Genomic DNA, 72,089 nt, shown 5'->3' with positions numbered 1-72,089 from the left:
GCATTGAGATAGTCAATTAGAGAAAAGTAAAAAGTTGCAATGGATGAAGAAATAAAGTAAATGAAAAAGAATCATGTTTGAGAATTAGTCGATCTTTCTCTAGGATAAAAGATTATTTGAAATAAATGGATTATCAAAATTAAAAGAACAGTGGATGGATCGATTGATCGATACAAGGCTCGTTTGGCTGCAAAAAGTTTTATCCAACAAGAGGGTATTGATTTTGAAAAGACATTTTCTTCTATCATAAAATTTGTGTCAATTCATACCATTTTAGCTATGGTAGCACATTTTGATTTAGAATTATATCAAATAGATATAAAGACAGCTCTTGACTGTTGGGACCAATTATGTAGCTAGAGGGGGGGGGGGGGGGGTGAATAGCTCGGCGCGATCTCGTGCTCGTCGTTGCTTGCTTCTTGTGATGAAATGCAGCGGAAAATACAAAGAAACAACCACACAACGCTAACTCGTAGATTTACTTGGTATCCACCTCAAGAAGAGGTGACTAGTCCAAGGATCCACACACTCACGCACCCTCCACTAATAAAAACACTTCTTTACGGTAACTACCGAAGGCGGAGAAGCCCTACAATACTCTCAATACAACAAGAAAGCAAGGGAAGATAAATACAAGAAATATCTTACAAGATATGTAGTGAAAACCCTAACCCTAGCTTCTTCCTCTTGTTGTAGTCACGCCTCTTGACTTGGATGTCTCTCCAAGATCCTTCAAGAACTGACGGTGAGAGTGGAAAACGCTATGGAGAAGCTGCTGTGAAGATCTGGGATGAAAATCGTGAGCTCTGGAAGTTCTGCCGAAGACGAACGCACGCCAACAGCTATATCTTGCGCCAACGGTCAAATCCCAATCGATCAGATTGCTTCCAATCGATTGGGTAGACTTTGGATTGATCGGTCAATCGATCCAGAGCACCTCTGTGCTCTCGGAAATTGCCTGGATCGATCGGCCAATCGATCCAGGGCTTATAGTGCGAAATCGCACCTCCCAATCGATCGCTCGATCGATCGGAGGCTCCCAATCGATCGGTTGATCGATTGGGAGGCTTTTTGTTCGCGCGACACTTCTCCCCAATCGATCCACTAATCGATTGGGAGGAGACTTGTCGTGGGGACTCACCCAATCGATCGGCCGATCGATTGGGCATGAGCCAATCAATCGGCTGATCGATCCAGCTCTTGTTTTTGCCCAAAAACAAGTCCAAGGTCCCCTAAACCAACATCCAGTCAACCATGACCTGTTGGTACATCACGCCTAGCATCCGGTCACCCTTGACCTGATAGAACTCCCTCACCAAGTGTTCGGTCGATCCCTTTGACCCACTTGGACTTTTCTCCTCGTGCCAAGTGTCCGGTCATCCTTGACCCACTTGGACTTATCTCCACCAGGTGTCTAATCAACCTTGATCCACCTGGATTTCCTGTGCCAAGTATCCGGCCAATCCCTTTGACCTACTTGGGCTTCCCAACACCAGATGTCTGATCAAACTTCATCTATCTGGATTTTCTGTGCATGGCTTCACTCACCAGGACTTTCACCTAGCTTCACTGACTAGAATTTTCCTTCTGTCTAGCTTCACTCACTAGGACTTCTAATTTGCCTGGCTTCACTCACCAGGACTTTCGATACTGCCTAGCATCACTCACTAAGTCTTTCACCTGGCTTCACTCACCAGGATTTTCCGGCTGCCCGACTTCACTCACCGGGACTTTCACCTAGCTTCACTCACTAGGATTTCTCATCTGCCTGGCTTCACTCACCAGGACTTTCATTCTGCCTAGTTTCACTCATCGGGACTTTTCCAGCTGCCCGGCTTCACTCACCGGGACTTTCACCTAGCTTTACTCACTAGGATTTTCCTTCTGCTTAACCTCCCAGTTAGGACTTTCACTTAGCTTCACTCACCAGGATTTTCCAGTCAAGTATCCAGTCAACTTTGACCTATTTGACTCTCCTTCACAATCTCATTACATGAACAATTGCACCTGCAATCTCCATGTCTTGTCTTCATGTATTGTCAAACATTGAAACCCAAACATCAAGACTCGAGCTTGACCCAATTCAAGCTCAATCAACCAGGTCAACCTTGACCTAGGGAATATTGCACCAACATTGATAAATAAATCTATATGGCACAAGTTAAAAGTTACATTGCCGAAGACCAAAAGAACAAAGTGTTTAGACTTAAAAAGTCTATTTATGGTCTAAAGCAAGCATCAAGACAATAGAATATAAGATTTAATGAAATCATTCTATCTTATCATTTTAATAACCAATAAAGATCATTATGTCTATTTAAAATGAGATAAAGGAAAACTTGTCATATTATCATTATATGTTAATGATATGTTAATAGTTGAAAATGACACAAAGTTAGTGATAGGAGTCACAACATGCATTTCATCATAATTTGGCATAAAAGATATAACAGAAGTTGAGTATATTTTAGGAGTAAAGATAATAAGAGATTGATTAAAAAAAACTTTTGGGTTTGTCTTAACTCTTAAGAAACTTATATTACTAAGATGCTATAAAATTTTAATATGTTAAATTATAATATTGAACAGACACCTATAACAAAAGATATTATTCTCTGAGTAAGAGTATGTATCACAAGATTCTTGAGGAAATAACTTAGATGAAGAAAAGACTATATGTCAGTGTTATTGCTAGTTTAATGTACATTATGTTGTGTATACATCCTAATACCAGCTATGATATTGGTTTAGTTAACTGTCTCTAATCAAATCCAAGAATAAGACATTTGAAAACGGTAAAGAAGATATTCATATATCTTAAAGGGACAACAGGTAATTATCTCTATTTTCAATGATTTGATATGAGTCCGAAAGGCTACATAGATGCAGATTGGACTGAGAACTTTGATGATAGAAAAATCATATCTGGCTATGCCTTCTTTTTGAATGGTGTAGTATCTCATGGAACATTAAGAGATAAGCTTGTGTAGCATTGCCAACAATAGAAACTGAATATGTGGCTTGTGTAGTGTCTGTGCTAGAAGTCATCCGATTAAGAAGGTTTCTGAAATGTCTAAAGATTGATGAGGACAGTGAGAGTTTTGTTACAGTTTACTGTGATAATTAAGTTGCCATAGCTTTTTCTAGGAATTCCAAAATCACAGTAAAGGTAAGCACATATTTATTAAGTATAATTTTATTAGGCATATAGTTGATAAATAAAAGATAGTTCTTGAGTATATTCTTACGTGTGCTATTGTTGTCAATATAAATAGAGGTAAGCATGTTGGAAATTCGAATAAAGTTTCGGTGAGAATGTTGGAAGGTTGAGATTGATCCTCTTACATGGATAATCATCTCTATTTGTTAAATATAAATAAAGGTAAGACCATTACTTATAAAACAACTAATAAAATAGAAATTTGGTTTGTGAAGTTATTAGAGTGATTTGTCGTAGTCGTCTTTGTGATGTTAATCACAAACAATAAGAAGGAACAATACTTCACAAGACATTGCAATGTAAGTGTTTATGATGTTCTAAATTACGATTCATTCATGCAACTTTAAGATTCAACAATGACACACATCTCTATCTATGCATTAGGCCACAAAATGAATGAATACACCTAAGTTTATATCACTCACTACAATAAAATTGATTTTAACAACCGAATTAGCAACAAAATTTAAATTCCGCAGCAGGAGAAAATTCGTTACTCCGTCGTATCCTGCTTTCGTTCCTCCTGCTCCCTCCTATCCTCCTCCTTGTCGCCTTCCTCTTCTGTCCCGTTACTTTATTCATTTACATATTGGAAGGTTTGTGTGGAGGAAAAAGATAGAACATGATGCAAGGTGTACCTCTTGATATATCCGTGAAGGCTAAAACAGAAGAGGCAAAGAGAAAAAATTGTATGTAATTATCATAGATAGTGGTATATTATGTATTGGTTAGATTTTTTTTTTATATCTTATATTCCATTTTGCTTGGATTGATCACGAAAGATGACATGATCTTCATATGTCTTTAGCAACTAAAGAAGTATAATTTCCTAGTCCACCAAACCTATTCCTTGTTTGGATACTCATGAGTGTATAACTTAAAGCCCATAGTGCTTGATGTGGTGATAAAGGGGGGCCACTAAGTGCGGATCAAACAACGGAGGTAGTAGTCTACGTGGAGGTCAAAGTCAAGAAGGTCAACGCCAGAGAACTAATGAGCTCACCAAAGAGAAGCCGAGCAGAGCTCTCCTGTAGTGGCCAATCGGGCATGAATCACCCGACCAACAAAGGGCTGACCCAAACAGAACGCTCGTACAACCAAGATCATTAAGCGCTCATCACGGAGCAGAGGAACGTTGGGATGACCAGAGCGTCAGTCCAGTCAGGTGGAAACAAACTATCGAGTCGAGTCACGGGAGGGAAGAGCAGCAGAGTCCGACCGAGCTAAGGAGTTCTCAGCCGAGGGCTATCTCGCTCGGCCGAGCAGAAGGATCATTGATGTATCTCTTAATATTCTTACGGGAGATAATGTCGTTGACACAAGGTATGGTCAACAGGCGGATTATATGACAGAAACTTCTACTGTCTTGTCAGGGATATGCATGTCCTGTTAAGGAATGGTGTTAAAAGTACTTTCCTGACAGGTACTTTCATAGGATAAATTGGAGAACGTGCCCATTTCTCGAGGATAATGCACGTCACCTACTGGAACGCTATATAAAGGGGGTCTATGCACCGACGGAGGTACATGTTATTTACTATTTATGTGGAACCGCCACATCAACGACCCCCCTAAAGTCGGTCCCACCGATATGGAGGGAGGTAAATGCAGGTACACAGCTGAAAGCGCATAGCCGGGACGTTAACCCCAGACAATGACACCCCGAGGATCGAACCCTGGACCTTTCGGCCACGAAACCATGTGCCCCCAGCTGTGCTACGCCCTGGAGACTATGTTATTTACTATTCATGCTTGCGCTCACTGTTGCTCCATTTTCTTCTACTATTCTAGTGATTGACTTGAGCGTAGGAGGGCCAATGCTAGGGATCCCTTCCTTGGCTTGACACTGACGTTTCTTATATTGCAAAGCGGAGTGAGGTCTACATCTAGTCAACACAATAGTCATATCGTAGCAGCCACATCCCCAACTAACTATCTCCACGATTTTTAGACTGGATCAGTGGTGTTTAAGCTTTGCTCCACCTGTCACTAGAATGGTTTCATCAAATATAGAGTTGTTTCATGTTTGATAATATACACTTTAATTCCATCTTCATATAATTTTTCTACATCTCAACATCTAAGACCGTTCATCTGTCTATATTTGTTGAATTTATAATTTTGAGCATAATTTTTCATTCTATTATGAGACATGCTGTGCTCAAGGGAAATGAATGATGATTCTTGTTATGAATAAAGATAAATCTTTGTAATCTAGTAAAAAAAGTGCATGCCATTGCATAAACCTAAGTAGATTTTCTTGGATTTGTCTCTTTTAATTAATTTAGTTTAATCTTCTATGTTCTCTTTTTTATAAAGAACTGATTAAAATTTTATAGAAGCTTGAATTTTGTCTAATTTACTTAGTCCTTTTTTATTTGCTACATCTCTAAAGTTTGTTTGTAGGTATTTTTGTTGCATACTAATATGGTTTTGATGCAGGCTGATATTTAAAAGAAGGGAAGAAAGAGTAATTGGAAAGGCACAACTTGAGGAAGAAATGGTTTGTTCAAATTCTCAATTTTCTATGAATACGCTTATCTGAATAAGATGTTTTCCTTAGGATACGATGTATTCAAATTCTCAATTTTCTCAACTTGCTACATCTTAATTTTGAAGTCTTTCATGATATTCTTTTTATCTGATATTAATGTTTTTCTACTTGCAGTTTCACTTTGATCAAAGCAAATGACTTCGATCTAAATGCACCATAAATTGTATTTAAGGTATTTACCTCTCAAACCCTTCTTGATAAAATTTGAACTTGAAATAGCTAATGCTAATGTTTACATTTAAAATAGGTTTATTGAGTGCTCTCTAACATTAAAGTTTATAGTACTGCATATACAGCCTTGAGAATTATTGATTGCCCTATCATATGTAAAATTGTGCGCTTGTTTTGTTTTTTAGATTAGTGGTAAATGAAAGTAAATCTCAATATTTTGAAAAGAAAATTTATGATTACAAGCAATCTCTGAAATAATTCAACTTTTATTTTACTTAAATGTTAGACAACAATCTAGGGATTGATTTGTTACTCTCTTGGAGGAGTTGTTGCATTACTTCTAGAGGAGCTGGGAAAGCAAAAGGACAGGATAAGGGAATTTGCTAATTCAAAAAATCTGTGAAAAATTGTAAGAACTCTGAAGATTGGATAACAAATTGAGACATTTATAGTTAACAAGGAATATTTTTCTTCCATGTTGGCCTTGGGACGGATTGACGGGAGCGCTAGGGGCGAGCGTATTTGCCTTTTGCCATCAAGGAATATTTTGATTAATGTCATTAAACCTATAATGTATAGTGCTTCTAATAATATTTTGTTCAATATGTACACTTGAATGTTGTTATTAAATTAAATTTTGATTAGCGTTGATATTGTAATTATGTACATTTGGATGTCGTTAATAATATTATTTTGATTAATGTTTGTATTGATGATTAGTGTTAATAATATTATTTTGATTAATGTTTGTATTGATGATTAGTGTTGAGATTGGAGTTGATATATATTGTATTGATATTGTAATTATATACAGATTGTTTTAAAATCATAAAATTTATAATAAAATTATAAGTTATATGATAAAATTCATAACAAATTTAGTCATGAAAATTTAATCCCGTCGCTAAATTAAAGTTGAAATTAACAACATAATTTTAATTCCATCGCTAATTTAACTATGAAATACATTTAACGATCAATTAGTGATCGAAATTTTCATCGCTAATTCTTATTTTTCTTGTGCTGAGCTTTAACATTCAATAAAAGGGTCATAGGTCAAGACATGCATGATTGCCACCAATGTAAAACACATTCATTCAATGCCTTCACCATGGTGCAACGATAAGATACTCAAATAATTTTATAAGCACTCGTGATTTAAATCTTAGAAATGGTACACTACATGATATTTTCTTTAAGTGGGATGAAAAATTTAGGACGTTAATTACTGTATGAGAAATTGCTCATGCTTTTGGATTTGTCTGATGGTCTGTCCGTGGACCGAATGGTTCATCTCGAATTAATTAAATTTAAGTCTCAAATATATAAATTATATATAAAAAAAATTGTAAAACACATTCAGTTCCCTTGAGATTGTTGAGTACTTCAAGCAACATGAACCATGCATGAGTTAGTCTAATTAAGATGGACAATCTGTACTACTTATTCTACTTGACATTTTCCTGATGATGCATAGCAAGAAATCACATTGAGAAGGTGGTTGTGATAGTTTAGCTAACACACTGACAAACTGATAGCCAATTCCTTAAACACTCAAAAAAATAAATAATAATAATAATAATAATAATAATAATAATAATAATAATAATAATAATTTCTGGTTGCCCTCTTCCAACTATCCAAAGCTCTTTCTCCCCCACTCCTGACCCTTACTCTTCAAGTGAAGTTCAACTGTGCATGAATCAGAGAGTGGCAAAGTGAACTTTGTCGATGGTAGGCACGGCGTTTGACCTAATCTCTACCTGCATTTAATTGATCTTCTTATATATACACATGTATATATATATCCTCCCACAAGCAATTCTGGTCACCAAAGGAGAACAAAGTGTTGTGGATAATTAAAGAGTTGTTGAGAATATGCCTGGCGTGCCGGAGCCGGAGTTGCCGAGGTCTGTGAAGATCGGCTTCCGGTTCATCGTGGACAACTTCAGGCTTCTGTTCCTGGCCGGCGTCATGACGGCCATGGCTTCTGAGGTCCACCAGCTCGGCTTCGATGGCACCGTGGATGCTGTATGGGAGTTGATCGAAGGGAACCCTGTGAGGAATCTGGCGCTCGCCTTGTCGGTGGTCGTTGCAGGGGTCCTATACTTGGTGTCGCGGCCGCGGCCGGTGTACCTCGTCGACTACGCCTGCTTCAGGCCGCCGCCGACGTGCCGCGTGCCGTTCTCGACGTTCATGGAGCACACGCGGCTGATCAACTCGGACGAGAGGAGCGTGAAGTTCCAGACGCGGATCCTGGAGCGGTCGGGGTTGGGGGAGGAAACCTGCCTCCCTCCGGCGAACCACTACATCCCGCCCAAGCCCACCATGGAGGGCGCGCGAGCCGAGGCGGAGCTGGTCATCTTCGCCGCCGTCGACGATCTCATGAAGAAGACCGGGCTACGTTCCAAGGACGTCGACATCCTCATCGTCAACTGCAGCCTCTTCTCCCCCACGCCCTCTCTGTCCGCGATGATTATCAACAAGTACAAGCTCCGGAGCAACATCCGAAGTTTTAACCTCTCCGGAATGGGCTGCAGCGCCGGCCTCATCTCCATCGACTTGGCGAGCGACCTGCTTCAGGTAAATACTTAATTTCAATCCGATCGATCATATCGAACAATGTCAAAATAATCGATCGATTCGATTCGATTCGATTCGATCGAGCAGGTGCACCCTCGCGCAAATGCGCTTGTGGTCTCGACGGAGATCATCACCCCCAACTTCTATTCCGGCAATCAACGGTCGATGCTGCTTCCCAATTGCCTGTTCCGGATGGGCGCGGCGGCGATCCTGCTCTCGAACAGGGGCCGTGAGGCGGCGCGGGCCAAGTACCGGCTGGCCCACGTGGTGCGAACGCACAAGGGGGCCGACGATCGCTCCTATCGCTGCGTGTACCAGGAGGAGGACGCGGAAGGCCACTCGGGAATCTCCCTTTCCAAGGACCTGATGGCGATCGCCGGAAAATCCCTGAGGTCGAACATCACCACCATTGGCCCGCTGGTGCTGCCCATGTCCGAGCAACTCCTCTTCGCCCTCTCCTTCGCCGGGCGGAAGCTGATCGACCCCGCGTGGAAACCCTACGTCCCCGACTTCAAAAAGGCGTTCGATCACTTCTGCATCCACGCCGGCGGGCGGGCGGTGATCGACGAGCTGCAGAAGAGCCTGGACCTGTCGGCGGAGCACGTGGAGGCGTCCCGCATGACGCTGCACCGGTTCGGCAACACCTCCAGCAGCTCGCTCTGGTACGAGCTCAACTACATCGAGTCCAAGGGGCGGATGCGCCGCGGCGACCGCGTGTGGCAGATCGGCTTCGGCAGCGGCTTCAAGTGCAACAGCGCGGTGTGGAAGTGCCTGCGCACCGTCAAAGCCCCCGCCGACGGCCCCTGGGCCGACTGCATCGCCCGCTACCCAGTCGACATCCCCGAGGTCGTCCGCCTCTAAACGGCCAGCCATGCAGAAATGAAGCAGCAATTCAACCAAAACCACCCGCCGGCTGGCCATCAGCAATTAACAATCGAGCGGACGGATGCTCATCGATTGTTAGTATTCGATTTCTGGTTAGCTAGAGCTTACACTAATCTAAAGTCGTTGTGATCCATGCGTGCTGTGCATGTGCATGTGCCTGCGCTTCATCTGCTGTCGCCGACTTCCGGCGTGTCTCGGTCGGTCGGTCGGGGTATGTATCCTTTTCAGTGTATTGTCCACCTGCTGCTGCCGACGTGTGTTCTTCATTTGGTGCATTTAAAATCCTGTGCGTATAGTGAAAACAGGCCATGAGGCCAACAATTCCCACGGCTTAGCTCTCGAATAGTAAATTCGTAACAGAATCTCCTCGGATTTAGAATAATTTCCGCCCAGCGTGTTTTTTATTTTTATTTTCTAGAAAACTTACGTTTTCTTTTTTTATAAAATGATTTTTAGATATTTTTTTAATTTTTTTAAAAAATACTATCTTTTTAATACAAACCAAATACTATATTTAAGAAAATACATATTTTTTAGAAAATAAAAATAAAAACCCACTAGATTAAAAATATTTAAATAGACTTCAATGTATACTTGGTCACTACCCATAATTCCACTGTAAACAGATATTTTCTAGACAGAATTCGAACCATGCTCATCGAAGTGTTAAATTTAAATCAAGATTAAATCAAATTTATATAATTTAACTTGATTATCTTATTAAATAAGTTTAAATAATATAGAATTTAGCTCGGCTTTATTTGTTTCTGTTCCTAATTTACAACGAAGCATAGAGAAACATCATTTGATTTAAATCCAAAAGGCACGGAAAATGGAAAAAATTAAAATAAAATTTAGAGAGGATTGCTAAAGGTAAACCAAAACATGACTTAACTTAACTTCTTTGATCATATCAAAACACCTTAGAGTCCAACAATCTTTCTCTTTTTGATGTGAGCAACAAGTTAGGATAAAACAGGCATAATATAAAAACAAATAATGTTGCAAATATATGTAAGTAAGATTTTTCAATGAAAGAAATTTTAAATACACCTCCCCCTAGACTTAACATTATTCTCCCCTTTTGATCACATAAAAAAAAAATTGGAGTTCTTTGAACAAGTCTAAGGTAAAAAATTTTTTTAAAAAATGGCAAGTAAAGAAAAATACCTAAGAAGTAGGAAAACTTTTTATTTTCTAAGTTAAAAATTTTGTGCAACGGAATAAGTAACTTAAAAATATTTTTCAATGTTTAAAATATATTTTTTAACCCCAATCGAATTTTTTTTTCATAAGTGTTGTAGTAAAAGTTTCTAAGTAGAAAAGAAATTTCTAAGGAAAAAATATACAAGGCAAAATAATTTCTAAGGAAAAAATTTGTAACGGAAAGATTTCCTAACTTAAAAAAAATCCTAAGTTTACGTAAATATGAATATTTTTGAAAATATTTTCTAAAACAAATTGAGTAACCCTTTAAAGCATTAAGTAATTTTTAATTTTAATGCTTTTTCAGTTAGTCAATTAAACTATTTATTTCAATACTTGGCTTCCAGGCAGTGGCGAGACACTAGACCTTCTTGGTTATTGGAGCAACAACCACTTTCTTAGACAAAGCCTTATAAATAAATTCACTATTTAATTTACTCACTGAAAGCGCTAAATGTAATTAACAGTTCAAGTTAAACACGACTTTGGAACCCAATATAGATTCCATCCTACAGGGTTAATCAGGTATTTTCTAGGTACATAAGCTTTTGATATTTTTCTAATCTGATTTTTATGAAACCTATAGTACCAGTTTAATCCTTTATAATTTCTAAAAACAGAAATATTTGAACAGTTAGAGTTTTTCAATTTTTCATTTTCAAATTTTATTTTATCAAAATTCTCTATCAGACAAGATTTTACTAAAGTTATTTTTATTTCTAAGTTTTCATTTTTTAATTTAGTATTTTCAGTTTTTAGTTTATACATAGACTTTGCCATAGCCTTAATACCGAAATAAAGCTGATTAGGAGGTAAGAGACATACCTCACTTACCATATCAAACTTGAAGCCTGAATCTCCCCCTATTTCGCTGCATTCATCTGAGGTCGCTCCCCCTTCATCGATGTTGAGTTCTGATGTACTTTGCCCTTCATAGCTTGCCATCAATGCTAACCCGACATATTCTTGTATCTCGGACTCAGATGATGAACTATCGTCCTAAGTAGCTTTTAGATTCTTGTGTTTCTTGGGTATCTTCACTTTGTCCTTCTTGAGTTATGGGAAATCTTCTTTTAAGTGTCCTTCTTTTTGACACTAGTAGCAACGAACCCTTCTTCTATTTCTCGGATTCTTCTTATTCTGTATTTCTTTAAATTTATTAGATCGAAAGATTTTTTTAAAATTCCTTACCATATATGCTTTTTGATCTTATTCTGAGTCTGACTCGGGTTCATCCTTCTTGGTAGCGTTTAGCGCCATTATCTGACTTGATTCCTTTATTATCCCTGCACATCTGGTTTCATGTAATTCAAGAGTAGAAAATAACTCCTCTAGGGTACTTACTGTTGGATTTTTCGGGCCGTGAAAACCGCTTTTCGCGTCGCGGAAACCCTGAAACTCCCTAGCCAACGGATTCGTGCAAAGAAAATTTTTTGAAAAACTACGAGTACAAGTTTACCTAGATCTACACTTAGATCTACAAGGGAAAAAGGTTATACCTATGAAGCGAAGCCTTTTGCGTTCCCGCTCGTCCAACGGCTTGCCGGATCTCGAGTTGTCAAAGTAGACAACTCTCTAGAAGTATCCACACGAACAAGATGTGTTCTCTAACACACAAGGATGGAGAAGAGAACACCACAAGTGTGCTAGCACTTCTTGATGCTCTCGGATGGGATTGGAAGAAGAAGAAAGGAAAAGAAGAGAACACACTCCTCTAAAATCTCTATGTGACTTTCACTAACCTTTCTTCTTGGATTAGATTCACTCTCCTTTCTTCTCCCTTGCTTGAAACCCACGACCAAGAGAAGAGAATGAGCAAGAAGAGAGCTTAGGAGGAGGAAGATCACTTGAATGAGAGTTACTCACCAAAAGAAAACTTTTCTTTTTCCATCAAGTGGCCGACCACTACAAGTGGTGTAACCCCCTTCACATTAATCACAATTAATGTGGAGGCCATTAAAGAGAATAGTTGTAACCTCCATGAGGTGGCACATGTGATGATGTGGCACATCATCATTAGTTCTCCTAATGCCAAGTCACAAATGATGTGGCATAAAGTCAAGTCAAACTTAACTCTTCCTCTTCCTCTTCCTCTTCCTCTCAAGTCAAGTCAAACTTGACTTAATCTCTTTCATGGTTAATCTAATCCAACCATTTAATTCAAGCCAATTTAATATAATGAATCTAATTCATTTAATTAAATTGATTCAATGAGTCATAATCTAAATTAGACTCATTGAACACATGAATCAACTTGAGTCCAACTCAATTAGCCCAATTAGGATTACTCTTAATCCAATTTGATTTATCATATGAATCTAATCCTCTTGGTTCATCATATGAACCTAATCTCCATCCACTTGTTCTTTGTGTGTGACCCAATAGGTTCTTGTAACGTTGGCAATGCCCCTAAACTCATTTAGAAGCATAAGCAATGAGCGGTATCTAGCAATACATCATTACTACCCAAGTTACAAGAATGTTGAGATCCAACATCACCTTGTGACTACTAATTGTGACTCCTCACAATATATGACAAGTGTCCTTCTATCCTAGACATCTAGATTGATCAATGTGAGGCATAGACCATGTCATCCTCTGACCAATCTAAATCTTGAACTCTAAGTAGACTCACTCAATCAAATGAGCTCAATATCTCATATTGACTCATTTGGGCATGACCATGCACTTCGTGGTCTCACTCTATCAAGAATATCGATGTCACTCCCGTCATATAGGAGGGATATATCCCATCTACATCACTCACATCCCTCCGCATAATTTGTTACATACCCAGTAATCGCCTTTATAGTCCACCCAGTTACGGGTGACGTTTGACGAAACTAAAGTACATAACTCCTTATGTAGGGATCCATGGTGACTTCAGGTCTAAGGACTAGTAGTCATACTAATAGCCACATGAGAAAGTATATGACACTCATATAACGATCCATGATACTTTCTCATGGCGGGTCATTCAGTATACATTCTCCAATGCATACTCATGTGTCAACTTGATATCTCTATATTCATGACTTGTGAGATCAAGTCATCGAGTTGACCTACATGCTAGTCTTATTGCATTAACATTGTCCCTAAATGATAATAGTCGACTAGGAATGATTAAGAGTAGTGTTCCTTATATCATCTCACTATCGATTCAACCAATCGATTGATATAGGTAAAAACCTTCTACTCAAGGACGTTATTATACTTAGTTTATTTGGCACAAATACAAGTAAGTATAATAACCAAAAACCAAATGCCTTTATTTATATAGAATATGATACAACAAGTCCAAAATACAATCATCAAATGATTGGCTCTAGGGCTCTAGCTAACAATCTCCCACTAGCACTAGTGCTAATCAGTGTAGGCTCTAAGCCCCAATGACCTAGTGTGACCATCATGCTTCCTCTGTGCCAAAGCCTTGGTCAAGGGATCTGCGATGTTAACCTCTGTAGGTATTCTACAACTCTTCACATCTCTCTCGATGATCTCTCGAATGAGATGGAAGCGCCGTAGTATGTGTTTGGTCCGCTGGTGTGAGCGAGGTTCCTTCGCCTGTGTTATAGCTCAATTGTTGTCACAATAGAGCTCAATAGGGTTAGCGATGCTAGGAACCACCCCAAGTTCAGTGATGAACTTGCGGATCCAAACTGCCTCCTTTGCTGCCTCTGATGCAGCAATGTACTCGGCTTTTGTTGTAGAATCAGCTACTGTGTCCTGCTTCGAACTCTTCTAGCTCACATCACCACCATTAATGCAAAATACGAACCTTGACTGCGATCGATAATCACCCTGGTCAGTCTGGAAGCTAGTATCACTGTAACCCTTTACAGCTAGCTCATCATTGGCTCCATATATCAAGAAATATTCTTTAGTCCTTCTTAAGTACTTAAGAATATTCTTGACCGCTATCCAGTGACTTTCACCTGGATCTGACTGGTATCTGCTCGCCATGCTCAAAGCATACGATACATCAGGTCGAGTACATAGCATGACGTACATGATAGATCATATGGCTGAGGCATAAGAGATCTGATCCATGTGGTCTCTCTCCTCTCTAGAAGAGGGACCTTGAGTCTTCGAAAGACTCACGCCATGTGACATCGACAGAAATCCCTTCGTGGAGTTCTGCATGGCAAACCGAAGGAGTACCTTGTCAATATATGTACTCTGACTTAGACCAAGCAATCTCTTAGATCTATCTCTATAGATCTGTATCCCTAGAATGCGGGATGCCTCACCTTAGTCCTTCATTGAGAAGCAACTCCCTAGCCAGGTCTTGACAGACTGAAGCATAGGGATGCCCTTCCCAATGACTTTGTGGAACAACATCATCCGCAACACTTTGTGGTTCCAGTTCAACTTCCATCGAGGCATCAGTGCTATTGTTCGCATCTTGAACTTCTTCAAGATCGAACGTGCTCCCACTAGTCTTTCTAGAAACAAAGTCCCTTTCTAGAAAGACCCCAGTCTTTGCCACAACTACCTTGTGCTGACTGAGAATGTAGAAGTAATATCCCTTAGTTTCCTTGGGATATCCAATAAAGTAGCACTTGTCGGATTTGGGTCCTAACTTGTTTGAGACTTGACGTTGAATGTAAGCCTCACAACTCCAAATCCTCATGAAAGACACCTGGGCATCTCTCTCAGTCCATATCCTATATGGTGTCTTTATCACGACCTTGGATGGAACTCAGTTGAGTATAAAAGCTGCCTAGAGCATAGCCCCAAAGGTATGTCGGAAGATCTGTGTGACTCATCATAGATCGTACCATATCTAATAGGGTACGATTCCTCCTTTCAGATACACCATTCTACTGTGGTGTTCCAGGAGGAGTGAGTTGGGATAGAATCCCACACTCAGCTAGGTAGTCATAAAACTCATGGCTAAGGTATTCCCCACCTCGATCTGATCGAAGTATCTTAATACTCTTGCCAAGCTGGTTCTGTACTTCATTCTTGAATTCTTTGAACTTTTCAAAGGATTCAGATTTATGTGTCATCAAGTACACATAATCATATCTACTGAAATCATCAGTAAATGTGATGAAGTACCTATAACCGCCTCTAGCAGCGACATTGAAAGGGCCACATACATCACTATGTATGAGTCCTAACAAATCAGTCGCTCTTTCGCTGTGCCCACTAAAGGGAGTCTTGGTCATCTTGCCTAGTAGGCATGACTCACACGTCTCATAAGATTCAAAATCAAATGAGTCCAGCAAACCATTCTTATGGAGCTGGGATAAGCGCTTGTCATTTATATGACCTAAGCGACAGTGTCAAAGATAGGTTTGGTTCAGGTCATTTGACTTGAACCTCTTGGTATTTATGTTATAAATAGGGCTTTCAAGATCTAGAATATAGAGTTCATTTATCAGAGGTGCACTACAATAGAACATATCGTTTAAATAGACGGAACAACATTTGTTCTTTATTGTAAACGAGAAACCTTTCTTGTCCAAACAAGAAACTGATATAATGTTCTTAGTTAATGCAGGCACATAACAACAATCGACTAACTCTAGTACAAGCCCAGAGGGCAGAGATAGAAAGTAAGTCCCTACAACAACAGCAGTAACCCGTGCTCCATTGCCTACTCGTAGGTCCACCTCGCCCTTTGTCAATGTCTTGCTATTTCTCAGCGCCTGCACATCAGTACAAATATGAGAAGCACATCCAGTATCTAATACCCATGATGTAGAAATAGATAGATTGACTTCTATAACATATATATACCTGAAGTGGAAATCTCACTTCGCTTCTTCTTAAAATCCTCCAAGTATACCTTGTAGTTCCTCTTCCAGTGCCCGGTCTGACCGCAGTGGAAGCAGGTAGCATCCTTGGCGACCCCTCCTTTCGGCTTCAGTGCCTTGCCTTGGCCCTTGGCTTGGGACTTTCCCTTGCCTTTGGGCTTACCCTTGTCCTCATGTTTCTGAACCATCAGAACAATGTTGGGCTTAACCTTTTTAAGGTTCAACTCAGCAGTTCTCAACATGCTAAGCAGCTCAGGCAGTGACTTGTCAATCTCATTCATGTTGTAGTTTAGAACGAACTGACTATAGCTATCCGGTAAGGATTGGAAGATCAGGTCAGTGGTCATCTCTTGGCCAAGTGAGAACCCCAACCTTTGTAGGTTCTCTATGTACCCAATCATTTTGAGTACATATGGGCCTACGGGTGCCCCGTCTGACATCTTACACTGAAACAGTGCCCTTGAGATCTCAAATCTTTCATGCCTCGCTTGTCCTTGATATAATTGACGAAGATGTTCAACCATATCGTAAGCGCCCATTAACTCGTGTTGCTTCTAAATCTCAGAGTTCATGGTCGTGAGCATTAGACAAGACACATCTAATGCGTCATCTTGATGCTTCTTGAAATCATCTCGGTCAGCTCGCGGGGCAGTGGCAGGAGGAGCCTCCGGAATGGGCTGCTCCAGAACGTACAGTTTATGTTCTTGGGTGAGAATTATTCTCAAGTTCCTGTACCAGTCCAGGAAATTTGCTCCGTTGAGCTTGTCCTTCTCAAGAACAGATCGCAGAGAGAAAGTGTTCGTATTTGACATCATGGTTATCTACAACAGAAAAATGCAGAAAATAAATATCATATTCTTTTAATCATTTAATTAGGCCTTTAACTAAATGATGCTCCCACTGAATTCTATAATTCATGTGGGACAAGATCCACATCATACTAACCCTTGAGTTAGCTTTGACTAGTACGCCCAAGATTTAGTATGATCGGTAGGTAACGATTGCCAATTACATCTCTATGCAACTCTTGTTTATAGGATCAAGATCCACATTGATATTAAAACTCGAGTTAGCTTTGGCTAATACGCCCGAGAATTAATATAAACATGATTTTGTCCTACCTTTCCAACCGTTGGAAGAATGCCTATAGTTGTACTCGATCCAACCGAGTAAACTAGGAATACTCAATCTAATTAAGTTTGTACTCGCCCATGTGTTGATAAGCGGGACCAAGATTGTCCCTCCGTACCCTACCAAGATAATATGTGTTGCTCTGCTTTGGCAGATTCAACAATACATGTGATCGGGGTAGTGATAGGTATCACGGCACGGTAGGCATTAGAGTCGACGTGATTTAGATCTAACCTAATCGATGATGCGTATCATATACTTGATTTAGATCTAATCTAATCGTGGGGTGCATCATGTGCACGATTTAGATCTAATCTAATCATTAGGCACTAATTAATTACTTAATTAAACATGCATCACATACACAAGTAATTAACTAAATTTTGTGATTATGTCATGGCCCTACTACGATCTTCTCAAGCCAATGAGAAGATCGGATGGTCAACCTAAGGTCAACAGCTTCTCAAGCTCCTTCCTTTGATCACCTCGTGTTGCTCGCACCCTCCTCGTAACTCCTCTAGGGTACTTACCCCCAGGTCCTTTGAAATGTAGTAGGCGTCGATGAGTGACGTCCACTCTAAAGTTCTGGGAAAAGCGTTGAGTGCATAGTGTATGGTGTCCCGGTTGGTTATTGTTTCATCGAGATTCTCAAGTCTGGTAATTAACTCTTTTACCTTTGCATGTAGATCGACTACTTTCTCACCTCTTTCCAGACGGATGTTCGTTAGTTTGTTCCGAAGTATATCTCTCTTTGCGAGTTTGGCTTCGGATGTCCCTTCGTGGAGTTCCAGGAATTTTTCCCAGAGTTCTTTGGCCGACGAGTAGCTTCCGATGCAGTTGACTTCTTGAGGCGACATCACGCTCAACAAGTGATATTTCGCCCAGTTGTTTACAACGGAATCATTTTGTTCCTTCTTTGTCCAAAGATTCTCTTCTTTTTCTTCTCCATTCTGATTCGTAGGAACTACAAAATCATATTTTATAATTAGACAAATTTCGAAATCGGTTTTCAGAAATACCTCCATACGACGCTTCCAGTGTGCGAAGTCTCCCTCGAATTTTGGTGGAACGATGCTTGGTCCAGCCATTGGTTGCGTTGCTTCGGTCGGCGGTTAGTCCTTCTGAAGCGTCCTTGCTCTGATACCACTTGTTGGTCCCTTTGGAGGTCGGTAAGAGGAGAGGGGTGATGTAACGACCCAAATTTCCTCATTTTAAGCCCCAAAAATAATTCAAAAATATTTAGAAATGCTATAGAAAATTTTATAGATTTTTAGAAATTTTTAGAGTATTTTTATGAAATTTTTGGAGGTCGTTTGGTATTTTTACCAAAAGAAAGATGTTGTGACAAAAAATATCCAAGCGGAGGCTCGAACCGGCAACCCCTGACCCGAGCAAAACCTGGCTAACCAACTGGGCTAGTAATTGTTACTTAATCAAATAAAGGGAGAATTTTATTTAATGAGTAGAAATTAATAACAAGAATTAATGGGCAGAAAATGGTTGCAGCTGAGTTTCGAACCCGCAACCCGAGCCTTAAGCAAAAGGCAGCCAACCGACTATGCTTGCGATCGTTTGTTATTAAAAAAGGAGAAAAATTCCATTTAAGCTATAGTTGGAAACGAAAATAACCTTGAGTATAAGTTTTAAATCCTTTTCCTAAAACCTAAAAATTTCTCTCAAAATTCCTCTTCTCCCTCACGAACGGCGTCGGCGCCGATTCTGCCCGAGCGAAGGAAAACGAAGCCCTAGCTTCGTCTCCGGTGGTCGGCCGAAGGGGATTTCCGCGAGCTCTTCTCGGATTCGAGCTCCTCTCGTCAAGAAGGACCCGTGAACACGAAGAGAGGCCACGATTACAAGAGACCCGAACCCTAGAAGTCTTCCTTCTTCGACTGTGAGTTCAAGAACACGATGTAAGTCGCTACTCACCTGCAGTAGGATAGCTCCGATTGTTCTTTTCCTTTTTCCTGAAAGCTTTGGGTCAGATTGTAGGTGCTTTGTGCTTTTGAACGGATTCTATGCTACTTAGTTTCATGCTATGTGATGCGGCTTTACTTCGTCGTAGTGGTTTTGATCCCATGGGACAGATTTGAGAAGTCTTTGAACCCGATTTGCTTTCCCTGCACTACTCCTACTAGATGTTTTTGGTTGAGAATAGTTTAGATTTGTTTCTTTAATGCGATCTTGCTCTTGGTGAAGGTGCTGAAAATTTCTAGGATGGACTTAGAAGATTGTAACCTGTTCATTTGTGGTATTTGTGTTTTGTAAGCTCGTGGTGAATTGGGGGACAAATCTAGGAGCTTGTATCATGAGTACAATGTGGTTCATGCTTCTTGGGAGGGCTACGGATTTCAGTTTTGATTTGGATTTGAGGTTTTAGTGGTGATGGGTGTTTGATTTCTGAGTTGGTTTCAGTTTGTTGGACAATTGGAATTGATGTGTGAGTTATAAGATGGTTAATGAAGAAACTAGAATTAACTAATACCTGGGATTGCTTTATGCATCTAGATCAGTATACACCCTAAGAAAGCATACAATTCTAGTTTATCATCAGCTGTTTCAAAGGCATTCCAACCAGTAATGCATCTTTAAGTTTCAATTCAGCAAGTTGACTTCTTGAGGATTCTATTACTTTATATAAGTATGAGATTTCAGTTTCAGATTTAGTTTCTTATGCTTCCTTAATTAGTTAGAACAACCCATTCCTCTTGTGCTATATGATGAACAAGAACAACCCATTAATCCTATACTAGTTTTAGAGCTTGCATGCAGATTTGATGCAGTTTAAGGATATGCTGCTTTGTGTTCCTTGCATTGTTTAAATAACAGAGATTTAGAACTGAAAAAAGAAAAAGGTTGTAAGTATAACAAGTTTTTTTAAGCATATAGTGATTTCTGTAATAACCTTGAAACCATGAATTGAGATAGATATTATATTGATTGATTTATGGGAAGAAAATGCATAGATTTAAGGGATTGTTGGATTTTGAAAATATGATGATCAAATGTTGATGACGTAAATTAAGGATGGAAACTTTACCTTCGGATTTAGCCATAAAGAATTTCGGAAGTGCTAGAGTTTCAAGTTCTAACAAGTTTAGACCTTTTTAGTGTTATTTAATGGGCAAGGACAACCCTTTGTTAAAGTATAAGTATTAGTTCTAGCTATGAAATGGGCACAAACAACCCCACTTTGGAGTTTCTGTTTAGATAATCTGCTTATGTTAAATCTGAGCATGAGGTTTAGATAATTTGCTTACATTAAATCTGAGCATGAGGTTTAGATAAATTGTTTATGTTGAATCTGAGCTTGAGGTTTAGTTATGCTACTTCCATTCAAGTATATGGATAACATATGTGCTTGGCTGATTCTAGAATTTTAAGTGGAATACGAGTTATAATATCTTTATTGAGTGAATTCCAGATAAGCTGTGTATTAGTTATATTATGGAAAGGAAGTGTGAGAGACGATGAAAATCTGTACTAGCCAGAATATGTTTCTTTTGTTAAGTTTCTTTGCAGAATTTCTGTTAAGCAAGTGCAAATTTTGTTAAGCTAGTATGCAGATTTCTGTTAAGCTATTATGCAGATTTTTATCAAGCTAGTATGCAGATTTCTGTTAAGCATTAGTGCAGATTTTTTATAAGTATTGTATGTGCAGATTTCTTTTGTATTCTATGCATGGTTATGTGTTACATAGTTAGTTTCATTCATAGATGCATACGAAAGATATCCTAACAGTAATTTGGGTTTAAGAAAGGTATAAGAAAGATAAAGAAAAGTATAAGACAGATAAAGAAAAGAAAGAAAAAGGCCAAGGCTTAAGTAGATCCCTAAGTCAAGACTTTAGGGATTTTGGCACACAAGGTGCTTATTAAAATGCCAAGGCATTATATATTATAAGTATTAAAAGATAACAAGTATTTTACTTTTATCAGTGGCATTGTACTGGATTCTCAGTTGTCCTTGGGTTTGGCTCCCATAGTCGTCCCTAGGTTCAGATAACCTAGTAGTAACGGCACGGCCGACGGTCGACGGTCGACGACCTGAGGGTCGCCAAATGGGCCGCCGAATGGGTCAGGTCGTTACAAAAGTAAAAGCACAGTTGTCGGGCCCAAGAGAAGTTGATTATTATTTTGAAGTATTATAAGTATAGGTTTTTGAACAAGTAAAACGAGTTTTACATAAACATAAAGTATTAAAGATTAAGTTTAAAACAAATGAAATAAGGTTCATATAGTTCTAAAAATCAGTAAGTTTAGTTCTTTATTCTACCATGTTTATATAATGGATGAGTAGTTTTCATGTTTACCTGTTAGATGAGTAGCATGATTAGCTATTAGAATTACATGAGTAGATTCCTTAGTTTTTCTTTGCTATTAGTTTGATATGAGCAGTTATGTTTATGCTTTATTTCTTTTTAGAGCATATAGTTTCTAGTTCTTTTCGTATACATGCATATTCGTGTTTTTGTGAGTTAGATAGCGCTTACTAAGCAAATTTTGCTTATAGACTGCACTTCCTCTTACTGCAGATACAGGAAAGGAAAACATATAGAAAGGAAGGCGACAAGGAGATGTGATGCCAGGACTATGGAAGCCTTGGGACTAAGAAAGAAGTTTTATTTTAGTTTCCATTGTCTTTTGCTATGTTAGGAGTATTTGATATAACATTTGTTATTTTGATGTGATTAGGACATAGTAGAAGAATTGTGATATGGTGTGATGAGTTGTGGTATTGTTTTCTTTATTTTGGATTTATTATACTGCGTGGTTGATTGATATGTGTTCCAGCCGCTTGTGGCTGAGTATATATTGCATGTATTGTTGAATAAGGTCACCGGTACAGGGGAGACTCTGTCGAAATTTTTCGGTAGGGTTTCCATGTGATTTTTAATCATACCGGTTAAGTAGAGTTAGTAGTTAAGTAACGGTCACTCTTAGAGAATAGAAGTAGTAAGAAGGGTGGTCGTTACAGGTGAATTGCCCTACAAAATAAAATAATCCCTTTCTTGGATTTTCAACTAAAACACTTACACAAACAGAGTAAATAAAATAGAACAGAAAAAAATGAGACTCACAATTTACTTGGTTACAACCGGGGAGGTTGTTAATCTAAGGTAGATGAAAAGCGTACTAAAAAATCTCCTCTAGGCGGAGAAGCCTCTTACAACGTTAACGCACAAGAAATAGAAGCTTAACTCTTAAATGAAGTGTACGAGTGCTGGAATTGAATTACTTGTGATTGTTGAAAAGCTTCTGGACCAAGGGTTGATTTATAACCTTGGTCGGGGCGCCTCGAAGGGTTCCGGGTGCCCTAGGGGGTATAAAACTTTATTCCCAATTCACGGATCTCGATTTGACCGAGATCTGGATATATTCCAACTCCGAGCACCCAGAATGGTTCTGGGTGCCTGGATGGTCTGGGCGCCCGGAATGGATCCGGGTGTCCGGACCACTAAGTCAACCAAGTTGACTCTCTAGTCCGGGCTCTCTGCTTCGGTGCTGCTTGCCTCGGTCCGGGTCTTCCACTCCGGTTCCACTAGCTTGGGTGATCTCGGCCATCCGGAATAGGGCTCACCCGAACCCAAGTTCCGGCCTTCTCCTCGAGCAGTGTTCCTTCCCAGTTTCTCGTCCCTCGAATGTCGTGTACGTTCTTCTCATCCATCGATGTACTCTTCCGCAGTCACCTTGTCCCTCGGATGAACCGAGCCCGTCGGCTCTCTCCCGTGCCGTCCTTCTCGCTAGTCGCATCTTCCGCTTGACTTTTGTGCTCCTAAGCTCCTGCACACTTAGACACAAGGATTAAACTAAAACAGGACATAACTTAACTTGTTTGATCACATCAAAACACCTTGGGGTCCAATAGTCCAAGTGGGTCATAAAGGATCAGACACTTGGCACGAGACGGTAAGTCCAAATGGGTGAAGGTTGACCGGACACTTAGCACGAGGAGAAAAGTACAAGTGGGTCAAAAGATTGACTAGACACTTGGTGAAAAAGTCCCGACAGGTCAAGGTTGACCGAATGCTAGGCATGAGGAGTTCCAACAGGTCACTATTGACCAAATGTTGGATTTGGGAACCTTGGACTTGAGTTTAGGCAAGTTAAGGTTGAGGCAATCGATCAACCAATCGATTGAACCGAAGCCCAATCGATCGGTTGATCGATTGGGAGAGTGTTGCGATAAACAGCAGCCCAATCGATCGGTCGATCGATTGGGAACTTATATCGCGCGCACAAAACTCTTCCCAATCAATTGATCGATCGATTGGCAACTGGAAATTGCGTGCGATGTGATGAAGGTTGAATCGATCGGGCAATCGATTCAGGACTTTTCAGCAGAGCATAGAGGCGCTCTGAATCGATCGATCGCTCGATTCAAGCCTCTCCAATCGATTGGGATGTAACTGTTGCGAAGGAGGCATCAGGATTAAAGCCTTCTTCCTTGCAGCGACTCGGCAGATCTCTTGTAACGACCCACCTTCTAACTACTAGGCTGTAAGGCGAATCGCTACATTACTGCTAAGCTATACTGTGCGAAAAACTGGTCTAAATTGAAAATTTTGCTAATTATCTGATTAATGTTAACTCCGATACTAACATTTGCTAAGCTGTTACTTTTCTTGATTATATACATGCTAAAGGGTGTAACTCGGAGTCGTACACATGCTAGGGGAGGGATTTACAACTGGTAACACCCTCCGGATCGATCCACAGACCGATCTGCTGATGCATCGCTACTGTCCCCAGCTGGATCGGTCGGCAGACCGATCTAGGTGTGGCTGGATCGGTCGACAGACCGATCCAGGCACCCGGAATCTCCTGGGACGCTACTGTCTCATGCCGGATCGGTTGGCTGACCGATCCAGGAGGTTACTGTAGCGTACAGTATCCGTCTGGATCGGTCGGCTGACCGATCCAGTGGCACTGCCCAGGCTCTGATCGGTCTGGAGACCGATCAGAGTTCTGATTTCGGCCGGGAACTCTGATTTCAGCACTCTGGTGTGCCAAAATACAATCTAACAACTACCTACTGCATAATAAACTATTCTAATAACATGTAATAACATTCTAACATGATTACTGACATTTTAAAACATTCTTTCATAGTTCAATGCGTCCCAAATCTAAATTGCATGAAAGTGAAAGTATCAAAACTAATAAGCTGAAAGTAAATGCTAACGAGTTCTAATGCATAACTAAAACTTGTTAGATCCCTGAGATCTTTCATTCCAGTTCCACACACACACACCCTCATCTGCATTGACCTCCAGCCTCCACTGCTAATCCACTTTTCTTTTACCTGTATCTGCAGTATAAGAAAAGTAGTATCTGTAAGCTAACGCTTAGTAAGAAGCCATCTACCTCACAAAATCATGCATACGATGCAGTTATGATTTGAAAACATGCTATTCGAAAACCTACTGGACAGGCTAGCATGGCATGGCATACAATCATATAAACATAGCATACTGAACTAGTCATGGCATAGCATACAACCAATTATAAAGCTAACATAGAGAACTGAACTGAAATATAATACTGAGCTAAACTAACTAAACTGAAGCTGCAATCAAACTCAACTAGCATAACTGTTTTTGAGTTTTGAAAACTAATACATAATAAGTGAAAATAATAAACATGCTGTTGGGCCCGGCAACTGTACTTGCTGTGCGCGCATCCCTACTAGACCCGGGGTTGCAAGTCCCGAATTTAGCAGGGTTTACTAGGTTGTCTGAACCTAGGGACGACTGTGGGAGTCCAACCCAATGGATATCTAATCCAGTACAGTGCCACTGAAAATAAAATACTAATATCTATAGCTAACTGATATAACATGCTGTTTCTAGGTTATCTGAACCTAGAGCTAGGTTGTCTGAACCTAGAGGCGACTGTGGGAGCCCACCCATTGGACCGTAGTCCCATATAGCTAAGATAAACTGATTTACTGTTTTAAACGCTTCTAATGCATTTAACTGTACTATTAAAATGCCTAAGTTGCATTTTTACTGATCTAGTTATTTTGTCGAACACTTAGTGTGCCCCAACTCTCCTCTTTATTAGGAAGATCACCTTTAGGCACCCGACAAGGTCTACAACCCCAACTAAAGAGGGTAGGCGTGTCCGGCCCATCTAAAGGTGCTCAACTAAATCCCTAAATCTGAGAGGAGGGTTTACAAGTCAACCAAATCTGCATATTACTAATCTGATACATAGAAAATCCAAACGGAGCTATTATACTGCAGGTGAGGGGTTTCTTACCTTCTATTCGTAATTTCTTACGATTCTTATCGCTAGGAATTCCGGTGGAGACGACTTCTCGACGATTCGCTCGCGTCTTCGCGTTCCCCTCGCGGAGATGAACCTTTTTCGTGTTGGAGTCGTCGCCGGAAGGTGATCCGAGAGCCCTTGGGCTTGGGCGCCGAGAGAGAAAGAGGAAGAGGAGGGTGGCGTCGGCGTTGAGGGTTTGGAGAGGGAGGAGAGGTGCCAAACCAATTCTAAAATAAACCAACCCAACTTAAGTTCCTCTATTTATATTAAGTGGTTTATTTAACCAACTCGAATATAAATTTAACTAATTCTCTTTTCTTTCAGCACGGCCCTGCTGGGTTCAACCGGTTACTAACATTATCCTTTACACCATAGGTCCCGGGTTCGATTCCCGCCTAAGCTATCCTATGGTTCTAATTATTTTTGCTACTTCAGCTACTCGGAAAATTCCGGAAAAATATCTAGAAATTCCAGAAAAATCGTAGAATAATTCTAATGCAAGTTTGAGAATTTTCGGGCGTTACAATCCCCCATACCTTATAAAAAGTTCGTCCTCGAACTTAGAACAATTCTGGGTACTTCTGTCTCATGCTGGCTTCTGTCTCCCAAGTTGCCTCATCTGCTGTGTGATTGTGCCAAATAACTTTGACTAATGGTACTTCCTTGTTCCGCAATTTCTTTACTGCTCGGTCTATTATCTGAATAGGCCGACTGTCATAGCTGAGATCATCACGGACCTGTACCAACTGGGGCTCAATCACCTGGGTGGCGTCTGGAATATGCTTCTTCGGCATAGAGACATGAAATACATTGTGGACAGCTGACATCTCCTGAGGTAGCTCTAGCTCATATGCTACCTTGCCCACTCTCTTCGTGATAAGGTATGGTCCCACATATCTGGGAGCTAGCTTGCCCTTCTTCCCAAAACGCATGACTCCCTTCATGGGAGCTACTCTGAGGAAAACTGTATCCCCAACTGAAAACTCTAAGGGTCTCGGCTGTATCCAGATAGCTCTTCCGACGGCCTCAGGCTCGCCTCTATCCTCTGCGAACTGTATGGCCGCTGTGGTATCTGCTACTAGATCTGTCTGAAGCTCTAGTTCCTTCTGCTCCCACTCTCATACCGCCAGATTGGTGATCGCACCTCCGCCCATAGAGTGCCTCATAGGGTGCCATGCCGATAGTGGCTCGATAACTGTTGTTGTATGCAAATTACGCTAGACTCGGATATTTGCACCAACTTCCTTGAAATCTAGGGCACAAGCTCGGAGCATATCTTGAGTACCTGATTTACTCGCCCGACCATCCGTCTGAGGATGGAAGGTTGTGCTAATTTTAACTGGTGCCCATAGTGACTGTACACACTTCCGTAAGTGTGATGTAAACCTGCTGTCTCTGTTCGATATAATGGTTCGTGGGACTCCATGCAATCGACAATCTCCGGAGATACAACCGAGCTAGCTTCTCCATAGAGTAGGATATCTTGATAGCTAAAAGTGGGCTGATTTAGTCAACCCGTCGACTATTACCGATGGCGTCAAAACCATTCGTGGTTCCGGGTAATCCCACTATGAAGTCCATGGAGATATCCTCCACTTCCATTCGAATCAGATAGGCCGAACTCCTCCCGGTCGCGATGTTCCGCCTTGACCCTCCGGCTGTGAGGCAGATGCTAACATATTCTGGCGATGTCTCGCTCATCCCGCCACCAAAAGCGTTTCTTGTGTCTTGATACATTTTGGTGGAGCCCGGATGCATCGCGTAGGGAGTCCGTGAGCCTCATCTAAAATCTGCCTCCGTAGCTCCTCCCGATCCGGAACACGTAGTCTGTCGCCAAAATACAACACCCCGCCATCGGACACTTCTCTACTTTCTGATTACGCTAGCCCTTGCTTGATTTTCTCAATCTCGGGGTCCCGATCCCGAGCTGATGAATATCACCAAGCAAGGTAGACTCTAAGGTCATAGTAGAGCTGTCCCACGATGAGCTCGAGACCGAAATCCACGATCTCCTTCGTAGGGGCGGTGACATGGTGTAAGAGATAATAAGGTAGCACCGCATTTCTGCTAAGTGCATCCGCTACCTTATTGGCTTTCCCCGGATGGTAGAGGATGTCTATATCGTAGTCCTTGACCAGCTCGAATATGCGCTGTCGCATATTCAGATCCTTCCGAGTGAAGAAGTACTTCAGACTATGATGTATACACTCTGCACTGAGCTTCATATAAGTAATGTCTCCAAATTTTGAGAGCGAACACTACTGCCGCAAGCTCAAGGTCATGAGTAGGGTAATTCTTCTCATAATCCTTGAGTTGTCTCGAGGCATAGTCCATCACCTTGCCATTTTGCATCAGTCGCTCCTAGTCCCAACTTAGAGGCATCACTAGAGATGTCAGTGTCGTCCGGTAGAGCCAAAATGGGAGCACCGGTCAATCTCCTTTAGCTCACAAGCTTCTCACCTGTCCACCGAAATTTCTGCTCTTTCCGGTAAGAGTTGTCGGGGAGGCTATCCCGGAGAAATCTCTACAAACTTCCTGTAATATCCTCGCTAATCCCGTAAAGCTCCCGATCTCACCGGCGTTCTTCTACCGCTTCCAGATTTACCGCTTTCATCTTGCCGGATCTACCATAATACCATCCTTGAGATGACGTGACCCAAGGACACTGATCTAGCCAAAATTCACATTTCGTGAACTTGGCGTAAAGCTTCTGCTGAAGTGTCTGCAATACTAGTTTCAGGTGCTCTGCATGTTCTTCCCGAGTTCTGAGTAGATAAGAATGTCATCGATAAACACAATAACAAACTTATCTAAATACTCCTGAATACTCTGTTCATGAGATCCATGAAGGTAGTGGAGCATTGGTCACGCCAAAGGGCATGACCACGAACTCGTAGTGTCCGATCCGTTCCACGTCTTGGTATATCCTCTTTGACCTTTACCCGATGATAACTCGATCCGAGATCTACCTTAGAGAACACCGCCTTCTTCACTGATCGAACAGTCATCTATTCGGGAAGAGGATACTGCTCTGATTGTGACCGTTCATGATCCGTAGTCTATGCACGATGCTTCCATCCTTCTTCTTCACGAACAACACAGGCGCTCCCATGGTGAGTGACTCAGGATGAAACCCTTGTCAAGAAGCTCCTGAATTGCTCCCAAGTTCCTTTAGTTCACTGGAGCCATGCGATGGTGCCTTGAGATAGGATTGGTGCCGGATGAGCTCTATCTCAAATTCAATCTCCTTGTCTGGTGGTAGCTCTTCAGGGAAGACTGCTGGTAGTCACAAACGACTCGGACCTCTGGTTGGTCCCTGTCCTGACTGGTGCCGACTACGTGTGCTAAGAATCCCGTACATCCCGAATCCAATAACTTCTGGCCTTCATAGCTGAGAGAAACCTCTTGGCCCTTCTCTTTGGTTCCCCGACGACGAACTGCTTCCGCAGGTTGAACGTGACTTTCGCTTACTGCACTCGATAGAGGCACCGATTTGATCAAAAGTCCATTCAAGATGAGGTCATAGTCGGTCATTTCTAGCACTATCGATCACAAAAGAGCTCTCTGCGCTATAATGACCGCTGAGCCAGTGCGTGGACGCCATGATCTCTCCCGAAGGTAGTGTCGTCAAAAATTGACTGAGTATCTCGGAGGTACCTCTAATTTTTCGGAGAACATCCTGCTATATATGAATGGGTTGCCCAAGTATCAAATAGAACAAGTAGCACTATACTGAAAATGCTAATCGACTGTGACCACTGTCGAGGCATTGGCTACGCCCTCTCTGGTGAGTGAGATCCTCGCATTCGCATAAATGGAGGGGCTTCTAATCGCCTGGCCGATAAGTGGACCTTCTAGAGCGGCCCGCATCTGATGTAACTGAGCTAGCCTGCATACTGAATCTGCTGTGGTCGAGGAAGACCGGTCTTGTTCGGCCATTGCCCATGTGCCCTTCTTGTCCACATTCAAAGCATCCTCGTGTGCCGACAAACCCCAGGTGGAATTTCCCACAAGTAGCACACTTTGGATAACTGGGTCGCTGCTAGATGGTCCTCCTTGAGTCACTCCCGATGCGCTTGCTGGAGTTCCCTTCCAGCTGAGCCGTGGCCTTGCTGCTTCGAGTGAGAGCTCTTGGCCTTTGGACTCGAGGAGACTTGCTTCGCTGCTTCATGCCGCTCGTAATGCTCGTGGTCAAGGCACCGCCACTAGCTCCTCCGTGGTTTGTGGCCTATGAATGCCACCACCACGCTCATCGCAATCTCGGCCTCGATCTTGAGCATCAACCGACTCGCTCCTTCTCTCAGGCCGACTAACTCGACATAGACGAGCCAACTGTTGAATTTCTTCACGCCTCCACCGAAAGGTTGCCTCGACGAAACTCCGTGAACTCGTCGTAGTGGCGGTTTGTAACCCGCATGTGAAAGAACCTCAAGAATTCCTTCTCAAGTCCCCCATGACATCCGATTCACCGGGCGCTGCTCGATCCTTTCCCACCACATGCGCATCTCCCGCTGCGGGAGGCACACTTCACCTTCGTCGCCACCCGTAAGCTCCATCGTGTTTCCAAAGGTTTTGAACCAGCTTGAGCATCCCATGGTTCACTAGTGTCTCGAGAAGTTCTCCGCTTGACTCTCCGCCACCGGATCGATAGGCTTCTTCCTTAGCTCACCGGCGGCCAGGTGCCGGTGCCGTAGGGTCGAGTGGTGGAACCTCTAAGACCACCGGAGTCGTCGATTCGGTTCCGGGTGACGGTGGGTATTCTACTGGTTAGCCTTTAAGGTGGCTATTTCGCTGCTCAGGTCAGAATCGAGCCACTAATGTCAGAAGGTCCGGAGGAGGCACCGAATCCGCCTTGGGGCTCGGTGGCTAGTGCCCTTCTAGCTGGGCGTCCTCGTGCCATTTCTAATGACATAGAGAACATATGTATAACTAATACTATTACAGTTATATAATTTCTGATATCATGTTTAAACTATCATGTACTAACCGGCAATAAGCATATAACATGAACTGTAACTATAAGCAAGAAGCATATAACATGAACGGTAACTATAAACAAGAACAATAAAGAGAGTAGAGGTATTCTTACTTGGAAGCTGCAGGTACAATGCTGATGTGTGTGTAGGAAGTATGGAACACTGCTCTGATACCACTCTGTAACGACCCACCTTCTAACTACTAGGCTGTAAGGCGAATCGCTACATTACTGCTAAGCTATACTGTGCGAAAAACTGGTCTAAATTGAAAATTTTGCTAATTATCTGATTAATGTTAACTCCGATACTAACATTTGCTAAGCTGTTACTTTTCTTGATTCTATACATGCTAAAGGGTGTAACTCGGAGTCGTACACATGCTAGGGGAGGGATTTACAACTGGTAACACCCTCCGGATCGATCCACAGACCGATCTGCTGATGCATCGCTACTGTCCCCAGCTGGATCGGTCGGCAGACCGATCTAGGTGTGGCTGGATCGGTCGACAGACCGATCCAGGTAGGTCTGGATCGGCCGTCAGACCGATCCAGGAACCCGAAATCTCCTGGGACGCTACTGTCTCATGCTGGATCGGTTGGCTGACCGATCCAGGAGGTTACAGTAGCGTACTGTATCCGTCTGGATCGGTCGGCTGACCGATCCAGCGGCACTGCCCAGGCTCTGATCGGTCTGGAGACCGATCAGAGTTCTGATTTCGGCCGGGAACTCTGATTTCAGCACTCTGGTGTGCCAAAATACAATCTAACAACTACCTACTGCATAATAAACTATTCTAATAACATGTAATAACATTCTAACATGATTACTGACATTTTAAAACATTCTTTCATAGTTCAATGCGTCCCAAATCTAAATTGCATGAAAGTGAAAGTATCAAAACTAATAAGCTGAAAGTAAATGCTAACGAGTTCTAATGCATAACTAAAACTTGTTAGATCCCTGAGATCTTTCATTCCAGTTCCACACACACACACCCTCATCTGCATTGACCTCCAGCCTCCACTGCTAATCCACTTTTCTTTTACCTGTATCTGCAGTATAAGAAAAGTAGTATCTGTAAGCTAACGCTTAGTAAGAAGCCATCTACCTCACAAAATCATGCATACGATGCAGTTATGATTTGAAAACATGCTATTCGAAAACATACTGGACAGGCTAGCATGGCATGGCATACAATCATATAAACATGGCATACTGAACTAATCATGGCATAGCATACAACCAATTATAAAGCTAACATAGAGAACTGAACTGAAATATAATACTGAGCTAAACTAACTAAACTGAAGCTGCAATCAAACTCAACTAGCATAACTGTTTTTGAGTTTTGAAAACTAATACATAATAAGTGAAAATAATAAACATGCTGTTGGGCCCGGCAACTGTACTTGCTGTGCGCGCATCCCTACTAGACCCGGGGTTGCAAGTCCCGAATTTAGCAGGGTTTACTAGGTTGTCTGAACCTAGGGACGACTGTGGGAGTCCAACCCAATGGATATCTAATCCAGTACAGTGCCACTGAAAATAAAATACTAATATCTATAGCTAACTGATATAACATGTTGTTTCTAGGTTATCTGAACCTAGAGCTAGGTTGTCTGAACCTAGAGGCGACTGTGGGAGCTCACCCATTGGACCGTAGTCCCATATAGCTAAGATAAACTGATTTACTGTTTTAAACGCTTCTAATGCATTTAACTGTACTATTAAAATGCCTAAGTTGCATTTTTACTGATCTAGTTATTTTGTCGAACACTTAGTGTGCCCCAACTCTCCTCTTTATTAGGAAGATCACCTTTAGGCACCCGACAAGGTCTACAACCCCAACTAAAGAGGGTAGGCGTGTCCGGCCCATCTAAAGGTGCTCAACTAAATCCCTAAATCTGAGAGGAGGGTTTACAAGTCAACCAAATCTGCATATTACTAATCTGATACATAGAAAATCCAAACGGAGCTATTATACTGCAGGTGAGGGGTTTCTTACCTTCTATTCGTAATTTCTTACGATTCTTATCGCTAGGAATTCCGGTGGAGACGACTTCTCGACGATTCGCTCGCGTCTTCGCGTTCCCCTCGCGGAGATGAACCTTTTTCGTGTTGGAGTCGTCGCCGGAAGGTGATCCGAGAGCCCTTGGGCTTGGGCGCCGAGAGAGAAAGAGGAAGAGGAGGGTGGCGTCGGCGTTGAGGGTTTGGAGAGGGAGGAGAGGTGCCAAACCAATTCTAAAATAAACCAACCCAACTTAAGTTCCTCTATTTATATTAAGTGGTTTATTTAACCAACTCGAATATAAATTTAACTAATTCTCTTTTCTTTCAGCACGGTCCTGCTGGGTTCAACCGGTTACTAACATTATCCTTTACACCATAGGTTCCGGGTTCGATTCCCGCCTAAGCTATCCTATGGTTCTAATTATTTTTGCTACTTCTGCTACTCGAAAAATTCCGGAAAAATATCTAGAAATTCCAGAAAAATCGTAGAATAATTCTAATGCAAATTTGAGAATTTTCGGGCGTTACATCTCTCCACTGTTTTTCTCTCACGATTCTCACAGGTTCATGCCAGTTTCTTAAAGTTTCTTGGGGCAACATGTTGCTGCACTTCCAAGGTCAAGAGGCGTTCCACACAAGAAGAAGCTAGGGTTTCAGTTGTATGTTGTAAATCTTGTAAGATTTTACTTGTATTTATTTTCCTTTTCTTCTTGTTGTATTGTAAGCATTGTACAAGGCTTCTCCGCCTTCAGTAGTTACTGAGAAGGAGTGTTTCATAGTGGATGAGTGAGTGAGGGTCGGATCCTTGAATTAGTCACCTCTTTTTAAGGTGGATACCAAGTAAATCCTTTGTGTTATCGTTGTGAGAGTTGCTTGAGTGTTTTCCGTTGTAATAATATCATCAAAGCAAGCAACCGAAACACGACTAGCAATCCATCCCCCCAACTACAAATCGACACTAACAAAATCGAGTCACAATAATAGAACAGCTGATGGAAAATCGAGTTAAGATGTTAGTGGATCGACAAATATAAGAATTCATATATAGACGGTCAGCACTTGAAAACTTAGATTTGATACTATATTATATTATTAAGATATATATTCTTTTAAAGCATGTTAAACTTATATTGATCAGTTTTTATATTTTATTTTCTAATAAGTAGTTTAACTTTAGATTAATATATAAGAAGGATGGTCTCAAAAGAGAAAATATACAGTAGTTTGAATCATGTCATTACTTTTTTAAATAATATATCGTATTATACTTATAAGTTGTGATGATAAGATGTGATGATATATTAGTTTTTTAGATTTGAGTTGGGATATAATGAATTTGAATTATATTGTTTTTGAATCATGTATTACTTTAGATTCATATATCGTGAATGTGAATGTATCATGAATTTGATAGTGTAGTTTGTAATTGGATTTGAATGTGTTGTGAATTGATATAGCATGTGATCCTGTCTGAATGCTGAATCAACGGACGTTGGGCACGTGGTTCTTTCCGAATTGCTGACGTAGATCTTCAACCGACTGTATGGAACTCCGACGAACCTGCAAGGAAGTCGGGCCGGGAGGGGGTTCCCGGCGACGACCCTCCGACGCTCAAGTCAGACAGACGAAAAATAAAAAAGTGGCTCCCAGGATCATAGATTTCATACCTCCGGTGAAGTCTAAGGACTCTTATATAGAGCTATGGGAGCTTGGTGCACACAAACCGAGGTGTACACGTGTCCTATACCATACCGCAGCATGGACTTGTCAGAAGAGCATGTCTGACGCCATACTGCTACAGTCTGAGTGTTTCCTTGATGGGACAGCAGAACCCTTTGGCGTACGATACTGAGTATGACCTGGTCCTCGAACATGCCTGTTGTCAGCAACAGAGGTTACTAAGATGATGTCCTCACTGTCCCACACTTTTTGACTTCCTCTTCCCGGATCAACCATCAAGCCGCTCAGCCAGAACATTCGCCTTTGATCTGGCGTAGGTGGTCGTCCGTCCGGGAAGGTTCAGGGTCGTCGCCTGCTCGGCTCTCGTAGCCTGACCTCCTGGCCGAGCGAGCAGACTGCTCGGCCTTTACTCTTGCCTTGCACCGCGGCTAAGCGGACTATCCGCTCGGCCATATGATCTTCTTCATAGGAAATCTGGACTCACGACCAGATGGTTGTTCTCTCGGATGAAGGTCATGCCTAGTGATCGGCATGTCCCGCCCGTTCGTCGAGCCCATGGGATTGACCCCCCTTTGACTGTTGACCTCCATATGTCGTTGACCTTTCCCTCATGAGGGCCCCTGATCTTACCATCGGATCAGCATGTATCGTGAATATGAATGTATAATGTATTGATTTGAGTGTGAATGTGTTTACATATACGTTTGAATGCATTCGTGAATGTGAATGTGAATGTGAATGTGAGTATGTTTGGATTTGCATGTGAATGTGTATTGATTTGTTTATGATATATAATTAGGATGAAATCTCTTAAAAGAAAGGAGGTGTTGATAAATTTTTTTTTAGAAAATTAGCTATGAAATTTTTTCCATTGCTAAATTATCATAGATTAGTGATGGAAAAATTATTTTCGTCTGTTAAATTTGTGACAGAAAATTTATTTTCATCATTAAATTTGTGACAAATTATTTTTGATCGATACTAATGTTAGCAACAAATTTTTATTTCCGTTGCTAATAATAACAATGGAGATTAACTTTCGTCTCTATATTTAGTAATCGAATTTTAATATCATCCTTAATTTTAGTGATGAAAATTAAATTCGATTGCTAATTAATGATGTAAATAAATTTCGGTTCACTAAATTGATGTGATGGCCGAAATTAATGCAACTAAAATTTCAATCACTAATTGCTATTTTCTTTGCAGTGACGGATTATCAATAAATGATTATGTAGGATGATAAAATTAAATCATAAATCTAAATACTAAACTCTAAAAAACAGATAACCCTAGGTGCTCACAGATTATCAATAATTAAATGGGTAGGGTCACTAAATTATATATAAAGAGAGTTTTAATATGATATACATTCATCTGTTAGTACATAATATTAATTTTTAAAATTTTCACTTCCTTTAATCTAAATACTAAATCCTGTATTCTAAATCTAAACCTTAAAAATAATTTTAAAAAATAACATTAGATGCTACAAGGTGTTAGTGGATAAATATGCAACATATCAAATATGTGTATCATAACGCTTTTAAACTCTAAATCTTAAATCATAAAGCTTTTTTTTTTAAAAAAAAATAACACTAAAACTCACGGAGTATAAGTCTCTATATAAAAGTTGTTTAATTGTCCTTCATTCTCCCCGCTTGATCGACAATCGTGTGAAAGTAAAAGTGTAATGCCAAATCTAACTAAAATACATACCTAAAAAGGAAACCAATTCTCAACTCTATATTTCCCATGAATCGACTGATCGATCTGCAGCAATGGGCACGCGCAATGAACAATGCAGCAGCCCTGAAACCCTTCGCGAGGAGTTTATGGTTTCGGCTGGAGCATAGCAGAGCAGAGCAGGGCAGGGGAGGGGACAAAAGGAATGAGAGCTAGCTAGCGCACCAAAAGCAGCCACAGAGCAAGGCCGCAAAACCATGATTGGTCGGCCCTCCATGGGGCAGTCCACCCTGTAACCGTCGCTGTTCCCATCAAGACCGCACCCAGCTTCATGCTACCACTACCAGCGTGCCTCCAAAGGGAACGTTTCCCTCGCACGCTCGTCGTAGGCTCGAGCTCCCTAACACGTAGATAATTCGTTCGAGCCGAATGGGGCGATGCGGAGACAGCATTGGAAAAGGGCGGGGCGCCCCTGCGACTGCGAGAGGGCGTGTGTCAATTGGAGCGATGAGTTGGGTCAGGCCAAGGCAACAGAATGTCTCGCCTCGGTGGTGGGTTTGATGATGATGCCCATGCACGCTCGACCTCCTCGCCCCTTTTCCCCTGTCCTACTCTGTCGTTGATATGTTCTCGCTGCCGCTGCTGCCGCATTGGCACGCCAACCCCTCTCTCTCTCTCTCATTCATGGATGCACATTGTCAGGTGAATTCGCCCCACGGGGTTATCTCGGCTGGTAAAGGCGTGGAAGTTTGCCACTGAGAACATGGGTTCGAGTCCGCAGGGCAACGGGGATTTATTCCCTATCCCTGTGCAAAAAGTCTCGGCCCACTGCGTACTTGCCACCGAGCTACCGTGATTTACCTCCCTCGTGATGACCCTGGGCAGGGTGCGGCGGGGGCCCTGAGGACGAGGGTTTCGCCTTTTGCCACATTGTCAGGTGAATTCCTCCAGCAGGAAATTGTTCACGACTATTCTTAAACAATTCCTTCCTTCCTTCCTTTCTTCTTGTAGCGCGGTCTAAATTCAGATCAGAATCCGAAGGTTACTCGTTCCGTGTTTCACTTTGCTTTTCTGCGATTTTAGTTGATTGGATGATTTTGGAGCACCGTCACCAGAAACGGGGAAAAAAGAAAAGAAATGGAGTCCATACTTTCCACTCATCGACTGCACCAAAAGCATCAAAAGGGAGGGGGGCGGGGCATGCTCCCACCACGCACTGTCCACTGACCAAAGTTAGGATTTTGACATCCAAAGTTAAGATTTTGACACCCTTGGACGCCTAAAGTTGAGATTTTGACACCCAAAGTTAAGATTTTGACACCCTTGGACGCCTAAAGTTGAGATTTTGACACCCAAAGTTAAGATTTTGACACCCCCTCTCAGACTCAGTCTCTTCTTCTCTTGCCAGTCAGTCCGTCCGTCCGTCCCCTTGACAAAACTCCCAACTCCTAGATCTCTCTTTCTCTCCCTCTTCTTTTAAACCCCAATCCTCAGGCTGCTTTTCTTTCATCTCCTTCCAAACGACTATTTCCTTCTTCCTTTTGTCTTTCGCCCTGCCCTCTCACTATATGTGGAAGTGTGGGCCGGGCTGATGGACACCCTGTTTAGATTATTTAGTCCTCAATCCAATTCGCATCGGCAATCTTCCTACGATCTGAGTCGGAATTCGAGCAGCTCTAGATCCTCCGGCGACCCCTCTCTGCACCAGATCAACGGCGGCTACTACTTGGAGCAGCCCGATTATTCGTTCCCTCATCAGGATCCGTACTCGCATCGAGATCAAGAATGCGGCACCAACCACCACGGCCTTTTCATGGATGAAGACTTCTCCTCCTCCTCCTCCTCCAAGCACTTGGGTGGTCACCGTCCGCCGGCCACGCCGACCCTGGTGTTCGACCCCGCCGCCGCAGCTGCTGACCTCAACCTCGACGTCTTCTCCTCGCCCATCTCCTCGTCCTCCGCCTCGGGGTCTGGCGGTGGGGGGAGGTGGGCGTCGCAGCTGCTTCTCGAGTGTGCGCGCGCCGTGGCTGCGCGCGACACCCAGCGAGCGCAGCAGCTGACGTGGATGCTCAACGAGCTGGCGTCGCCCTACGGCGACGCCGAGCAGAAGGTTGCCGCCTACTTCCTGCAGGGTCTCTTCGCTCGGCTGACGGCGTCCGGGCAGCGAACGCTGCGCACCCTCGCTGCCGCCTCCGACCGCAACTGTTCCTTCGACTCCGCCCGCCGGACTGCGCTGCGTTTCCAGGAACTCAGCCCCTGGTCCTCCTTCGGCCACGTGGCTGCCAACGGAGCCATTCTCGAAGCCTTCCTCGAGGGGACGCCGCAGCGGCTGCACATCCTCGACCTCAGCACCACCTTCTGCACTCAGTGGCCGACGCTGCTGGAGGCGCTGGCCACGCGCTCCGCCGACGACACGCCGCACCTCACCATCACCACTGTGGCTGCGGCCTCCTCATCGATGCAACGGGTGATGAAGGAGATAGGTCAGCGGATGGAGAAGTTCGCTCGTCTCATGGGCGTGCCCTTCCGCTTCAACGTCGTCCACCATGCCGGCGACCTATCCTCTCTCGACCTCGACACCCTCGACCTGCGCTGCGACGATTCCGTTTCCGGCCTCGCGGTGAATTGTGTCAACGCCCTCCACGCCATCTCACCGAGCGGCGGCCGGAGGGGTGGCTTCCTGGCCGCCATCCGGAGGCTGCGGCCTCGGATCGTGACGGTCGTGGAAGAGGAAGCCGACCTTGCGGGGGTGGACGGTGGCGACGAGCCGGAGGAAGGGGAGGCGTTCATGAAGGTCTTTCAGGAGAGCTTGCGATTCTTCACGGCTTACATGGAGTCGCTGGAGGAGAGCTTCCCACGCACGAGCAACGAGCGGCTGTCACTGGAGCGGACGGCAGGGAGGGCGGTGGTGGATATCGTCTCGTGCGCACCGTCGGAGTCTGCCGAGCGAAGGGAGAAGGCGGCAGTGTGGTCGAGACGGATGCGCACCGCAGGCTTCGCGCCATCGGCCTTCAGCGAGGACGCAGCCGACGACGTGAGGGCGCTGCTGAGGAGGTACCGAGAGGGATGGTCGATGAGATCGTCGACCACGGACGCCGACGACGCCGGCGTGTTCCTCGAATGGAAGGAGCAAGCGGTGGTGTGGGCGAGCGCCTGGAAGCCATGAGCGGATTGCGGCGGCGGGGGAGGGGGGCGATCCAAAGCATTATGGCACGTGCAGGGCAGTCTAAATTCTTCTTCTAATTGCCCCCCTCACGAAACGGCACGTGCCGAAACTACTCCATATGTCGGAAATCTGTAACACAAAAAAGGAGGGAAAACACTGCATGCATTGAATTTCCATGCTCTTTAATTTCGATTTCAATCCTATTCGTTCCGGATTACTTCGCGACTAAAACCACGAATTCTACAGTCCGTCGATACAGAGGCGAGCCAGCGAGCGAGACGACGATGCATTGGGGGGTTTTAGGGTTTGAGGTTCAGAAACATGGCGGTGGGGATGTTTCAGGGGTTGGCGAAATGATTGTGTCAGATGATTGTTTACGAACGAAGAAAGAAAGTGCATGATGGGTCTCATGGATAAACACAAAGGATGAGAGTCGTAATTTTCTATTGGTTACGGTGCAACAGGAATCCAGCAAAAGATGGTGGTGTTGGTAGTGGTGGACTGGAAGGCCCCATTTTTATTCTTTCCCCCATCCTTTTGCCTTTGCTCAGGGTCAGACGGAGGGAGAGTCATTGGCCTTTTGAGGCCATTCTCTCTCTCTCTCTCTCTCTCTCTCTCTCTCTCTCTCTCTCTGTGTTTATCCCCACAGGCAAAGAAGAAGAAAAGGTGGAGGCGGAGGGGTGAAAGAAAAGCATGAAGCGTTCATGTCATCGTGGGTGGGAGCTTTCTGAGTCATTGCAGACTGGGAGAGATAGTGGGAGCACCTTTTCATGGCCGGGATATGGCCATCCATTCGCTTTCTCTCTTGTGGACATTCTGCAGCCACCCTTTATTAGGGTTTGGGAAAAAAAAATTTTGATCACCTTGAGTCTAATTTAACTTCAAATAACAATGACAAAATGACTTAGAGCACCCACATTCATACTAACGAGCGTGGGAGTGTTATAATATTAATCCAATCAATGTAGATAAGTAATATAACAACTTATATACACATCATCTTTAGGGATGACAAAGAATTAGATATTTTACATCCTGCTCCTCATCCCTATTTATTGTATTTATATACATTCTAATTGTATCTATATACATTCTAATTGGATTTTTCAACTTTCATCCTTCGTCTCTATACTATTGGAGGATTATATATTCATCCTTATACATATACCTATCAAAGGATTGAATATCCTTTGTATTAATAATTTTCTTCATTTCATCCCACTAGAATTAACATGGTATAAAAAATATAATTTAACAAAATTAGATTACTCTTAATGTCCAAAAATCGTGAAGATCGCTGACTAAGAATGTGGCTTCTTTGTTGGCTGAATGTAGATCTTACTCCACTCTGCAACACAAGAAATATTAGTACCGAGCCAGGGAAGGGGTTCCCAATATTGACCCTCCAACACTCAAGTCAGTCACCGGAAAGATAGGAGGAAGTGGAGCAACAGTAAGCACAGGCGTGAATAGTGAATAACGCGTACCTCCACCGGTGCATGAACCCCCCCTTTATATAGCGCCCCCGCGGGCGACGTGCACGCCCCTCAAGGCATGAGCACATTCTCAAATTTGTCCTATGAAAGGACATGTTAGGAAAGTGTCTCTGACACCATACTTTGACAGAGCATGCAAATCCCTGACAAGACAGTAGGAAAGTGTCTCTGCCACGATACCAAAGACGCTAACAATGAGGCACGGTCAACAGGCGGATTGTACGATGGAAGCTTTTATTGTCTTGTCAGGGATTTACATCCTCTGTTAATGTATAGTATCATAAACACTTTCCTGACAGGTCCTTTCATAAGACAAACTAGAGAATGTTGCCATGTCTCAAGAGGCGTGCATATCGCCCACATGGGCGCTATATAGAGGGGGGGTCCATGCACCGGTGGAGGTACGCGTTATTCACTATTCACGTCTGTACTTGATGTTGCTCCACTTCCTTCCATCTTTCTGTGTCTAACTTGAGTGTAGAAGGGCCAACACCAGGGACCCCTTCCCTGGCTGGGTACTGATGTTTCTTGTGTTGCAGAGTGGAGCTAGGTCTACATCCAGTCAATATATAAGCAACATCCCCAGCAAGCCATCTCCACAATTTTCGGATAGGATTATATTGGTGTCGTTTGTGGAAACATAGCCTGCATCCGATATGTGAAAGATGGAGGATGCTAAACGACTCACCACGATGACTTTAACAAAGGAGGAGCTGGATATGTTGATACAAACCCGAGTAGCAAAAATGGTGGAGCAATAACAGCAATAGGCGATGTCCGAGCGCTAGGTACATGAGCCCGCGACATCAACAGCGGGCCATTAAGCCGAATATAGAGAACAAGCTAAGCATGTATCCATTCGGGGGCAGAATAAGAAGTCGACCAGCACATACGGGGACGCGCCTAACGCGTTGATCCCCTTCCATCGGGCACTGTTCCATACTCCATCAAAGGAGTAGTGTCGAGCGGACAAGAAACGAGGATCCTCCTCGGACAGCGCGCCCATTTGGGACTCGCAGAAACGGAAAGCACCAAGGAATGATGATTCACCTGAGTGAATCAACCAACAGTTCTCTCAGAGGATCTTGGACACTACACCCCACTAGCAATCGGGGAGTACAATGGAACGACAAATCCGGATGACCACCTGGCCAAGTTTGATAACGCGGTCACACTCCATCAATACATTGACGGAGTGAAGTGTCAGGTCTTCCTCACCACCCTTTCCAGATGAGCACAGCGCTGGTTCAGACAATTGTCGATCGACTCAATTCATAGCTTCAAAAACTTCCAAGCAGCATTCTTGCACCACTTTGCCAGCAACCACCGCTATTAAAAGACGAGTGTTAATATATTCGCGTTGAAGCATGGACCCAAAGAAACATTGAGGGCCTACATTAAGCGATTCAATCAGGTGACCATAGAAATTCCATCGGTCTCTTTGGAGATATTGATGAATACCTTCGTCCAAGGGCTCACCGAGGGGGAATTATTCCGCTCCCTCATTCGGAAGCCGCTGAAAGACTTCGACCACCTGCTCAGGAGGGCCACGGAATACATAAACGTAAAAGAAGCCCAAGCGGTGAGAAGGAAGGAAGTACCTGTCGAACCCACAGCAGCGCTTGAGCGGCGATCACCGAGTAGCTAGCAACGACCCAAGGGGCCCCGGTCGAGAGGAGCACAGCAACATCAGGAGCCAAGAACACATGCTGTGGCAGCAGGTCGCTTGAAAGCTACAAAAGGTAAGTCATGGATGTCATTATTTTGCTCCTTCCATCAGTCGACGATGACACAACACGCGCGACTACTATGAACTGACATCGATTTCAAGCCGACCAGCTCCTCCAAGATACCTTCGTTGCTCACCAACTCTCGAGCGACGACCTTGACGCCGGTCGGACTGGCGTAGAGAAGAAGACAGATTAGCGGACAAACAACGCCATCGTTAGCCCCAAAGAAGAAATAACACAAGTCTCGTCCAAGCTTCTGCTGAGCGGACTAGGCCCTTAGCTCAAGAGGAGGAAAGCTGAAACAACACAATTTGAGGTGAAATTGGAATGATCGTTTGTAGGCAGACCGATGATGATTCTAACCGGGCGAGAAAGTCACACGCTCGGTGGCTGGAGATACTGTTGGTGCAATTTTCCTATGTCAAGGTTGACCAGGTTGACTAAGCTTGAATTTGCTCAAGCTTGAGTCGTAATTAGTGAGTTTTGATGTTTAACAATATATGAAGATTGTCTTGACAATATATGGAGATAGCAGGAGCAATCGTCCGTTTGGGAAGATTAGTTAAGGTTGATTAGTTTAATGTGAAAAAGAGTAAAGTAGGTCAAAGTTGACAAGATACTTGACTGAAAAGTCCAATGAGAAGGTTGACAGAAGATGAAAATCCAAGTGGGTCAGTATTTTACCGGACACTTGGTGGGAAGTCCTAGTGAGTGAAGTCAGGCAGAAGGCGAAAGTCCTAGTGAGTGAAGCTAGCTAAAAGGAAAATCCTAGTGAGTGAAGCTAGGCAGATGGGAAATCCTGGTGAATAACGCCAGGTGAAAGACCTAGTGAGTGAAACTAGGTAGATGAAAAATCTTGGTGAGTGAAGGTAGGTGAAAGACCTAGTGAGTGAAGCTGGGCAGATGAGAAATCTTGGTGAGTGAAGCCAGGTGAAAGCCCTAGTGAGTGAAGCTAGGCAGACAGAAATCCTGGTGAGTGAAGTCAGGTGAAAGTCCTAGTGAGTGAAGCTAGGCAGTAAGGAAGTCTTGGTGAGTGAAGCTACGCACATGGAAATCCATATGGGTCCAGGGTGACTGGACATCTGGTGTTTGAAAGTCCAAGTAGGTTATGATTAACTGCACACTTGGCAAGAGGAGAAAAGTCTAAGTGCGTCAAAGAATTGATCGGACACTTGGTGACGAAGTCCCAGCAGGTCAAAGTTGACTAGATTCTAAGCACGAGCGAGTCCCAACAGGTCACGGTTGACCAGATGTTGGGTATGAGAACCCTAGACTTGAGTTAGTCAAGTTAAGGCGGGGCAATTGATCAACCAATCGATTGAACCAGAACTCAATCGATCAACTGATCGATTAGAGGTCATTCGCTCAAGAGAGCAGTGTGCTCCCCAATTGATCAGCCAATTGATTGAGTTGCTCCAATTGATAGGTCGATCAATTAGGGCACGATTTCTCACAATGATGCGAGGAAAAGCCGGAATAGATTAGTCAATCGATTCCGGGGTTTTCTACGAAAGCACAGAAAGCTTCTGGATCGATCAACTGATCAATCCAGCTACATCCAATCGATTGGTCGATCGATTGGGATATGACTATTATGCAGGAAGCAAGATTTAGATAGCTGGGATTGCACTGATCTGACGTGGCAATAGATTGGGAGTAGGCCAAATCGATTGGGAGCCCTAGGAGCGCGGAATATAAAGTCGCTGGCGATCTTTCTTCTCTGTAAACTTCTCCCGATTTTCTTGACCGAGCTCACATCTCTTCACGCCAGTTCTTGGAGGCTCTTGGGGACAAGTGCTGCTACACTTCCAGGGTTCAAGAGGCAATCTACATTAACAAGATCAAGGAAAAAAGAAAGTTTTATTTGTATTCTTGTGTATTTTCTTCTTGCGTGTGTTGTATCTTGTTGTGAGAGTCTTGTACAAGGTTTATCTAAGAAGGAGTTTCTTTCTTAGTGGAGAGTGCTCGTGTGTGTGGATCTTTGGATTAGTCACCTCTTTTTGAGGTGGATACCAAGTAAATTTACTTGTTGGCATAGGAGAGCTTGGTTTCGAGTTTATTCCACTACACATCATCATCTATGAAGCAAGTGAACAAGCATAACGAGCTATTCATCCCCTCCCCCTCAGATCCGAAGTGTCCCAACAAGTGGTATCAGAGCAAGCCGCTCTTCACCAGACTCATCATCGGAAGGGAAATAAGATAGAGTAAAAAGAAGTTGAATCCAAATTTCAACAAGTCAAAGGCTTCATCAAGAGGAGCTCAACTTCAAAATGGAATTCCGAGATGGACTCGGATTTGACACAAAGGTGCCTCCATCATTCACATCAACAAGCTTTGATTCTTGGAAATCAAGAATCGAAAACTTCTTCATGATGGAGATAGAGCAATGGTTTACTCTAATTGAAGGATTTCAAGCTCCAACAAATGATAAGGGCAAGAGCATTAAAAGGAGCAAATGGGGTCAGAAGCAAGTTCAAAGATGTGAGGCCAATGATAAAGTGACCAAGTTATTGGTCAATTTATTGCCTAGTGACATCTTGAGCAAGATAGGGGAATACAAAGATGCCAAGGTGCTTTGGAGTAAGTTGACGAAGATCCATAAAAAACCCTCCACTACACCAAGTCAAGAAAAATCCAAAGAGGACAACTCATTGGATCATCAAGAAGAGGACTCCGAGGTTGAGAGGTGCTCAACATTGGAAGAAGAAGAAGTCCAAAAAATTTCATCCTTAAAGGAGTGCAACCAAAAAGATAAAGAGGGAGCATACTCTTTGTTTCATGTGCAAGAGGATGAAGATGAAAAAACCTCCACCTCTAGGATTGAGGGGAGCGCCATTCATTGACACCGGAGTAAAAAGGAGCTTCTACTTCTAGGTCAAATGGAGGATCAAGTATAACCCCTACAAACAAAGGCATAACAATTTCAAGTTGGAATAAGAAAGATCATATTATTTTCTTTGAGTCTAGGGAGAAAGGACACTATAAGAGTAAGTGTCCCAAATTAGCCAAGAAGAAGGGTCAAGTGGCACCAAAGGGCAAGGAGAAGCCAAGGAAGTTGGTTCCATGGAACGAAAAGGCAAGGAGCACATTATGTGCTTCTCTTGTAATCAAAATGGGCATTACCGGAGCTAATTTCCAAAGGGAAAGAAACTGACCAAACTCAAAGGAGAAAGCTCAAGTCAATGGGGAGCTTCCATTACAACAAAAACCCTTATAGACATCGGTTTTCCACCGGTGTCTATTACATTTTCGACCAATGTCTATGAAGGCGATGTAAAAGGTCTGCCATTTTAGACATCGGGTTAAAACCGGTGTAGTATCACTTAACGACACCGGTTTTCGAATCGGTTATTAACCGGTGTAGTATCACTTAACGACACCGTTTCATCGACGGTGTAAAACTGATGTAATATTATATGGTAATAACACCTGTTTTGGCAGCGCTATATGACCGATGTAATATTAGTTAATGACACCGGTTTTGCAGCGGTGGAAAACCGATGTAATATCAGTATTTTTTACCAACACAAATTTGATTCCCGAAACAGTGAAAAACCAACAGTAACCAAGAAAATACACAAATATTCACAAATTACACAAATATTCTTCATTCAACAGTATCTATAAAATACACAAATATTATTCACAAATTACATATATATTCTTCTTACAACAGTATTCATAAAATACACAAACATTCTTTTTACATCAAAAGCTAATAGATATCAAAATCAAAGTAGAACATTCTTTTAACAACACATCAAGGTAGAACATCGTGAGTCAAAAATCAAGCTGAGGCTACATTAAATTATGAGAATCAGAATCTGTTCAACTTGCTATACTGCTTCATTCTTCTTGCGCCTTTCATTTCCCTAATCTCACCACTTTGCACCTTCAAATGCCTAGTTTTCTGAGTTAAAACATCCACTGTTCTAATCTGTCAAACAAAAGTATCATTTGGTATACTTAACTACAGCAAAGAACAAAAATAGAAGAATAATACATGCTGTAGAAGTCCTAGAATATCACCATCAGAACAATGCTGAACAAATCATCAAGAATATTATTCTTTCCACAAGTTCTCACAAAATTGTGTATAATTGATCTAAATAGTTAGCAAATGCAATTTTGTGATTGTTTTTTCAGAAAGATATATAAAGGAAGCCCTTGAGCCTCCATCCCCCAATAACTTATAATTGTTGTAAGACATTAACATTGTTGTAATACAATTTCAAAGTGTGTTGTATCCCAAAGGTTCAACTAACTGGGGCTCTGACAATATTAATCTTAACTCACCAATTAGCTTATATTGCTAGTAATACCATAGTTATCCTTCACACACCTTTTACTTAAATCACAACTTAAAGGCCTAGATAACCAAATAAAAGGATTGAACACAGAGTTAAGAAAAAATGACCTCGGTTTGTTGCCAGCATTAGCGAGTTGCAGGGCAGCAGTGTTTGTGGCAATTACTCTGATTGCATCATCAACGAGAGCTGCTAGCTAAGGATGCAATTGCAAAGCAAATTAGTACTGAATGCATTGAAATATAGAAGAGGATAAGTAATTAGATTTAGGATACCTGGCCAGGAGTGGTAATGAAGAGGATATGTGTGTCATCTCCGACCACTTCCTCTACATCCTCCCTCACTTTCTCATGTGGGATGACAAAGAGAGGCTTCACACCCCTGTTTCTACAAGCTAATAAGATGTATCTAATATGAAATCAATTCTTGAAGATTTGATATCCATAAGAATAGGACACAGAATTCTAAATTCACTTTCCAAGAGTAAGTATTCTTCTGCAGACCATCAAGAACAAGTACTATATGAATTAGACATTGAACTAAATTTTCTATGCAAAGCAAGGATACATTACCACCATCACAAAGGGAACTATAAGATTATATTGTCTTGGATTCTTTATTCATGAGCTGAAAATCACCCATCTTATGTGTACTGATCTAGTAGTTAAAGTGTGCACATGAGTTAACATCTAGTAAAGTGTCATTCATGTCTAGATTATAGATCCTACATGATGGCAGTAGTGTCATCCATGTATACTTTGTTCTTGACTGTTTCTTCCACTTGACTGAACTTATTGTAGATAGCATGGCTTCACTCTATAAACTTGTATCTCTACAAAGGAGTTCTGCATACCTCAAACCTTTTACTATTTCAACCCAAACTTGGATCGGCAACAAGCTATCACTGTCCCCCTTGGATCTCATTGAAGCCACAGAATCTGTTTCAATGCCATGAATGAAAACAAATCCCCCCTTTCGAACTCTAACTTTGCTGTATTTTTCTTCCACATAGGCCCTGAGCTTATTTGAGATGGACACTCTGAGAGGAGCGGAACACTGTCATACATGAATAGCATGCCACGATCCTCCTCCCAAGCATGAGTTTTACCGACCAGAGTATCAACAAGAGCTACAACAACAAAGAATTTAATTATTATACATGGAAAGAGAGACTTTAAAATGCTTTATCACTTTATCAGTCCAATGCAAAGTTAGTTGTGGTGTAGATAATTTAGAATTATTAGCGCCACTCAGCTAACAGAACAATCTAAAAAAAACCCATAAATTAGCATTCAAATGGCATACATGCTAACATAAACTTTTAGGCTCAGGGTTGAACAGTTTCAAATTGATCCTCGTGTTAATATGACAAGTTAGCCTTCTGATAATTAACACTTTTTCTCCTAGTTTCTCTGTATCCAAACGGCAAAAGGACTAATTTGGATTCCATTTGAAGGGAAGAAAAAATCCCTTAACTTGGTTATAATACACATTTTGTAATCAAAAGTTACTCATCAGCTACACTCACACAATTATAGAATTTACTACTACCTTGTTTCAAGGCAAGTCATGAGAATTGTCAGATAAGGCACATAAACGTAAAAAATAATCAACAAGTCACAAGCAGCCACTGTAAAGTGTCCAAGTACCAAGTGTATGTTAAATATGTAAAAGGGAGACAAAAAAGAAAATCATCATAATTACTCAAAAAGCAAACCTATTTCACCAGGTGGATCGGATACATTCCTTACCTCATGGCTATATGCCATTATTTTACCTAAAATTAAATTTATCAAGGTTGTGCAAATCATACCTGGAATCTTGTTAACCAATATGTGAGCTTTTTCTGCACGTTTGAGATTTAAATGTGCATCTCTACTTGAGTTATATCTGTTGTCATCCTGAATGGAAATTATGTACGATAAAGATTAAATTCTGTTAATTTCAAGCATTTTTCCAAGGGAATAAATAGTGCATGCCAAACTTACATACTCCATGGACAAATTGAAGTTCACCGACTAGAGTGTATAATGAAATGCATAAAGCAGTATATGTAAAATTTACAACTCATGTTGATTGCAACTGCTTTCTTACAAAAATTCTTGTAAAAAAGGGCAGTATGGTTCTTTCTTTCACATGACTTGCTCAAAGTTGGGGAACAAAAATATTCTGAAATGGAAAAAAATGGTTCAATATATAACCAATAACAAAATTCCCCATCATAGACATACTTGCATAAAATAAAGGGTTAATTAATAAATCTATTACAACCTATGGAATTCCATATCTATGAAAACATTAAAAAGAGTTAATTAATAAATGATTTGTGAAGTTGGCAAGGAAGGCAAAGTCACCATTGAGGTAATACGCCAGCAGGGAGTCAAGCTAGATGTTGTTGAGGCTGGCACCAGCAAAGTCGAGGGAGGGTTTCAACAGCTGTGGGGTTAGGGATTCAGGGGTAAGTAAGGTATTTCCATTTTCCACTAATTTAACGTTGCAAGTTTATCCTCAGTTGACAAGCAATGTAGTTAAAGAGGCTGATCTACATTTTCTACATCATCGACTTAACAGTTGTGGGATATGTTAAGATAAATTTGATTTTTTTAAAAAAAAATATTATGAAAGATAAGAAAAATCCCTATAAAAGTTTTGATAGATCTATAATAACACTAATGAAAAGAAAAACACTTCGTAAGAAACAAGATCTATGGAAGAGATTCTCTTTGACCAATTTCAGGACTATACTTCAATATTTCCCTGAATTATACTAAATGACAAAAAGAACATTGAAAAAACTACTAGGATTATCTATTTCTCTCTTCTTTTTTTTTTGGTTTTGTTAGCAAGATTTAGTTCAAAGTTAGACCGACGGAGTCTATAATTCTCATACTACTAAAGACATCGTTCCACTTGTTCACAAGAACATTGAATCAATGAAGTCCAGCTGGATTGTTTTTAGTTTCTCTATCAAGCAAGGATAAAATAAGCCCTTTTAAATTCTCCCTGCAACCTTTGCTACTTGGAAAGTCTCTCTGACTCATGGACTAAAGTAAATCGATTGTAAACACAGAAACTACACAGTGGCATTACCTCGAACGCTGAACGGGCAACCTTCTTGGCGCACTAAAACAGAGAGAGATTCCCTCTGCAAGAGTGTATGTGCTGGAACTGGTCAATGTCGAGCTTGCGAGTGACCCAACCGAACTGGATGTAGATGAAATCGGAGTAGGGGAGGTCGACCTTGATGTAGCTGACACCGTACCAGATGAGATAGTTCCAGATCTGGACACCCTCGAGGTTGGAGATGGAGTCGTAGCTGAGGAAGCCAGACACGCGCGAGGCGTAGTAGACGACATACTCAAAGTTGACGTAGCACTCTCCGTAGAGATCGATGACGAAGTAGCCATTGGAAGTGACGGAGAAAGACTTGACGGTGTCGAGGAGGATGTCGGGAGGGAGGTTGTACTCCTGGAGGATGTCGTAGACAGTGGAGCTGTTGGATGGCGAGGCTGACGATTGGGCAGTCACCGCCGCGGAGAGGGAGGAAGGGAAGAAGAGAGAAAGGAGGAGGAGGATGGAGGAGGACATGGCGATTGGGAAGGAGAAACCCGACGGATTTGGGAAGGCAAGAAGGAGAGCTAAGTCTTTGACTGCGGAATATAAAAACAAGTGTTGTGGAAAAAAAACATACCAAAATGCGAAGAAGGCTTCCTCTTCTCACCCAAAGGGAGGAGTTGGAGGAGATGCGGTGTGATTGGACGGAGAAACAAGGGCGTTGTGTCTTGAGGCTGAGAGAGAGGAAGGGGCGTCGATCTAGGAAGGGGAAGAGGGAGATGAGGCTGAGAGAGATGGTCGAAGGTTTTAGGTTTAGGTTTAGGCTGAGAGAGATGGTCGGAGGAAGGAGCGTGATATAGGTTTAGGTTTGGAGGGAACTTTGTGAAGTGTTGCAAATTTTGGCTGGTGGGAAAATTAAAATATTTTATTTTGGTTTATTAACACCGGGTTTTAAAAATCGCTATTAAAATCGGTGTCTATTAATGAAAAAAAGGCGCTCATAGACATCGCCTAAAAAACAGATGTCTATGAGCGAAAATTTACGCTCATAGACACCGATTTTTGGAAAAATCGGTGTAAAATACTTAAAGACATCGTTTTTTGCTTAAAACTGTTGTTGTTCTACCGATGTCTATGAGGGTTTTTCTTGTAGTGTTCTAAGGGGAAACCCAAGATATCATTTATTGAAACAATTCCTTTGAGTAATGATAGAAAGCATGCTAGAAATAATTTATATCATTTCAGTGCTATCTATCATGAGAATAGAAAGCATGATAGGATTAAGGAGAAATATGTAGCATATCATGCTAAGACAATTCAACCTAAGGTTAAAAATGTAGATAACAACTTAAGCAATAACTCTAAGGATTTTAGATATATGCCTAAGAAAAAGAAAAATCAAGGTTTTAATGGAAAATCTAAGGTTGAGGAATTATGGAAAGAAAATCAAATCTTGAGATCAAGACTTGACAAATTAGAGAGGACTCTTAGGAAAATCACAAATGAAAAATATGGTTCCAAGCATAAAAACCTAGGTTTAGGAACGCAAGAGTCATCCTATGACATATAGGTTTGGGATACAAATCTAAGGCTAAGAAGGATATGACCTCGTGCCATAGGGTTCTATATAGTTATGGAACTAATCCTCGGTCTAGGGGTCAAGTCAAAGATACAAGGAAAGTTATCCCTAGAAGTATTTTTGAAAATACCAATGTGACTAAGGCTTCAAAGAAGCCTAAGAAAGTCACCAAGGAGATCACAAGGAAAGTTATCTCTATAGTTGATCTAGAGGAGTCTAGCATGACCAAGGCTTTTAAGAAGCCTAGGAAGGTCATGAGGAAGGTAACTAGGGAAGTTATCCCTAGTGAATATCTAAAACACCCAAGGAGCACCAATCGATTTTAGGTTCCTGTGAGTATATTCTCTACACCCTAGATGGGTCTAGAGAGTGTCAACTCTAATTAAAAGGGTACTTAACCCAACCTTGGTGAAGTTGACACTTGGAGCATATTTTCAAAGTAGTTGTACTCTTTTAAAATGAGAAGGATTAAAGTATTTACTCTTTAAAAGAGTAAATTGTGGCAAATTTTGAGAAATTAGACTTAATTTAAATTGGAACAAATAGGAAAGAATCAAAGAAATGTCCAGTTGAGATTTTTGCATTTTCTTAGGAGAGAAAGGAGCAATCTAGGACTTATTTTTAATTTAGCAAATAATTAGGGATACTTAGATAGAGAATTGAGGTATATATATATACTAAATTTTCATAATTGTTTGCCCATCATATGTCATGACATCATATTTCGCATTCATTTTATTATGAAAAATATAACAAAATATCATGTCATGTCATACATACATCATATAGTTATAATATATTTTTCTTTCGAAAATTATTCATTTTGATGTATGTCATAAGTCATCATGTATTATTTTAAATTCCTTGTAATTAAGGACAATGACATTTACCAACAAGTGTGGTAAGGGAACTTATCAACAAGTGGCATACTAGGTGGATGATCATAATCTTCAAAATGCCTAAATATGCATGATTCCTTAGTTTAGAGTAAAACCAAAGTCTATATCTCACAAAGACTATAAGATGACTTGTATATATTTTAGTACACATTAGATACAAGTGAGGTGTTAGAAATATAAACTAGACTCAAGATGTTAATTTAGTATATTTATTTAAGTTTTAGTTTCATCAAAACACTTAGTTATGTGTTATCTAATAATTGTGAAAACTAATGTACAAGTCTTGTGCATTTAGCCCAAAGAACATGGTTGGAAATTAGTTCTGAAAATTATTTCAAATTATTTTTTAAAAAACCTTGGTATAGACTATATAGTAATCATCATTGAAAAGTCTGATACAAACTAGAGAAAATCACTGAAGTTTTCAAGAGTTTCCAATTTTGTGCCAATTTTTTAAAATATAAATCATTATCTTAGAAAACTATTTATCCTTGATAGTATATGTCTTAAATAATATCTACAAGAGTTTTCATAATTTTTAGAATTTTGTAGAATTATTGGGGCATTTCTGAATTTTAGTTGAAATTTAATTTCAAGAAATCAGAAACCCAATTGTTCAGCCGACTGATTGGGAGAGTTCAATTGATCAGCCGATCGATTGAACTAGGTTTTTTCGTGAGCAGAAGCTCACAGAATCGATTAATCGATCAATTGACCCTGCCTGGATTGATCAAGTGATCAATTCAAGGGCATTTTCCACCAACACAAGCTTGCGAAATCAATCAATGGATCAATTGATTGGCTTCAATCGATTGAGTCCCAACTTCAATCAATTAAAAAGGCTGATTTTGACTGTAAATGTCTGATTTCAACCCATTAAGCTATTTTTAGTCACATTAACCATTCCTAACCCTATGAAATTCATTTTTGAGCATTTAAGGATAGTGTTCTTGATGAAACAAGAGCGGATTGATTAAAGAAAACTAAGTTGAAGTTTAGGATGAGGTTTAGTTTCATTATTAAATTTTTGACCTCAAAACTTTAAATTTTGGGTTTCCTAAAGTTTTAGGAACTCCAAGTCATTGTTGGCGCAATAACATAAGTTTGGAGTATGTTTTGAGGGGGAGCTACTCCTTAAAGATATGAAAATAATTTTGAAACCACTAAAAGTTGTAAAACCTTCGTTATAGTAAATGTTCAAGGTTGAGCATTGAAAAACAATGGAAGAGTAGATATCTTCATTGTTTGAGTGTTAATGCTCAAGGATAAGCATTGGAGACAGTGAAGGGTATGAGACCTTCATTGTGATGTTGTGAACAACAAATGAGATTGTGTATAACATGGAGATAACTCTTCAAGAGGAGAGTTTTTGATATGTGCCAAAGGGGAAGAATGTAGGGCTTAAGTTACACCTTCATTACCCTAAGGGAGAGTTTGCACTCTAGGAAAGGGAGAGAATGAAGGGAAACTCTCATTCATACTTTGGCATGAAGAAGAGATTGAGACTATCGGATTAGCCTAACTTAAATGTATTGTCAAACATAAAAAAAAATGGAGATATTGTTGGTGCAATTTCCCTAGGTCAAGGTTAACCAACTTGATTAAGCTTGAATTAGCTCAAACTTGAGTCGTAATCAGTGAGTGTTGATGTTTGACAATATATGAAGATTATCTTGACAATGTATAGAGATTGTAGGAGCAATTGTCCATTTGGAGAGCAATTGTCCATTTGGAGAGATTGGTCAAGGTTGACCAATTTAATGTAAAAAAGAGTTAAGTAGGTCAAGATTGACTGGATACTTGATTGGGAAGTCACTACAAGAAAAAAGCCTAACAACAACGGTTTTTCACTGTTGTCGTAGCCCATTTTGAACTGTTGTTAAAGGTCGTGTTGCTAAAAGGAGTGCCTAAAGACAACAGTTTTTAACCGTTGTCTTTGAAGGCAAAGACAACATTTTTACAACGGTGAAAAATTGTTGTCTTTTCCTTCAAAGACAACAGTTTTTCACCGTTGTCTTTGAGCGTCTACCTTTAATAACAGGGTCTTCAACAACAGTTTTAAACTATCTACGACAACGGTGAAAAACCGTTGTCTTTTTTAGATAAAAAAATATAAAAAATTAATACACAATTTTCTAATATTATAAATCATTCAAAATACTAAATTTCAAAATAAAATTTAATATATAATTTTTTTACATTCAAAAATTATATCTATAACATTCTGAAGAAATTTCATAAGCAACCAACAAAATTTCATAAGCAACCAACAAAATGATAACACTATTAAAACAAAGGTAGAACAATATAACACGAGATTTTCTACTTAGATGTCGGTGAAGAGGAGGGATTACAGCTCCTAGTGCTCCTTAATTTGTTAAAGTCTCTCCATTTTTTTAGCTTGTCAGCATTCTTCCCAATACTCTTGAGGACACCTATTCGAATAAAGATATATATTACAAATTAGAAACTAAACTGTACGCGTGATTCTAATTGCGCTGCATAAATGTTACATAACCATAAAAACCATTTGATATAGTCATCTAACAGAAGTGCAAAAAGCGTTATCTATGTAACATAAATGGTAACCTCTTGAAACAATAGTAGGAATGGCTGCAGTAATTACCTGAAACAACATAAATCGTTAGTTTTGAAGACAGAGTAGAGAGATGTCATGCGACTTTTAGAAATCAATGCAACATAATCTTAAAGAATAACATTATAGCAGGATAAAGATGCTAAAAAGAGCAGTAGATTGAAACTAAAAAAATCACCAAAGAGTCTTTAATATGTACAAAACACCTTTTAGCTTCATGTTGAATACAAAGTGAACATAATCGAATGAATCGAGATGCAAATATTGCAAATGTAAGTTAGAAAAAAAACTAAGAAATGATAAAGTAACTGTAATTTAATCTAACTTACGATTTAATTCTAGATTTAAATCCTGTGGTGCCTGACTAAAACCCTGTGGCTCACCAGCATTTTTAGGGGGTAAATTAGCATTTCTATAATTATCCACAAAATGTTCACTTCCTTCTAAATTATGTACAGAAAAAGAAAAAGAAAAACAAAATAGACGAGGTTCAACAATACTATGGCAAGAAATATGTAGCAAGCGATGCACAAATTACACATTCAAATTGACCTTGTGTATATGCTGAGGTGATGCATTGTCAAATTGCTGACTAGATGGCAATCCATCGCTTGGTTGTGTGCCCTAACAAAAGATAAAAAAAAGCATGACATTATTAGGCCAACCAAGCAAAAGAAAAGCCTCTCCACAATATTATGTTATGGTTCATAAAAAGGAAACATTCTGTATTTTTTTTTATTTGGCTATGAAATACAGGTGATAGAGCATACATAAGTGTAACTCGAGAGGCCTGAGGAAATTGATTGATCAGGATCACCACCTGGAGGACCCGGTTCAGGTTTCCGGCCTTCTTTAAGAGCTTTCGTTATATCTGCAGCTTTCCAAACTGCATACTTCTATTTTTGCTCAATCTGGAAAGAAGAGTATGATCAGAATTAGTCTACTTGCTCATATTGAACCAAAAAAATAGTTCTTTATAAAATGGCAAAGTGCAAAACTTACTTCAGGCTGAAGTCCACCAAATTGATATAGTATCTCAAAAAAAGATACTTGCAGCATAAAAAGTTTTTGTAGTATTCCTGTAATATTACTAGTACTTAATTTCCCAACCATTGTGAGACTAAGAAAAGCAAGTGAAATGTCTTAATAGATATGCCTAGAGAGATAAGAAAATGATAAAGAAACATGTTCCTTCACATACAAATCTGCACGACCAGCACGATCTTGCTTATCTGCCTTTGCAAAAAGATTTGATGCAAAACCCTCCACATAAAGGTTGTCCTCAAGCCCTAATTGCAATGACTTTTTGTCCTGTGCAAAAATCACAGAATATGAATCAAAATGAAGCAAATTATCATCCAAAATATAAAAAGAGTATTAAAATGAAATTCAATGGTGATTCTCTTCAGATATTAGGGTTGGTTGCTTACCTTCGAAGCCCTAAGGCAACCTCACGCCGGTGATCGGATGGCTCTAGCTTAATCCCACGGCACCAGAACAAAAATTAGGGCACGGCTATACCTCAGACGCCGGCGCCGATCCAGGGGAAATCGGAGCATAGGGAACCTACGCACTCCCTCGATCAACGGCATTGTCGATCTGTCCTCAAGCCAAGGTGATGACGGCTTTGCGAAGGAAGGGAGAGCTCGGCAGTGTCGGCGTCGCGTGAGAGAGGAGAGGGAGGACTCGGCGACGGAAAAACCTAGGGCTCGGGTGGAAAGAGTTGAGAAGAAGAAGAGATCAGGATGATCCGGGCTTCGATCTCTAGCAAGCTCCGGCAACATGCTACCAGTCGACGTCGACGATCATCGGAGGCAGAACTTTGTTGCCCGTCACCTTAGTGTTGTCCGCGAGAAAGAACAGAGGAAGAAGGGAAGAAAGGAAAAGGTTCGAGAGAGGTGAGAAACTCGGATCGGCATCGGCAACGCCGAGAAATGATAAGAAAAGGAATATAAATAATTAAACATTTCCTCATTTAAACGAGTATCCCAAACAGGTCTTATCCGTACACATAATTTTGTCCCCTCAAAACACATCGCATGAGCTCCGAAAAATTCTCAGAAAATTTCTAAAAATTCTGAAAAAATTATATAAGACTATTAATTAAATAATCCTATTTAATTAATTTTCCGATATCTCACAGAGGAGCTCGACGTCGGCAAGATCGGGAGAGGGGAAACTAGGGCACGGGAGAGGGGAAAGGGCGGTGGTGCGACTGCAATAGGAAACTAGGGCACGGGGAGAGAGGAAAGGGCGGCGGTGATTGGAAGTAACCGGCAGCACCCTCGACGGCTGGCGATGGCTGTGTCTTCGGGAATGTGAGGGCAGCGCCGGCTGCGTCGAAGGTCAGCAATGAAGAGGAGATCGCGGTGACGGTGAGATCGGCAGGAGAAGAGGAGGAATGGGGAAAAAAATGAGATTGTTTAGATTTATATATGTAGGTTATTAAATAAATAAACTCTCACTTTATTGGTAATCGAAATAGGCTTTCTCTAAGTTTAATCGATTTACCCTATTAAATGTGTCATACCGACTCCGTTTATATTCTAAAAAATTTCTAAAAATTTTTAAAAAATTCTACCTCCCAAGGAAGTGCCGAAAAGTCGATGCGCTAACACTTTAAAGGCAAAGCAACGAGAGCGACGAGGAGCGTCTTTCGAGGAGGAGTCACGAAGGAGGAGTCAGAGATAGGTTTTTGTTCATTGAAGAGTCACAGAGAAGTGGGTTTTAGGTTTTTTTCATGAAGTTAAAAAAAATGTTGTGTTTTTAGGATTCAACAACATTCAATAGACAACAGTTTAATAAAAATATTGTATATTATCACATAAGCAACACTAAAAGACAATAGTTTTTTAAAACTGTTGTCTTTAACACACATTAGACAACAGTTTTTTGAAAAACTGTTGTTATTTAAAAAATATTATGATGAACAACAATAGTTTTCAATAAAACTGTTGTTAAATGGAAAAAAGACAACAATTTCTTGAAAAACTGTTGTCTATTAGGTGTGGTTAAATCCAAAATTTCTTGTAGTGAGTCCAATGGGAAGGTTGGTAGAAGATGAAAATCCAAGTGAACCAGTATTTGACTAGACACTTGGTAGGAAAGTCCTGGTGAGTGAAGCTAGGCAGAAAGTGAAAGTCCTAGTGAGTGAAGCTAGGTAGAAGGAAAATTCTGGTGAGTGAAGCCAGGTGAAAGACCTAGTGAGTGAAGATAGGCAGATGAGAAATCCTGGTGAGTGAAGTCAGGTGAAAGACCTAGTGAGTGAAGCTAGACAGATGGAAAATCCTGGTGAGTGAAGCCAGGTGAAAGCCCTAGTGAGTGAAGCTAGGCAGACGGAAATCCTGGTGAGTGAAGCCAGGTGAAATTCCTAGTAAATGAAGCTAGGCAGTAAGGAAGTCCTCGTGAGTGAAGCCAGGCACGTGAAAATCCAAATGGATATAGGGTGGCCAGACACTTGGTGTTTGGATGTCCAAGTAGGTTATGATTCATCTCACATCTCTTCACGCCAGTTCTTGGAAGCTCTTAGGGACAAGTGTTGCTGCACTTCCAGGGTTCAAGAGGCAATGTGCATCAACAAGATCAAGCAAGAAGAAGGTTTTATTTGTATTCTTGTGTATTTTCTTCTTGCATGTGTTGTATCTTGTTGTGAAAGTCTTGTACGAGGTTTCACCTCTGGTTGTATCAAAGAAGGAGTTTCTTTCTTAGTGGAGAGTGCTCGTGTGTGTGGATCTTTGGATTAGTCACTTCTTCTTGAGGTCAACTTATTAGCATTAGAGAGCTTGGCTTCAAGTTTATTCTGTTGCACATCATCATCTATGAAGCAAGCGAACAAGCGTAACGAGCTATTCACCCCCCCCCCCCACCCCTCTAGCTCCGAAGTGTCCCAACAGATACATGATGTTGGATGAGGCAAGATGAAAGTCGAGGGACCCGAGATCAGCTTTGGCCCCAAAGACTTAGAGAGAGTGGAGATCCCTCACGACGATGCCTTGATCATCCGGGCAGTAATACCTAACTATACTATTCGCCAAACTTTTGTTGATACAAATAGCTCGGTTAATATAATATTTAAGAAGGCGTTCGACCATCTGCAAATCGACCGGAGTGATATGCAGCCCATGACGACGCCGCTCTACAGGTTCACAAGCAATGAGGTATTGCTAATCGCCCAAGCTCGGTTGGTCATATCGCATGGAGAGGAACCTCTTAAGAGAACCAAGACCACAAATTTCATTGTGGTGGATGCGTCGTCTGCATATAATGCCACATATATTAGGTCAATCGGCCCTGAATGAGTTTCAAGCGGTGGTGTCTACCTTCTGCCAGAAGATGAAGTTTCTGGTAGACAACGAGGTGGGTGAAGTTAAAGGCAATCAGTTAGTCGCTTGGTAGTGCTACATCGAGATGGTCAAATCTGAAGCAAGGGTTGTGCGGAAGATCCCGCGCTTGGAAGTGAACACCATAATGAAAGAACCTTCTGCGCTGATCTATGAGGAAAAGGAGGAGGTTTAGATCCATCCCAGCACGGGATAAGGTCATTGTTCGGCTCGTGGCGTGCAGGCAGCGCATGAAGCAGAGCTACAACTGGAGGGTAATCCCACGGTCATTCCAGGTCGACGACTTGGTATGGAAAAAAATGAAGTCGGTCGGCGACATCACCAAGCTAGAAGTCCCATGGGGATGACCCAACATAGTCATTCAGAAGCTTTGCTCGGGAGCCTACTATTTGCAAGATGAAGATGGGAGAAGGCTAGAGTGAACTTGGAGCGCAATCCATTTGTTGGACCGGGTAGGCCTGCTGGAGAGGGTTGAGTTGCCTAAAATAGAACAACTAAACACCTTCTCGATCTTTCAACTCAGGTTAGTAGCAATAGCAAATAAAATTAAACAATAAGAAACTAAAGAAAGAGGCACCAGAATTTACTTGGTTATAACCTAGGTGATTGTTAATCCAAGCCAAACGAAAGCTCTTGAAAAGTCTCCTTCGATGAAGGCGGAGAAGCCTCTTACACTCGTTAATAGCTCAGACTACTGCTAGGAAATGAATACAAAAGTTGTTCTATCTTTCCTATGTCCAGGGGTCTTTTTATAGCCCCTGGAAAAACTTATCCTCAGGCTGAAGGCGCCTTCCATAGGGCTGGAAGGTGCCTCCAGTGAGGCAAAGGATAAAACTTTATCCTTTTTCGCAACAGCCAAATTATCTAGTTGAAGGCACCTTCCATGGCTGGTTGAAGCACCTTCTGCCTGAAGGTCGCGGAGACGCCTTCAACTCCTGTTGAAGGCGCCTCTAGCAGCTCCATAGCTCCACTCTATCTCTTCTGCTACTCCGATCGCCTGGGTGATTTCGACCTACCGAAATAAGGCTCACCCGAACCCAATTTCGACCTTTTCCTTGAGCAGGCTTCCGCTCTTGCTTCTCGTCCCTCGAACGTCGGGCACATTCTTCTCATCCACTAGTGTACTCTTCCGTAGCATCTCGTCCCTCGGATGCACCGAGCCCGTCGGCTCTCTCCCATGTCGTCCTTCTCGTTAGCCGTGTCTTCCGCTCGACTTCCTGTGCTCCTAAGCTCCTGCACACTTAAACACAGGGATCAGAACATAACATGACTTAACCTAACTTGGTTGATCATACCAAAAACAACCTTGAGTTTCCAACAATCTCCCCCTTTTTTTGATGTGAGCAATCCAAGTTAGGTTAGGGTAAACAAATATAAGGTTTGAAGCAATAAAATTACAAGTATGCAATAAAGTGTAAAAAGATTTTTAAAATTTAAGAATTTTTTAAAATTTGAATTGAACTGTCTCCCCCTAGACTTAATCTTTCCTTCTCCCCCTTTGATCACATAAAAAAATGGGGTAAAAAAAATCTAAGGGTAATTTAAATAAGAGAGTTTTTTTTAAAAAAATACTGATTTTCCAATAATTTTAAACAAGCTTATCAAGTGTTTTGAAAATTGTAAAAAAAACTTTTTTAAAAAAAAAATGATATCACTTAGAAAAATTTGTAAAAAGAATTTCAAAAAAAAATTCTAAGGAAAAAATTTGAAAAATGTTGACAACTATGTAAAGCATTATCTAATTGTTATTCAATACTTTATCAGTTAGTCAATTAAATATTTTATTTCGTTAATTGGCTTCCAGGCTATGGTGAGGTACTAGGCCTTCTTGGCTGTTAGATCATCAACCACTTCTAGACAAAGTCTCATAATGAAATCAAATATTTAATGTACTCTCTGAAAACCCTAAGTCTAATTAAACTTTTAATTTAGACAAGTCTTTGAAACCCAATATAAGATCATTCCAACTGGGTTAATTAGAAATTTCTTTGGTATATATTTCTGAAAAAAAATTCTAACTTGTCCTTTATGGTAATAAAAATACCAATTTAGACCATTAAATTTTCTACTACTTGTATTAGATGAGCATGCATGATTTTTCAAGTTCTTTATTTCTTTTTACAAATATCATTTCCAATTTTATTTTGTCAAATTCTTCTAATGGACAAGATTTGGCTAGAATTAATTTCAACTCTTTATTTTCTTTTTTCAAGTTTACAACAGTCTTTAGTTAATAATTTAACATATTTAAACAACTTATCGGGTGGAAGAGATCGTACATAACTTACCTTGTCGATCTCGTTATCCGTAGCTCCCCCTGAACTGCTACTTTCTTATGATGTAGCTCCCCCTTAATCGATGCTCTCAATGCTCATTTCGAACGAGCTTTCTTTGTGTTCGTCTTCTTGATGACTTGCCATCAACGCAAGTCCGGAAAAGACTTTGACCTCTGATTCGAATGACGTTTCATCCCACGTCACCTTTAGGGTCTTGTGTTTGTTCATTTGGATGGGCTTCTTATCTTTGCTTTTGTCTTTTTTCTTCAATTTAGGGTAGTTGTCTTTTACATGTCCTTCTTCATTGCATTGGTAACATCTGATTGTCCTTTTCTTTCTACCCTACAAATGGTTAGATTTTCTAGTTTTAAATAACTTCGCAAACTATCTTACCATCATTACCGTTTTGTTGTCGTCAAGAGAGGATTTTGAGTCTTGTTCGTCCATTTTTGCCTTAAGGCCAATATTGTGCTTCAGCTCCTTCGGATCTGGACATCTTGTTTTGTGGACTTCAAAGGTAGAAAATAATTCTTCTAACGTAGTTGAATCTAAATCCTTAGATATGTAATAAGTATCTACTAATGATGCATATTCAGTACTTCTAAGGAATGCGTTAAGCGCGTACCTTAGCGAATCTCGGTTACTTACCTTTTTTCCAAGATTCGTGAGTTTGATCCTTGAATGAAGGTGTGCAATTGTTTCGCCTTGTTCCAATTTGATGTTGTTGATATGGTTTCTGAGTAGATACAGTCTTGCGAATTTCTCCTCCGAGGTTTCTTCGTGTAGTTCCAGGAACTTCTCCCAGAGGTCCTTTGTAGACTCGTACACTCCGATCCGATTGACTTCTTGTGGCGGTGGAACACTTAGCAGATGGAACTCTGCTTTATCGTTTGCCACAAAATCAGCTTGCTCCTTTTTGGTCCAGTGGTATTTATCTTTACCTTCGGATGCTACAAAACCAAACTCCATTATTAAAAATAAATCGAAATCAGTCTTGAGAAATACCTCCATCTTCTTTTTCCAGTTAGCGAAGTCCCGCTCGAACTTTGGTGGTGGATGCTTAAACCGATGATCTCGTGTGCTTCGTTTGGCGATTAGTCCTCCTGAAGCTGTTAGGCTCTGATACTACTTGTTGGACCGGGTAGGCCGGCTGGAGAGAGTTAAGTTGCCTGAAACAGAAAAACTAAACACCTTCTCGATCTTTCAACTCAGGTTAGCAGCAATAGAAAATAAAATTAAACAATAAGAAACTAAAGAAAGAGGCACCAGAATTTACTTGGTTACAACATAGGTGGTTGTTAATCCAAGCCAAATGAAAGATCTTAAAAAGTCTCCTTCGGTGAAGGCAGAGAAGCCTCTTACACTCATTAATAGCTCAGACTATTGCTAGGAAATAAATACAAAAGTTGTTCTATCTTTCCTAGGTCCAGGGATCTTTTTATAGCCCCTGGAAAAACTTATCCTCAGGCCGAAGGCGCCTTTCATAGGGCTAGAAGCCGCCTTCAGCAAGGCAAAGAATAAAGCTTTATCCTTTTCCGTAATGGCCAAATTGCCTAATCAAAGGCGCCTTCAGCCATTGAAGGCGCCTTCTGCCTGAAGGTCGTGGAGGTGCCTTCAACTCCTGTTGAAGGCGCCTCTAGCAACTCCATAACTCCACTCTAGCTCTTCCGCTACTCCGATCGTCTAGGTGATTTCGGCCAACCAAAATAAGGCTCACCCGAACCCAATTTCGGCCTTTTCCTCTAGCAAGCTTCCGCTCCGGCTTCTCATCCCTTGAACGTTGTGCACATCCTACTCGTCCACTGGTATACTCTTTCGCAGGATCTCGTCCCTCACCGAGCCCGTCGGCTCTATCCCGTGCCGTCCTTCTCACTAGTCGCGTCTTCTGCTTGACTTCCTATGCTCTCAAGCTTCTACACACTTAGATACAGGGATTAGAACATAACAAGACCTAACCTAACTTGGTTGATTACACCAAAAATAACCTTGGGGCTCCAACACCATATTCGGCCTTATAGGGTTGGGTGAGAGGTGCATAGTTAAATTTGGATAAGATTGTATAAGCATATATCGTGTAAATGCAGGTGAACAATGAATAAATTCACAAGTTTCCCAGACTCTTGTGCCGATTGGCCACGTTAAAAGTCGAGCGACGACTATAAACTCTTGTCAACGTCAACAGTCGAGCGGAGATTATAAACCTTTATCTACGTCAATAGTCAAGTGATGACTATAAATCCTCGTCTACGTCAATAGTCGAGCGATAACTATAAACCTTTGTCTACACTAACAGTTGAGCAATAACTATAAACCCCTATCTGCACCTTCAACAGTCGGACAGCGGCTATAAACCCCTATTTACGCCTGCAACAGTCGAGCAATGACTATAAACCCCTGTCTATGCCTTCAATAGTCAAGCGACGACTATAAACCCCTGTCTACACCATTAACAACTGAGCGGCGGCTATAAACCTAAGGCTATGACATCAACTGCCAATTAGCAGCTATAAAACCCAAGCCTACGATAAATAAAATCGATCAACGGTTATACATGCCAAGAATAAAGCTGACTAGAAGTCAAGCTGCAGCTAGAAGCAGTAATTTTTTGCTAAAATATGGTCATTTGGTCATGCTGAAGTGATCACTTGGACATCTCAGTGACCAGTTACATCAACGATCGAGATAACGGGGAACTATACTTAGAAAATTTTCATAAACGCTATGTGGTACACAACCCCACTTGAGCCAAACGACGATGCATTCATTAACACTTATAAAATCTTATAGAAAGAAGAAGGGTCGGACGGACGTTTATTCATTAATACTTATAAAATTTTACACATAACATCTAGAAGGAATACAAAAGGAGGCCTGCAAAGCAGAGAGGGGAGGTCACTTGAGATAATCCAGCATGTCGTCTAGTAGCGACTCGGTCAGCTTCTCCTGATTGATGATCTTGTTAGTCACTGTGGTAGGGAGATAGCCGCCATCTTTTAACGGGTTGAGGGTCCCATCTATGCCTAAATTGAACAGTCGGAGCTCCTGATCAATGAGTCGGTCGTTGATGGGGTCTGAATGGAGATAATCACGCTTGAAGACTTCAAACCAACCAGACTTTGCATCTTGATAAATTTGGAAGGCTGATCAGGATGCCTCCAACTCGGTCCTTAGAGAGGCCAGCTCGACATCCTTAGTGGCGACCTGGACCCCCATCGCGGCTTGCTCAGCCGATCAGCTCTCTCGCTCGGCACTCAGGACCGCCTCAGCTTCCTTCAGACTTTGAGCCAAGAACCGAGCTACTTTGTTCTTAATATCCAAGTCCTCAATGGTTCCGAGCTTCCTTCCGTTGGCGGAATTAATCTTCGCCTCAAAGGAGCCGACCTACTTATTGAGTCGTTCCAACTATAATGTCTGCTCAGCACTCTTGTTCCTCTCTGCCTGCAGTCGTTTGGAACTCCTCTCCAGATCGGCCTTCAACTGGGTGACCTCGCTAGTCAACTGCCCCAGACGCACTTGGGAAGCCTTTGATTGGCTACTCGGGGCTCGCAGTTGTTGGACTTTATATTCTAGGAAGGTCAGCTTCTGGCATATGGCCAGACTTTCGACCCAAAACTACAATAGAGTGGGTTAGTCATGGTCGATCGGTAGATAAACAAGTACAAAATGAGGACAGTATACTTACCCCAGTGGCCTTTCGGGTATGGTCGTTCGCGAGCTCCCCAGGGGAGATGGTCACCACACGGGCCTTAGCATCGGCCTAGACCTATGCCAGCGGTCCTTGTATCCTTATCTGGTGATCGGGGGAGAGGGGCTCGGTGTCATCCGGATGGCGCTGTGTTGGTCCTCTGGCTGCTGACAAGAGGGGGGTGAATTACCCTACAAAAATAAAAACACCTTTATCAAAACTTACAACTTGATTAACACAATCACTTGTACAAGAAGAAATAATATGCAAATTAAATAAAAGATAGAGGCACCAAAAGTTACTTGGTTTGCAATCAAAGGATTGCTAATCCAAGACGTTTGAAAGCTCACTAATTTCTCCTTCAGGCGAAGAATCCTCTTACAGCAGTCAAACATCACAACTACAAAGCTAAACTTAATTAGAATCAATTACAAGTGTTGTTGTTTAGCTTCTGGGATCAGGGATGTATTTATAGCCCTTATCGGGGAGCCTGGAAGGGTTCCAGGCACTTGGACATGGATAGAATTTTATCTGCATCGCATCGGATCATGACAATGCACGTTTCAATAAACTTTCAATTCTGAGCGCCCGGACTAGGTCGACACAGCCCCCCGGGTGAGGCAACCAGGTGATCCGAACGCTCAGACTAGGTCTGGGTGCCCGGACCCAAAAGTTAACACCCAATTGACTATTTGATCCAGGTCTTCCTCTCTGGTTCTGATCGCTTGGCTCCGATTCTTCCGGTCTGGCTCCTCTCGCTCCGGTGATTTCGGTCATCCTGAATATAGCTCACTCGAACCCATTTTCCAGCCTTTGAGTAGTCTTCTGCTCTAGGTTCTTGTCCCTTAGAAATGTCGCGTGCCTCCTTCTCATTCGCCAGCATAATCTTCCGCAACATCGCTTTCCTCAGACGCACCGAACCCATCGACTCTCTCTTATGTCATCCTTCTCGCTAGCTGTGTCTTTCGCTCGACTTCCTGTGCTCCTAAGTTTTTGCACACTTAGACATAGGAAATCAAAATATAACAAGGCCTAACCTGACTTGGTTGGTCACATCAAAACTACCACGAGGTACTTACACGCCACTCATCCATGGGTAAGTGAAGGATGACCTTTATATGCCTTCGGCCGCTCGGACCTGAAGGATCGGAGGTTGCTAGGTCGGTGGACCTTGGTAAAGGAGAGGATCATATGGTGGAATTTGTGTGGTCGGCGAGGAGTGAGGTGGCATGTACGCGATGGGCGGTGCACAAATACGCCTCGACGGTAGCTCGAATAGTGAGGTGTCCGATCAGATGACACAGACGTATGGAGCATGGTGACTCCTTGCTCGGGAAAGGTGAGCGATAGAGCCTCACCCCGTTTGAAGGGAGGGCAAGAGCCAGCACGAGTGGAGGTCACTGAGCAGGATAAACCTTCCCTACGATGCCTCTTGTGATGGACTAAAGGCTCATCCGATATAGTTGTAGCAGATTCAGACGGCACAGTGTTTGGAGCCATAAATGGCCATCCGGGAGGAAGGTCGACTGTATTAGTAGTGGTATCGCTTGTCGTCGTATGGCCTCCTTCACTGGGCGCAGCTGTGTTTTCTCTAATATTACCGAGTGGATCGTTGGAGCGGGTGATAGGCTCTAGGCTGCAACTCTCCAGCTCAGCCATGCCCGCGGCGTTAATTTTCGCATACACAAGCCTACACTTGCTGTCCAGACGTGCCCTCAGTATGATTTGGGCTGTAAAAGAGTAAGAAAAATCAGTTAGATTCAAAGATAAGGAGAAGAAAGTGTTGGAGCAATCCCAATGGTCTGCGGGACCATGTGTTTTGGTGTTTGGGCAAAGGGTTTAAGTTAGGTTTACCCTCGTTATTTGATATGTGTACTTGAGTTGTGCAGGACTGCAGGTGACACATGTGACTCAGGTTGACGGCTTCGGGTCCTATGAAGGATGGAGCATCCGAGGGACCGTGGACAAGGCAGCGAGGACAAGGGCGGAGGGAAGCAACTTCAAGGCATACGCGAAGGATGGCATTGGGGACAAGACGTGGGCTTGGATGCATCCGAGGGACGAGAGCCAAATGAAGTAAGCTTGAAGGCAAGAGGTCAAAGCTGCAAAGAAGAGTCAAGTGAGTCGTGAGGGTCCGAGTGCTGAGAGAAATGTACTCGGGATGGGAACCCTAGGTATAAGGTTGTACCAGTCGACTAGTACTGGGATCAGTCGACTGGTGGTGAGCACAGAAGCTCTCTGTGCCCGAAATGGCTGGGATCAGTCGACTGGTCCTGTGACCAGTCGACTGGTAGATAGCCGTTGAGAGAGCCGTTGGGTTGGCACCAGTCAACTGGTGCAAGGACCAGTCGACTGGTAACGGGCCAATCAGCAAGGCTGATTTCCTCAAGCTCTACAAGAAGGAGCTTGGGATGACTAGCACAGGTTGACGAAATTAGACTTGGTTAAAACCTAATTAGTAGTCACCAAAGTGCTCAAGGTCTCTTGTGTCCAAGTGTTCTTGGTTGGTGTTGTGGTGAGGTTTCTCCACCCACAAGGAGTTGCTTGAGTAGCCGGAGTTTTCCGGGGATTAATCCACCAACGGATTGAGGGATCGTCCACCTTACGGGCAGCCGTGGAGTAAGAGCATCATCTCCAAACCACGTTACATCGACGTGCATTGGTTTGCTTGTTCTTTTCTTTGTCATTAGCTTTTGTATTCATAATTAGTATTTGTATTTCCGCTTGCGCACTAATGAATACATAAGAAGCGAGTATTTGGGGGTGCCGTCTATCCAACCCCCCTTCAAGTCGGCCGCAAGATCCTCCTACAAGTGGTATCAGAGCGAGAGCGCTCTCCGTTGGACTAACCGCCAAGGAAGCACAAGATGACCGGCTTGATAGAACCGCCAAAGTTCGAAGGAGGAAGCTTATGGGACATCACCTTTTGGATGGTGAAGATGAAGAACTTTCTCGAGACGGATTGGGACACAATGATGGTCATCAAGGAACCATTTGAAGTCCCAAGAGACAAGAAAGGAAAGAAGCTCCGACCACGACATTAGACGGAAGAGCAAACAACACGGTCAAAGGCAAACGATAAGGTAATATCAATTTTGGTAGATATTTTGCCTTCTAATGTATTGAGTGATGTAGGTGAATACAAGAATGCCCATGATTTGTGGAGCAAAGTAAAGAAAGTTCTAGGTAAAGAACTCATGCCTACACAAGAAGAAGAAAAATCCAAAGAAACGAATAAAGAAGCTCAAGTAGAGGAGGAGCAACCAGAAGGTGACGAGCACTCAACTTCCGAGGAAAAGGAGGAGAAGGATGAAGAAATGCCATCCACTAGTGTGGATGAGGAGACATCCTCAAAGGTTGAGGAAGAATCCAAGACAAGTGAAGAAGAAGTCTTGGAAGTCAACCTCGTGAGTACCTCCACCGAAGCAAAGTCAAAAGATCACATTGTGTGCTTCGGGTGCAATGAAAAGGGACACTACAAGAGTAGATATCCTATGTGTTGATACGGTCTGACCTGACTGTTGTTTTGATGTTGACACTGATTTAAGTTTGTATCAGATATTAATTAAACTCTGATTGATTACTGATCAATGTTGATCAGGTGGAAGGGAAAAGTCCAAGTATGGAAACTTGGCACGCGAAGTCAGAGAGGGCTCGGTAGCTCGTTCTCTGAACCGGACGAAGTCGGAGAGGGCTCGGTAGCTCGTTCTCCGGACTAGGTCAGAGAGGGCTCGGTAGCTCGTTCTTTGGACCGGACGAAGTCGGAGAGGGCTCGGTAGCTCGTTCTTTGGACCGGACGAAGTCGGAGAGGGCCTCAGCTCGCCTCCTGACCAGGCCGAGAGGGCCCGGTGAGCTCGCTCGACCGACGGCCGAGAGGGCTCTGAGCTCGTTCTCCGGACTAGGCCGAGAGGGCTCGTAGCTCGCCTTCTAGACTAGAAAGGCTTTAGGGTTTAGGGGGAAGCGCCAAACCTACCTTACATAGGCATTGGATCGGTGCTGACCGATCCAGGATATATAGATATCCGATCGGTCAATGCACCGATCCAGGATATCTTGTGGTTATCTCGATCGGTCCGGTGATCGATCGAACCAAACAAGAGTCAGGTTATCCGAACGGTCCGGTGACCGATCAAGAATAAGCAACGAAGTCATCAGATCCGTAGGAGACCGATCGGAAGCGATGGGATTCAGAGGACAATAGGGGATCGGCGTGGACCGATCCATATAGGCCGATCGGTCCACGCATCGATCGAAAGCCTCGAGACCGATCGGTATGTCCCGATCGGTCCAGGGCTATGGATCGTCACGACCGATCCACAACACCGCTCTGCTTCTCGCAACTTCGATTCGCCCGACGAACCATCCGTGTGAGCTTTTTACGTTGCAGGTTGCAGGTATCATGCCAGTGCTTAAGTTCAAATTAAGGTCTATCAGAGGAATAAGACAAAGTGGTTTTTCTACTGTGTTTGGCTGCAAATGGTGCAATTGGAGCATCAACGGTTACTGGCGATCTGGCTGTGTTCTGGTTGCAATCAGCTTGACTCCTGGCTATTGGTTCGAGCTCAGAGACACCAGTGAAGACCATGAATGGTATTAGTGTGAGTTCAGAGAACCAGATAAGGAGGAAAAGTGATTGGCGACGCCTGAGTTGGCAGCAGCGATTCGGTGCAGGTTGCAGTGCTTCGATACAGGCAAACGCAATGGAAAAGGCAGAGGCATAAGAAGGAGTATGAGATGTTCGAGATACAACCAAAAAAAAAAGTAAAAGAAGAACGCTCGGTCGATCAAGCAAGAGGGCTGTGTGTTTTTGAGCTCTTGGCTAAGGAACTTCTTCTAGTTTGCGCTCTACTTTCATCGTGGCTGTAAGCTTATTTTTCATTCCCTTTAGCCACTAATCCCTGTAAGTCTTGTGCTTCATTTACAGATTTTCTGAGACTTTGTGGAGAGGTTACTCCACCGAGAAGGAGAAATTCTTAGCCAGAATCTATCCAGGGTGTGATCTACCGAAAGATCAAGGGATCGTCCACCTTACGGACACGCCGAGGAGTAGGGGCAAGTTATCCCCGAACCTCGTACATACTTGTGTTAGTTGTGGGTTGTTTCATTTCCTTGTATTAGTTTTTCTTTTGCATATTTCCGCTGTGCTAACAGACTTTTGTGAGAAGATTGTTTAAGTTTTAGAGGAGGCTATTCACACCCCCCCCCCATCTCTAGCCATCCGAAGGTCCTAACAAGTGGTATCAGAGCTTGGTGCTCTTCATCCGGATTAACACCCTAAAGAGCAAGAAGATGGCTATGAAGGAAGGGTTTAGCACCAATCGCCCACCCTACTTTGACGGAGCGGACTTTCAATATTGGAAGAGCCGCATGGAATATTATCTCAAGACCGACATCTCCATGTGGTTCTCTATCAAGGAAGGGTTTACACCTCCGAAGGACGAAGAAGGTAAGGAACTTGACTCATCAAGGTGGTCCACCGAGCAAACTCGCAAAGGACAAGCCGATGCCAAGGCGGTGGTCACTCTACAATGTGGGATATCCAAGGATCAACTCGTCAAGGTAGGTCCATTCACGAGCGCAAAAGATTTGTGGAACAAGCTCATCGAGCTCCAAGAAGGAACCCGAGACTCTCGGATCGCCAAGATAGACTTGTTCCTAAACCAACTTCAAAACCTCACCATGAAGGAGAACGAGACGGTAAGTGAACTACACGGAAGGTTCAAAGAAATCATCAATGGTCTTCATTCCATAGATGAACACGTAGAGAATCGCGATCTTGTAAGGTATGCTCTCAAAGCCTTTCCGAGGAATGCCTTGTGGTCATCGATGGTAGATGCCTACAAGGTCTCCAAGGACCTTTCAATTGTTAAATTAGATGAATTCTTTTGTGAAATGGAACTTCATGAACTTGCTAACAAGGGTCAAAAAGAGAAAGGTATTGCCTTAGTTGCAGGAGAAAAGAGCAAGGATGGAAGAAGGAAGAAGGAAAAGATGAAGGAAAAAGAGATTCCTTCATCCTCATCCTCCTCCGAGTCTGATGATGAAGGTGGTTCATCATCAAGCGAGATGGCCAACTTTGTAAGGAGAATCATGAGGAGAAGCCGGAGATACAAAGGGAAAGGTAAACCTATCGATCAAAATGTTGATAAAACTAATGTTACTTGTTATGAGTGTAGCAAGAAAGGACACTATCGGAGCGAGTGTCCAAAACTCAAGAAGAAGGAGGAAAGGGCCAAGAAGAAGAAAGCTCTCAAGGCTACTTGGGATGAATCCTCCTCAAGCTCATCGGAGGAAGAGAAGAAGGAGAAAAGCACACGTCAATTAGCGTTCATGGCAAGGGAGGAACCGGATTCCGGAAGTGATGGTGACACAAGTGACACCTCAACCGCGACTTCATCATCTTCGGATGATGAAGAGGTAACATCTCCTCATTTAGAGAAATGTTATAAAATCATTGCACATTTATCTACTTTGCTTAAGAAATCAAAAACTCAAATTAAATCATTAAAAGATGAAGTAGAGCACTTTAGGGCCCTTAGGGAAGATGAGGTTGATGACCTGCATCTAGAGGTCCTTGAGGATGAAAACAAAGCCTTAAAGGGTGAAGTTGAGAAACTCAAGAAAATGCTTGAAAAATTCTCAACTAGCTCTAAGACCTTAGATATAATTCTAAATGCCCAAAGGGCGGTCTACAACAAGGCTGGGTTAGGATATCAACCTAAGGAGTCTAGTTTCATTTCACTAGTGTCTAGAACCCAATTTCATAGATCACATGCTTCTAGGGTTCATGAGACTAGGAAGGTTGTGACCAAGGCATGGGT

At 42.0% G+C, this 72,089-nt stretch overlaps 4 protein-coding genes across 4 annotated transcripts; 2 read left to right on the top strand and 2 right to left on the bottom strand.

The window, feature by feature from the left end:
* Positions 1-7,750: 7,750 nt before the first annotated feature.
* On the top strand, positions 7,751-9,679 carry LOC122021581 (3-ketoacyl-CoA synthase 6-like). Its single transcript, XM_042579703.1, has 2 exons — positions 7,751-8,528; positions 8,616-9,679. Exons 1-2 carry the CDS (start codon positions 7,824-7,826, stop codon positions 9,387-9,389), a joined length of 1,479 nt encoding a protein of 492 aa, XP_042435637.1. The 5' UTR covers positions 7,751-7,823; the 3' UTR covers positions 9,390-9,679.
* A 27,800-nt stretch (positions 9,680-37,479) lies between these two features.
* On the top strand, positions 37,480-39,501 carry LOC122021528 (protein SHORT-ROOT 1-like). Its single transcript, XM_042579650.1, has one exon. It carries the CDS (start codon positions 37,729-37,731, stop codon positions 39,301-39,303), a length of 1,575 nt encoding a protein of 524 aa, XP_042435584.1. The 5' UTR covers positions 37,480-37,728; the 3' UTR covers positions 39,304-39,501.
* Positions 39,502-46,831: 7,330 nt separating this feature from the next.
* LOC122019108 (photosynthetic NDH subunit of subcomplex B 1, chloroplastic-like) lies at positions 46,832-48,836 on the bottom strand. Its single transcript, XM_042576616.1, has 7 exons — positions 48,828-48,836; positions 48,653-48,740; positions 47,905-47,968; positions 47,693-47,830; positions 47,115-47,220; positions 46,950-47,035; positions 46,832-46,901 (listed from the first exon to the last, which is right to left on the bottom strand). The coding sequence occupies exons 1-7, from the start codon at positions 48,834-48,836 to the stop codon at positions 46,832-46,834; spliced, it is 561 nt and encodes a 186-aa protein (XP_042432550.1).
* Positions 48,837-49,962: 1,126 nt separating this feature from the next.
* LOC122019107 lies at positions 49,963-50,427 on the bottom strand. The gene has a single exon (XM_042576615.1). The coding sequence runs from the start codon at positions 50,425-50,427 to the stop codon at positions 49,963-49,965; it is 465 nt and encodes a 154-aa protein (XP_042432549.1).
* Between the last annotated feature and the right edge of the window lie 21,662 nt (positions 50,428-72,089).

This window comes from Zingiber officinale, chromosome 9A (assembly GCF_018446385.1).
Source record: "Zingiber officinale cultivar Zhangliang chromosome 9A, Zo_v1.1, whole genome shotgun sequence".
Lineage (NCBI taxonomy): Eukaryota > Viridiplantae > Streptophyta > Magnoliopsida > Zingiberales > Zingiberaceae > Zingiber > Zingiber officinale.
The sequence above is the reverse complement of the archived record's forward strand: the minus strand, read 5'-3'. Positions and strand labels throughout refer to the sequence as shown.

What these genes read in the sequence shown, in the direction of transcription:
- LOC122021581 (XM_042579703.1), top strand. Translation starts at nt 7,824, where the DNA reads ATGCCTGGCGTGCCGGAGCCGGAGTTGCCGAGGTCTGTGAAGATCGGC. An exon ending in TGGCGAGCGACCTGCTTCAG is followed by an intron (nt 8,529 to 8,615) that starts GTAAATACTTAA and finishes TCGATCGAGCAG; the next exon opens with GTGCACCCTCGCGCAAATGC.
- LOC122021528 (XM_042579650.1), top strand. Translation starts at nt 37,729, where the DNA reads ATGGACACCCTGTTTAGATTATTTAGTCCTCAATCCAATTCGCATCGG.
- LOC122019108 (XM_042576616.1), bottom strand. An exon ending in ATTGGTTAACAAGATTCCAG is followed by an intron (nt 47,969 to 48,652) that starts GTATGATTTGCA and finishes TTGTTGTTGTAG; the next exon opens with CTCTTGTTGATACTCTGGTC. An exon ending in GAAATAGTAAAAGGTTTGAG is followed by an intron (nt 47,221 to 47,692) that starts GTATGCAGAACT and finishes TTGTAGAAACAG; the next exon opens with GGGTGTGAAGCCTCTCTTTG.
- LOC122019107 (XM_042576615.1), bottom strand. Translation starts at nt 50,427, where the DNA reads ATGTCCTCCTCCATCCTCCTCCTCCTTTCTCTCTTCTTCCCTTCCTCC.